Source organism: Empidonax traillii, unplaced genomic scaffold, assembly GCF_003031625.1.
Source record: "Empidonax traillii isolate 1590-97213 ecotype Southwest subspecies unplaced genomic scaffold, ASM303162v1 scaffold717:size860381, whole genome shotgun sequence".
NCBI lineage: Eukaryota > Metazoa > Chordata > Aves > Passeriformes > Tyrannidae > Empidonax > Empidonax traillii.
The window spans coordinates 482537-551657 of NW_020955910.1; the positions used below are offsets into that span (position 1 = coordinate 482537).

The window sequence follows — 69121 nt, forward strand, 5'->3', positions numbered from 1 at the left end:
TCGCAGTGTGAAGCCTCAGAGCATTCAGCAGCAGTCGAGTGTGGTCTTGCTGCCTGCAGCCTGGTGCTGCCTCCGCTCCCACCCACACGGGAAGCTCTCTGGGTCACCAAAGATGGGCTTCACCTTCCCATCCCCTGATCCATGCACCTCCCAAAACCCCTGATCCACACCCCTTCCCGCTCCCTGATCCATGCCAGAGCTCGGGGATCCATCTGTTCCCCACAATACCATGTGCAGCATCCAGCAGTGGGGTGCAAAGGACGTGCAGGGAGGCAGGGTGGGGGGCTGTGTGCTGATCCGCTGCTCCGTGGGGAGCCGAGGCTGCTGCTCCAGCCTGCAAATCCTCACGTCATTAGGGCTGGGAAGGTGTAACCCATCTCACATCCTTCATCCCTGCGGCAGCTTTGCTGCCAGTAATTGGCAGCAATAAAAGAGGCGGTTAATCCAGGGCAGCGTGGGATGCAGGCACAGGGATGTCTGCGGTGAAAGGCACCCTGGAAAGGAGGGGTTGAGGAGGAATATGCTCCTGGGCACAATTTGCAGCCCTGGAGAGCTGGTTGGATGCCACAGGGAGCATTTGCTGGGGATTTTGTTAATGATGTAGGCGCAGCCTTCCCAGCTTGGCCTGTGCTGAAGCCCTGGCTCACACAAGCTGAGGCTCTTTGGCTTGAACTTAGACCAGCTGCTTTCCACTGGCTGGTGGATTTTTGTCTTGTTACTGGGTGGTTCCATGCGGGAGATGAACAAAGAAGCAGTTAGGGGGTGATTTCACCCTGTTTTTTTTTCTTTTGGAGGAGGAAGGAAGAGTTAAACCGTGTCTTGTTACTGAGTTATTTTAGGATGGTAGCACTGAGGGGACTGCAAGAGGATTTGTCTGCACATGGGAAGATGGAATTTAATCAATATTGACAAGAGCCATTCACCAAAACAGGCTCATTCGCTAATGAAAGCCAGACCTGGTGTCTCCCAGGGGAAGGACAGCTTTGGGAAAGAGGGGAAGGAGGCACTGGGAAAGACACGGCTCCCACTCCCATGCTCCTGGTTCTTATGAAACCAGGCTGCATTTGGGATTGATTTTCCCAGCACAAAAAGACTTTGGCTTGTTTGCCTTGCAGCTGCAGGATGCTCAGGACTGGCCTTTGTGACCACAAAGCAATGTCCCCATCCATGCCCAAGGATCTGGGTCCATGCCACCCCCCAGGCACTGGTGTCACAGAGTCAGGCAGAGGCTGAGATGTGTGTGGTGACAGCAGAGCCAGTCCCAGACCGATGCCTTGGGGGGCAGGAGGGCAGAATGTGGGCACGGGGCTTTGCCCTCCAGCTCAGATCAGAACTGGGAGTCCCCACACAGTGAAGTCTCCTTCCATGAGTAGAGATGTTGCATCCCAGCTGTGTAAGCTATTGGGTTTTCTGGCACCTCTTTAACTCAAAACACCCATGGAGGCGGTGGGAGAAAACGGGTTTTGTCAGAATTTTTTGTTTTCCCCTCCATCCTTGCAATAAGCAGCAGAAAATAGCCAAGAAACTTCTGAGACCAGCCCCTCTCGACAATGTACCACGTGGAGAAGAAACTTAATTTCTGTGGTTGGCAGCTGACATTTCCCATCGCTGCCGGCTCCGTGTCCTGGAGCCGGCTGAGCTCACTGTCCCACAGTGGTCAGAAAGTCCTGCCATTTACCCCCTGTGCATCCCCAGGCTCCTGAAAGACAGAGGTGCAGGCGTGCCTGTGCTCCATCGCAGCATCAGTGGGGAGCATCAGCCGGTCTCTGCTGTGAGGAGGAGTCAGCTTAATTTGCTGGGCACTTTTGTTTTTTCTCTTCTAAAAGGCAGCACCGCATCCCCCAGCCTTCTGGTGCAGCCGCGGGGCTGTTCCCGGAGCGTGGGGGCTGAGCGGGATGCAATTCGAAAAAAAGGAAGATTTTGATCCCCTGCCAAGCCCGCACGATCCCATCCAAGTTCACACTGGCAGATAATGAGCTTTAATGAGCAGGCCACACTAATTGGTAAGTGATCCCAGAGCCGTCTGTGGCAGAGGCGAGGGAAGAGCAGTGGCAGCTCCGGGCGAGGAGGGGGTCGGGGCTGTGCAGCCCGCGGCGCTCCAGAGGGCAGGGGCTGCCGGGGCTGGGAATGCCATCAGCGAAGGCTCTGACTGCCCCCACGGGGGGCTGCCTGAGGGTCTGCAAGCAGGACCGTGAGAGGCATTGCTGGATCTGTTGCTTGGAGCTCAGCTTTATCCTGGGATTCAGCAGCAGCAGCAGCGTGGCCAGCAGGTAGAGGGAGGGAGGGGATTCTACACCTCTACTCTGCCCTGCTCTGCTCTGCTTTGCTCTGGAGTGGGTAGCTGGGCCCAGCTCTGGTGCACTCGGCATCAGAAGGACATGGACCTGCTGGAGCGAGTCCAGAGGAAACCAGAGAGATGCTCCCAGGGCTGGAGACCCTCTGCAATGAAGAGACAGCCTGGGAGAGCTGGGAGTGTTCAACCTGGAGAAGAGAAGCCTCTTCCAGTGCCTAAAGGGGCTCCAAAAGAGCTGCAGAGGGACTTGGGACAAGGCCATGGAGTGACAGGACAAGGGGGAATGGCTTCACACGGACAGAGGGCAGGGTTAGATGAAGAAATTCTTCCCTGAGATGGCAGGGAGGCTCTGGCACAGGTTGCCAAGAGAAGCTTTGGCTGCCCTATCCCTGGAAGTGTTCAAGGCTAGGTTGGACAGGGCTTGGAGCAACCTGGTCTGGTGGAAGGTGTCCCTGCCCATGGCAGGGGGGTGTGAATGAGGTGGTCTTTAAGGTCCCTTCCAACTCAAACCATTCCATGATTCTATGAGATATAGGGGCAAATGGAGTCATGGTAATGGCCATTTCTCCATCTCCAAGCTCTTTAGTGGGGGAGGAATAGGGTGCAGGGAGCTGGGAGGTTTTGCACTGAGGGGTGATGAGTGGCCAGAGGCCAACAGGCACCCACAGCCCTTAAACCCCGGGGCAGGGCAGGGCAGGGCAGGGCAGGGCAGGGTGTCCGTCCTGAGCGGGCAGACGGATGGTGCAAATCAGAGGCATTCCTAAGGCAGTCCTAATCGAAGATCATTGTAAATTCCCCTCTCAAATGGAGTGGAAAAATGCCATTAAGCTAATATAACATCACCGGGGAAGGACGTTCTGCCACCAAGGTCTCCAGGGAATGGGGCTGTAATGAGGGGAAGGAGCAGGAGATGACAACAGCCAGCGTGCTTGGGGCAGGGGGAGCTGCTCAGGACCACCCAGCCCTGCTTTGCTGTGCCCTGCCTCAGTTTCCCCAGGTGGCCAAGGGGCACTGAGCTCTGCTCCAGCAGCCAGGAGACCCTGGGAGCTGGTGGAAGGGCATTTTCCATGGACCCACTGTACAGTCTGGGGAAACTGAGGCAGGAGAGAGCTTGCCAGAGTCATACATGAGACCAAGGACAGGAGCCACATCCTGCATCCCTTGGATACCTCAGTGCCCCATTCTCTAAGAAAAAGGTGTATGAGGCACATCATTTAAATAGAAATGTGTCCAGGAGGACAGCTGGAGCAGAAGGCTCCAGGGAGAGCTGAGAATACCTTTCAGTACCCAAAGGGGCTCCAAGAGAGCTGGAGAGGGACTTGGGACAAGGGCATGGAGCGACAGGACAATGGGGAATGGCTTCCCACTGACAGAGAACAGGATTAGATGGGATATTGGGAAGAAATCCTTCCCTGTGAGGGTGGGGAGGCCTTGGCACAGGATGCCCAGAGAAGCTGTGGCTGCCCCATCCCTGGAAGTGTCCAAGGCCAGGTTGGACAGGGCTTGGATTAACCTGGTCTAGAGGAAGGTGTCCCTGCCCATGTACTGGAACTAGACAGTCTTTAAGGCCCCTTCCAACCCAAACCATTCTGTGATTCTGTGTTGGACAATGCAGTGCCAGCTGATTTGGGCAGTGCCCAGGGAGGGCTGAGGACCTTCATCAGCTGTCTGGGGGTGCAGGGCTGGTGAGGGTGAGCTCTGCCAGCACCCCAAGGGATAGGGCAGGGGATGGAGGAGCACGAGCCCCATTAGCACCATTGCAGAGCCATCGTTAGATGGGACCACCCGTACCCAGAGATGCTCAGGCACCCGGGGCTGTGAGCAGGAGCCTGGGAACACCCCAAGGAGCACAGGAGTGGCCTGGCCCAGCTGCAGGCACTCTGCCAGGTCTCTGCAGCAGTCGTGCTCCCTTCCAACACTAAGTGGCAGCCTCTGCCCAGCTTTGGGGCAGCCCCTGGCAGCAGCGGGGCAGCAGAGCCTGGACAGCAGCCTCCCTCAGGGGGGCTGCAGCATCCTCTGGGTGGGCTACAGCATCCTCTGGCTCCCAGGACTCCCAGCCTGACTGAGAGCTGCCTAGGTGCAGACCCCACTGGGGGTCCTGCCAGGGGACATCCTCACCCACACAGCCTTGGGTGCCAGGCTGAGCCCTGTGCAGGGTCAGATCGGGTCAATGCCGCCTGCTAGGGGGGAGATAAGATGCAGAGTTGGCAGCTGTTGGTGCCATCTGCTGAATTAGAATCACAATCCACTAAACAAACACTGTCTTGGGATAAAAACAGGCTGCTTAAGGCAAGGAGGTGTTTCTGCTGCAGGTATTGCTATGACCTGGGAACCCAGCGTGGGGGATAGAAATGAGTCCTGGTAGCTGCATCCTGCCTGTGTGCCTGTTGGTGTGTCTCTGATTAGGGGAGCACGTTGGGGCTTGCGCTGTTTAAAGTGCTCACACTTTGAGGAGAGGCTGCTCTGGATTTTCTGCAGCATGGAATGGGGGGGGATAAATATAGGTCAAATGACCATCATGGGGGTTTTGGTGGAAGGCAGCAGTTCAGCCCAGCGTGGGAGATCAAAGAGACAGGCAGTGTGACACAGAGCAGCCCTGGCTCTCTCCCAGGCATTGTCCTTGGCACAATGACAAATTTTATCCTTGGGAATTGCACCCAGCTTGCCAAGATATCCCTGTGCAGAGCAGAAGCCCTCGCTCCCACACCAAGCTGCTGTTGGTCCCACAGCCTGTCCTGCACCATCGAGGCACAAAACGCCATGTGGGAGGTCAGGATCTTCCCCCAGTCCCAGTCCACCTCAGCACGTGCAGGTAATACAATCCTTAAAAAAGAGAATCATAGACTGCTTTGGGTTGGAAGGGACCTTTAAAGGTCATGTAGCCCAACCCCCTTTCAATGAGCAAGGACACCTCTAACTAGATCAGGTTTCTCAGAGCCCCATCCAACCTGACCATGAATGTTTCTGGGAAAGGGGCACCCACAGCTTCTCTGGGCAACCCGTGCCAGTGTTTTACCCCCCTGACTGTGAAAATACCTCCCTTACATCTAGCCTAAATCACCACTCTTTCACACAGCAGGCTCTATATGTATGCACCTCAACTCTGCAGTCACCTAGAGGGGTGCATGCAACCCGCAGGGCTGCAGGTGTTTTTTTCCCCTCTGGGCTGGGGGCAGGTTCAGCTGCTGTTCACCCAGGGACACCGTGGCTTTTGGCAGCACAGGGGGTCCTATCCAGGCCCTGCTCCCTGGAGCTGGCGCGGCCGCTCCGCAGCTGCGAGTCCCGATAAAGCACGTCCCGGCTCCGGGGCCGCCAGCTCAGTGTGAGCCCCTCGGTGCCGGCGCTTTGTCACAGCTAAGCGCTCACGCTGGGTTTGTCACAGCTGAGCTGGCTGGCACATGCTCCCCTCCGCGTTTATCCCTTCCAATTTTGGAGCAACCAGCCGCTCGGAACTGTTAGCCCGGCCACAAACAGCCCAGGGCTGAGCTCGGTGCCTGCTCACCCCGTCCTGCGCCACCCACGCTCCGGAACGATCCATGTCCTGCAGGACAAACGGGACACGTGCTAGAACACCCCAAGACCCTGGAGAAACCCAGCCTCCAGCAGGCCTGGGAGGTCTCCAGGGAGTTCTCTTCTCCCTGGGATGCAGCGATGGGATGAGTGGGAATGAATCACAGGATCACTGATGTTGGAAAGACCTCCAAGGTCACCAAGTCCCACCTCTGAATGGTTCATAGCTGTGTCAGAGATGGTTAGACTGGACATTTGGAAGTATTTCTTTCTGGAGAGGGTGGTCAAACCCTTGCACAGGCTTCCTACAGCGGTGATCAATGCCCCAAGCCTGTCAGTGATCAAGAAGCACTTGGAAAATTCACTTAATAACAGGCTTTAGCTTTTGGTTAGTCCTGAAGTGGTCAGGCAGTGGGACCAGATGATCACTGTAGGCTCTTTCCAGCTGAAATGTTCTGTTTTGTCCTGTCCTGTCCTGTCCTGTCCTATCCCATATTTCAAAACTCATTCCCACCGCCACCTTGAACCCCCTTCCTCTTCTCACATCTCCCACCTCCCTACGCCCGAGCTCAGGCTGCTGCGTTATTTCCATCGCCGCTGGACGATTTGTGGCCTCCTGCCACCGCTCAGAGGACAGGGATGCTCAGATGAACCATCCAGCATCTCCCCCACACCCCCCCCCCCCCCCGCCCCCTTCAGTGTAAATCAGCACAGCACCGGCGATTCCAGCCAGGCTGAGCTGATTTATGCCGGCAGAAGGACGCTCCCAAGCACGGCTGTGATTTAGCATTCCCATTAGGACCCGTCCACTTCTGCAGAAGAGGTGCAGCAGGTCAGTTTGTCTCCTCACGGAGAGGAGGATGCGGTGATGAGCAGTGATGGCACTGGCAGCCGGCTGTGCCCCAGCTGACTCCGGCAGGATCAGTGCTCTGGGAGCGCGGCTTCATCCCAGGAAGGTAAAACCTCCTCTGTGATTTACAGCAGGCAGGAGATGCCAGTCCCATCTGCTACCCCAGGCCCTACTCTCTTTTTTTATTAAAGCATGAAAGCTAATGTGAGAAACGACAGAGATGCAGGAAAAGTGTCTTCTGTGGGCACGGTTCTTGGGGAGAGAAGAGCTGCAAGGCAGTGGGAGCTGAATTTACCTCCTTGGGAGCCCTGAAGAAGATGAGAATCATTTTGTAAAGGGGAGAATGAGGCAGACAAGCCAAAAACATCACCTAGAAAAAAAATTTCCTCTCGGTGCTCTCTCATCCTCCTTTCCTGATCCTTCCTCTGGTCTCCACACACACTCAGGGCATTTTGCCCTATGTGATGTTCTGCAGCTGGTGCTCAGCCACATAAATCACCCCTTGGCCAGGCTAACAAATGACTAAACAACTACAAAGGCACTTTGCAGCATCATTTTTTTTTTTTCACCAGCTTTAGCAGCAGACTGGCTTTTACAGCACAGCTCTCCCTTCCGTTGCTTTATCCAGCCTCCATAATGCACCACCCCCTCAAGAAAAAAAAGAGGAAAGCAGTTCAAAACCAGGCTATTGCAGAGAAATGGCTCCCACATGGAAAATGGCTCCTCCAGGGGTGCTGCAGCCCCCCATGCTCCTATGGAAAGGCCAATTAGAGCTGGGAAAGCACTCATGGGAGTGCTCAGGTAGGAGGTTTGCTGCTCTTTTGGGGTGCCGAGGCTTGGAGCAGCCAGTGCTCAGCTTGACGTGGGGTTCTGCAGGTCCCACCAGTGGGAACAGGTTGCTGGAGGTGAGGAAAACATCTCTGGAGGATGCCTTGCCCATCTTTTCTGGGCACCCCAAAGGCTGGTTTACTCTCTCATGGCATCATTGCTGCTGAGAGCTGTGCATCTTGTACGTCTTTCCTTACTTCTTGTCAGCACCATCACCAGGATGCTCCATCTTTATCCCTGGAGGTGGGGGACTCACAGAGACACACTGTCCCTACCACCACCCACCTCTCAGGCCCCTCCAATCACTCTCTTCCTGGGACAATTTAGTGATGTTTCAGTACCTTTTTGCAGCTTGTTATGATAAATGTCCCCAGGTTGTTTTTTTAGTGCTTAAACATTTTATGTATGTGCTGGTGTGCCTGTGTGGCAGCCCACGGTGGGGTTTTGTGGGTTATCCATCCTCTCTTTTCTCTCTCCTCTGCTGATGGCAGGATCAGGCCGAGCCACCAGCTCCTCTCCCCATTTGTCCCCAAGCTCAGTGCTGTCACTGTGTTTGGAGGGCGAGAGGGGAGCTGGGGGGGAGAGGAACTGCGAGCTCTGGGAGGACACAGGGCATCCCAGGGACATCCCCAGCCCCACAGCAAGGTTTGACCTTCACGGGCCAAATCTCCTCTCTTTTTCCGCCTCCCTCATCCTTTCCTTTCTCCTCCAAGAAAACAAAACTTCAGTGGTTTGTCTCTCACGGAGGCTGGGCTGGGGCGATTCTCTGCCAGCAGCCACAGCCTTGGAGAGCCGGGGACACGCTGTCCCTCCAAGGGAACTCCCTGAAAAGTCAAGGCAAGGCTGGCACTGTGTCTGGCTTGCTCAGAGGAGGCTGGGTTTACTTCTGACCATAATAATCACGTAATGCCCCAACCTTGCCATGTGCCCTTGGTCATATCCCTTGTTCCCGACGCTCCCCAGCGCCGATGATGCTGTTGGAGACCGTGGATGAAAATACAGGCGTGAGGGAGGGATGGAGCAGGAGGCTGCTGGCCACACACTGCGCTCCTGGCAAGACTGGGAGCCGCAGACGTGTCACACCGCTTCTCCCTCGCGGTCTCCAGGATTAGCTTAACAGCACGGGGAAATAACAGGATGAAAAATTCGCTCCCCTCCAAGCACTAAAAGCCAAGTTTCAAGGTTAATTGTCTGCCCTGTAGGAATAGCTTTTACACACTGCGAGGGGCTTAATTAGTGTCATTTTAGCCAAGCAGAGAGAGCGTGCCCTGGGCCCATACCGCATGCCCCCAAGCCTATTTTCCTCTCCATGAGAGATGATGGATTGCAGGCAGCTTCCCTCCACTGGCACTCAGCAGGGACAGTTTTGGGGCTGATCATGGAACCCTGAGATGCTCCTTGGCAGCTGCTGCAGCCCCGAGCCCCACCCCTGCACCCACTGCACCCTTAGGTCCTGCACTGATGTGCTGCAAAGCGGCTGGATCCTGCCTCTGTCCCCACAGGAGATGGAGGAAATTTCTCTCCCCAGTTAGAGTTGTCCTGTGTGTCCCTCACAGCTGCAGGACACGACCGCTCTCCACTCAGTCAAGGTTTGTTTTCAGCCCAACACCAATCCCCAGCAGCCAGAGCGAGGCCAGACACCATCCAGCACCAAGGGAGGAGGAGAGGCAACTGGATACCAGGGTTGGAGCCAGCAGCAGGGTCTCTGGTGGCACAGGGGCAGCCAATCCATAGGGTGATCCAGGGCTTTCCCAGCCCAGGGCAGCCGCTTCCCATCGGAGTATCCTTGGCAGCGGGCAGGGGGCTCCCACAGAGGGTCCCCGTGCCCTGGCATGGATCCACCGGCAGCCCCTGAGTGTGGTTTCCCATCGCCCAACTTCCATCTTTGCCTGGTTCCAGCTTGCAGATCCCGCAGGGACAGCCATGACCCTCTGTGCAATCCAGGCCAGGAGGCTCTCCTGGACGCCAGCCCGTCTGGGCCGGAGCAGACCTTGGAGAAGAGCAGCCTGTTCGGATATAAAGTTTTCCCTACGTTGCAGAAATCACTAAACCCCTCTGATGGTAAAACTTCCTCATTCCTTCTCCAGCCACACTTCCAGCTGGGCTGTCCTCCTCCCACCCGTGTCGTGCCCACATCCCACGCCTTGCCATGGGCCTGGTGGGTGCTGGATCCATCCCATGCTCCCAGCCCCGCTCCAGCCTCTCCTTCCCCCTCTGCCCTTTGGATTTAATTTCTCCCTGGCAGACGATGTCCAAACAGGGTCCCAGGGGCTCCCCACCAGCAGCAACAAACCACGGCAGAAAACATCCATCCCGACAGACAGGGCTGGCACAGAGCCCCCACACCCCTGCCCAGGCAGTGACCCGCAGCCCAGCTGCTTCCCTTTTTTATGAGGATCTGCAAAAACATCCCAGTTCTTGGCGAGTGGGGGATTCTGCAGGCAGACACCCTGGCAAATGGGATGTCTGGGGTAAGGTTGCCTCCAGGTCGGTGTGGGAGGAGGGGTGAATGGAAGAGGGAGTGGGGACAGCACCTTTAGCAACAGAGGGATTAAATACCTTAAACAAGGTACTTTGGCTCAGGTGGGGAAACTCCAAAACTTTTGCTCTGGGCCCTGTTTTCTAAGATCAAAGATCAGTTTGGGCTGAAAAGGTAAAGGAAGAGAGGTAAAAAGTTGGCTTCAGCAGTTTCTTTTTGCCGAAACCACTTGACCCTCGGGAATGGCACCCAGCAAAGGCACCCAGCTCCCAGTCTGCCTCCAGGGAGGATTATGGCAGCAAAACCTGGTTACTAAATTTGGGGGAGGGAGGGGGAAGGGCCAAGGCACTCATGGCTCACCCTCCCCTCCTGCCACTGCAGCTCAGGACTCACGGTGGTGAGGAGTGATGTATTTTTAATTTGTTTAAGGGAATTAAGTTCATCTGTGTCTGACTGCTCACATCACCTCCACTTTCATTAATTTCTGAGCTGCTTGCCTGGATTCCTCTGGCTCTGGCAGCGGTTTGGCATCACAGGGAGATCAATTTCCTGCAAATTCAACAAAGGTTGAATCCAGAGAGCAGCAGGAGATGCCATTCCCACACTGGGGGGTAGTTTTGGTTGCTCACCACAGCTCCATGAGAACATTCTGCCTTATGAGCAGCCACTGTTTCAGGGATGGCATGGGGAACTCTCTGTGCCAGGAGCTGACAGAGCTTGGTCTGAGCTGCAGCCAAGTGGGACCAGTTCATCCTGACAGAGGAAAGTGTCTGGCCAAAGGCTGGGTGGAAGTAGAGCAGAAAGCCCCTGGGATGCAGCAAGGAGAAGGTGGGAAAGGCTCTGCTGAGCTTCTCCACTCCTTCTCTTTTAATATCAAACCAGCTTGGGGCATGCACAATGCCCAGACTGGAGGACCTCCCTGCTCCAGGGGCTGCTGTGTCCCCCACCCGTGGAATGCAAGAGCAGAGCTCTTGCTCATCATGTGCTCCCAGCATCCCCAACCTTCTTTCCAGGTCCTCAACCTCCTTCCTGGGGTCCCTGACCCCCTTCTCAGGGGCTGTGACCATCCTCCAATCTTCCTTTTGAAATGCTTCTGTGATGCAGCTCGTAAACAGGCACAAAAGCAGAGGGGAAAGAAGAGATAAGATAAAAATAACTGCGGCGGGAGTGGGTTTGAAGTAAATAACAGGAAAACATCAAAGAGGAGGGGGAGTGATGCTCTGAGGAGGTATTTATAGCGGACTCTGTGGTTCCTCAGGACAGACCTGCCTGCCCCCATGGAAGCCTCTTCCCTGGCCCCCACAAGTGTGTGTTTTCGTCCCAGATAAGCACGTCAGCCCTTGCCCAGGGTTTTTTTCGTGTGGATTCAGAGGCAGAGCACATCCCCACAGCTTTTAGAGGCCACTCAGGGAAAGGCTGATGCCCCGTATAGGCTCTGAGCCCAGCCCTCTGTGGCATTGAGCACTGGGATCAGGTACCTGCTGTGGGAGCTGTCACGTGCAGCACGAAGCAGCCTCCACTTCCAGGCTTTTCCCCCCTCCAAGTCCTCAGTGAGGGTTTTTTTTTTTTTCTCCCCACAGGCCTCCTGCGTGTCACGTCTGAGAGCAAGGCTGATTGCCTGGGAAAAGCTGGTCGCCAGTGGAGTGAGAGATGAGAGATGGCCGTGGAGGAGATGCTGGGTGCAGTGACTCAGCTCCCTCTATCATCCCTGCTGTGCCGAGCATGAGGCATCTGGATGGCTCGGCATCCAAAATCTGGCTGCTCGGCTAATGGGGACACCCTAATTGGATGTCTCTGGAGCAATGCACCATATCCCTGGGCTGATGATGTGCAGGAATTTTTTCTGGAGGCTGGTTCAGCCCTCTGCATCTTGTATGATATGGGTAAATGCACTGGGGGTGCACGAGGTGGTTTGTAGGTGCACAGAGGACCTGGAGGTGCAGGAAGTGACAGGGGAAGCTGCTCAGCCTGTTTGGGTGGACCCAGGGGCATTGGAGATTGTTCCCACCCCCAACATGAGTCAAGCCAGGGGCCAGGGGCCACGGTAGCAGTGACCTTTTCAGCTGCCTCCTGCTTTGGGAAGCCCCAGCTTCTCTAATAGCATCTGTCCCAATGAAAGGTACTTTGGAGGGATTTAAAATGTTTGGGGGATTTAGGGCTTTGGGGGCAGAACAGATTGGCAGTAAACCCTCCAGCCAGCTGTGCAGAGTCAGGACCTTTTGGAGAAGGGAAAGCTGGGGGATTTCCACCCTCCTGGAGTCCCAAAATGTCCTCCCTTCTTGCAGCCATCTCCCAGGCTCAGGGAACAGCCGCCACTCTGATGGGCTGCAGTACCTCTGCACACCCTCACTGCTGCTCTCTAATCAGACACAGGGTTTGCAATTAAGCGACACAGAGTACCCTGGGGACAGAACCTGCTGTTTGAGCCCAGCTCAGATGAGTTCGGGGAGGGAGAGACCTGATTTCCCACTTAGCAGACAGGTCACGATCAGTGGATTCATTGATCCCAGAAAGCAAAGCCTCCGCTTCATTAGAGACATGCTGGTGATGAACGTGGCCTTAGGGAGCAGGGAAGCTGTGTGAATCCTTCCCTAAATGTTATCTCCACAAGGCTCAGAGTGCAGATATCGGGAAGCTCCTCTGACAGCACGGCTTCTTTAGGAGGGAGCCTGCCCCTTCCCACCGAGCCCATCACACGTGTGGCTCCAAAGGGCACTGGAGCTCACTGGAAATGCTGAGGCTGGAAAAATGCACCTTATGCCTCCGTGTCTGCCCCTCCGTGGTTCTCCCCACTGATGTGTGACGAGGGCACAATGCCCTGGGTTAAAGCAATGCAAGCTGTGGCTGTGCCAGGGCAGAGCACCTGGGTGAGACCCACGGGGTGCTCCAGAGCTTCAGTGTAAGGTGTACCTGGGGTCAGCAGGGGACCCCCAGAGCCAGGGGGTTGGCAAGGGATGTTCACCCATAAGCTAGGACATGCCAATACCATGCAGAGCTGGTTCAGGTGCAGGCAGCACAGGCAGGGCAGAGAACAGGCAGCCCTGGGCAATTGGGCACAATGATGCCGGGCAAGACCCCTGTGCAAGGTCCTGCCCGCCGTGCTCTCAAACCAGGACCATGTGAACACAAAATGTTCTGGCTGTAACAGCCAGATCCTGCTCTGTTCTCTGCTGCATTCCTGATTTTCCCTCCCCAGGCTGGCTCTCACGGAGGGACATTGCCTTGCTGGCTCCTGCCAAGAGTTACTGGCAATAACTTCTCAGTGCCCTTCAGTGCAGCTGCTCGAGGCAGCAGATGGGGAGAGGGGCTGTAGCTGTGCCAGACTGGCTGCTCTGCGAGCCTGGTTCTGGATAAGCTGGGCTTATGCAAGTAGCTCCCAAAGTTCCCATTCCCTCTTGTAAATTCCTACTGAGATACTGGTGCAGTTACTGGGAGCACACCAGGAGCAGCTCCCAGTGAGGTGAGTGCTGCCCACGGGCTGGAGCAGGGCCCTGCACCGTCCCCTTCCCTGAATCACGACTCTGCACGATAACAACACCCACAGGCGAAGAGCAAGGGAAGGACTGTGAGCCTTCCACATGGAAATTTTGAAGGTTTTCCTGGTTCTCCGCATGAGGGGAACCACGCAGGGGATGTGGCTTTTAAAGAGGTTTCTGCTCCAGGGAATCACACTGCGCTGCTGGTTCGGGGCAGGGACGTGTCATTCTCTTCCTGCAGGTGTTAGGACTTCTTTTTGCCAGTTCTTCCCAGAAAGCATTTCCCGTGGGCAAACCTGCCTGGCACGATGCCCCAACGCCAACACAGGCATCCTCAGCTTTGACAAGCCTCCCACGCCGTGACACGGCCCCTTCGCAGGGGCAGATCCTGAGCTCCCAAGCACTTGGCTCTGGTTTTTGGCTCATGCTGATCCATGGACAAGCTGGAAGCAAAGCATCCTTTTCCCAGCTTGGCTGCCAGTTTGGGAGCATCTCAGGCTTTTGGAGAATTTAGGTACATGGAGGTGGTGTTGGTTGTTCTCTGCATCCCTTGGTATTTAAGGGAACTCAAGGAACAGGGAGGGCATGGGAACAAGGGAAGGAGCAGATGCCTCTCTCAATTTACAGGGATCAGCAACTGAGCGAGTCCTCAGCATAACCAGGGTGTAACTGGGAGCAGAGTCTGCCTCACATACCATATGCTCCCAATCCACCGCGTTCAATCAAGCCTAATAAAATTGATAGGGGAACATTGAAAATCTCGTGATTAATTCTTTATGATCTGTAATAGGGGAGCTGTGTGCCAATTACTCGAGTAAATCATTCATCAGAAAATAAATAGAGCTAACCTCCAGCACAAACACTAGAGGATTTCCACCAGGATTGCAGGTCTGGATTGCAGCATAGCACCGCTGGTGATAGCGCGTTATCTGATGGAGGACACAAGAGTAGCTGCAATTTTGCTGCTTCTCCCCAAGGTTTCAGCTCTGTGCTCCAGCACTATTTGTTGTCCTTCACCGTGTGTTTCAATGCTCCGTCCTTGATCTCCACAAGCCACCAGTCCAGGCCCTTGCAGGTTTGCAAGTGTAAAACCCACAGGGATCAGCTTTATTTCAGGGCATGGGGACCACAACACAGGAAAGGTGGCACAAAAGAATGGGAAAAAGGCCCCAGATCCATGCTGTGCCCATAGGACTTCTGTCAGCAAGGGACAAAGCTGGGGTGGGATTGCAAGCTCAGATACGAGAAACCGAGACTGCCAGCAGAAAGTGGCCCTTCCAGGATAACTGGAGATAGCCAGAAAGCCTGGCTCATCTGGCTGGAGTGAGGGATGAGGGGGCAGTTACAGGAGCCCCAGGTAAACAGGGGAGTTCATCAGCATGTCCTGCAATCAGAGGATGGCAGCAAGAGTCTCCTGTGGAGAGTGGAAGCCATGTGTGGTTTATATCCCTCATTTTTTATTTTTCTTTTCAGCAAGGAAATCAATGCTTTGGCTTGGAAACTTTCTCCTGAGCTTGTAAGGAGAGATGACCCTCTGTGCTGAAGTTACCTGGATGCGGTTTTCTGACCAATGTCCTATTCCTAAGGAAAACCCACCCAGGAGCACTCCCTGCCCTGGATTTCCACATGTTGGGAATTCCCTGGGTTGGGTTTGAAATGCTCCTGAGCAAACTGCATCTCGCCAAGCCAGTGTCCTGCTAACACACATGTAGTATCCTTGACCGGACTGATGCAACTCCATATTCACCGGTGACCTCTTGGGACCACGGTGGGATTTCAAAGGGCACTGGGGAGTTCAAGCTGAGAACAGATTTGGCACAGCTGAGGGCAATGCCCTCAGTGCTTGGAAACGGAGAGCTGGATAAACGGCACACCACGGGGAGAAGGGGAGGGATGGGGACACAAAGAAAAATCCCGTGCAGAAAGCCCTCTTTGTCTCCTTCACAGCTGCAGGGATCTATCTAAGGTGGGATGAAGGCCAGCATGGAGGGGCCCTGCTGACACAAACATCCCCTTTCCCTCTTACATGGAAAATTTTCCCTGGACAGGGGATTTGGCAGTGGGAATGGTGTGAGAGCTCATTCTTTGCCCTAAATGCTGCTGAGATGGTGGTAGGACACTGGGTCCTGCAGCACATGCCTCCACTGGGGTGACAGGACAGATGTGTCTGCGACAGCTCAGCTCTGCTGGCCTCAAACAAGGAGCCAGTGAGACAGCTCATCCCTCTGCACCTCCTCACCATCCTCCATCCCTCAGCCAGACCCATTCCTCCTCCAGCTGTGCCACGACATCCTTGTCCTTTCCCAGCTGGCAGCACTGGCATCACCAGGACATCTTCCCCTTGCAGCCGGGAGGACAGTTTGGAGGTTCCTCCCTGCTAATTCCCTCCAGGAGGGGACGTTCATTGCTTTCCCCACCACGTCCCCATCGCCCTTCCTGCCGCTCCCAGCACCCAGCTGGTGGGACTCACAGAACAAACATCCTCCCACCTGCTCCTGCGGCCCAGCCTGGGAGATGGCAGAGCCGATAATTACACGCTTGGCACAGCAGAATCATCCACCGCGAGGGAGAAGAGGCCAGAAGCAGCTGGAGGTCATCCAGGGGGAATGTTGCTCCCACCCACAGTGCCTCACCCCAAACCAGCCCAGTTCATACTGTGAATGTGCTTGACAGGCCCTGTGTGAGCACCCCAAGCCTGCAGGGAGGTGGGGGTGTGCTGGTGCAGCGAGCTGTTTGGAGCAGCAGAACCCAGGAAAGCCCCAGTTTCCTGTAGAGCTGAGCTGGGATCCCCTGGCTCTGCTGAAGCATATCCTCCAAGGATGCCATTTTCCTGGGGAAGGCTCCTTGGGAGCCATCGTTCACACGTGCTTTCAGTACCTGTCAGGGCATGAGCGCTTGGATGTCCCATCCCTTCCCCAGCTCATTCACACCAAATTCTTTTTTGAAGAAAATTTATTTCCTGGCAAAGCAGGGTCAGCAAAAGCAGAGACCCTCAGAGGTCTGCAGGGATGATACTACCTGATTTCCCAGGCACAGGTGGGTTCGGGACTGCAGCCCATGAGGTGCATCAACCACAAACATCCCAGAGAGGAGCACAGAGGAGAAATAATGAGCAGTAATAATAACAGCAATTAAAAATATACCACACTGCCTGAAGGGAGACGGCTGCAATGAACTGTCCTTAAAATACATCCAGACTTGATGGCTTTACATTTTGCCCTGAAATGACAAGTATCCGTCAAGCAACATTTAATTTCCAGTGCCAGGGAGCCACTGGAGTTGTTTCCCAGCTCCTGGCTCTGGTGGGAGCGCTGAACAGAGGCAAGGCAGGGGATGGAAAGGGGTTGGGCAGGGGCCAGGGCAGGGATCATGGAATCAGAATCCCAGAACGGTTTGGGAAGGGAATAGAGGGGATCTAAGAGATCACTTAGTTCCAACCCCGTTCCGCGGGCAGGGACACTTTTCACCAGACCAGGTTGCTCCAACCTCACTCTGAACACCTCCAGGGACGGGGCAGCCACAGCTTCTCTGGACAAAAGGGAATGGGAAAGGGGTCGAGCAGAGGTCAGCAGGAGACAGGGCAGGAACGGGCAGGGGGCAGGCAGGGGTTGGCAGTGCCTGTCTCACCAGCGGTGCCCCCTCAGTTCTCGCCCTCTCTCCCCCCGGGGCTGTCCCACTCCCAGCCCCGCTCCAGCCGCCCGGTGCGGCCCCGGGGCAGGGTCGAAGTGCGGGCCCGGCCGCGGGGCCGCCCCCGCTCCCTCCCGGCGCGGCCGGACGCGCTCCCGCACCCGCGGCCGGAGGGGAGGTCAGGTCAGCGCCGTGCCCATCCCGCAGGCCCCGGGCCCCGGCGCGGCTCCTCCCGGGGAGGCGGGACCGCAGCTCCCGGCAGCGCCTCGGCGGGCCCCGCGCTCGGCCGCGGCCATGGCGGGGTGGCCCGGGCCGGGCGCGGGGCGGCGGGAGGAGGAGGCGGCGGCGGGCGGGGCCCGGCGCTTCCCGCGGGAGTGCTGCGAGGGGCTGGGCGGCCTGGACTACGGCCAGGTACCGGCGGGCTGCGGGCGGGAGGGAGGAGGGAGGGCCCGGCCCGGGGCAGCGCGGGGAGCCCGGGGGTGGATCCCGCCCCCCTCCTCCTCCTCCTCCTCCTCCCGCCGGTGCCACCGCGGGGCTCGGCGAATCCGCTGGGAATAACCCGCGGGTTGTGCCCGCAGGCGCAGCAGGCCCAGGGGCGATCGGTACCCGGTGCCCCATGTGCACCTGCTGCCCTCCCCGGCCCGGTACCGCCCAAGCCGTGCTCCGGCCACGCAGCAAGGACGGCACCGGCACCGCGCAGGAGGCCTGTGATGGCTTATGCAGGTGCCAGTGCGGTTCTCAGCCAGGTGTTCGTTTGGGTTCCCGTGCAGGTCTCACCTGGGTGCCCATGAAGCTCTTGCCCAGGTGCTTTTGCTACTCCCACCCAAGTGCCTGTGAAGCTCGTTTGGATGCCTGTGCAGCTCTCACCTTGGGTGCCTGTGCAGCTCTCACCCAGGTGCCTCTGCAGCTCTTGTTTAAATGCCTGTGCAGCTCTCACCCAGGTGCCCATTTATCTCTCACCCAGGCGCCCGTGCAGCTCTGACCTGTATGCCCATATAGGTCTTGTTTGGGTACCCATGCAGCTCTCACATGGGTGCCTGTGCAGCTCTCACTCAGGTGCCCATTTATCTCTCACCCAGATACCCATATATCTCTCAGGTGCCCATGTGTTTTTCACCCAGGTGCCCATTTATCTCTCACCCAGGTGCCTGTGCAGCTCCCACCCTCCCTGACTTTGGGCCTGCGGACAAGCGGGCAGTGCTTGCCACGGTCATTGATTCTCATCAGGGAGGAGGGGGCAAAGTTGAATGTTCTGTGCCTGTTACGTGGCTGTCCCAGCAGCTCGCAGAGACAGCTCATCCCGTTAGGGCTCCCCTTTTATCCCGAAAAGCACACACCAGGCACAGGCCAATCTGCCTCCCGCTGGCAGCAGCCGCGAATTTGGTTGTTGAGGAGCAGAAAAGAAGGTGAGTGCAATGTTAACGATGTTGCCAGCCGAGAGTTAGTAGGTCAAGAAGCTTTTGTTCAGCCCGTGCTGGCAGTGTGCTCAGCACCGTACAAAACGAGAGGAAAGAAGCTGTCCTGGTCCTGCAGGATTGCAATTGAAGTGGGATTAGACAGTACGGCCCCGGTGCCAGCAGCTGTCTGGGTGCTTGGGTTATGGCTTGAGAGTTTGAAGGCTCAAGGTCTGGTGGCAAAGGGCTGCTTGGGGGTGAAGGGAGGGGAGGAGAGGCTGGCAAGGGTGGCAATAGGGGGAGACAGGTCAGGATCAGGCCCTGGGGGCTGTTCCCATCGATCCTTGCCAGCACCTGTGTCCCCAGGGCTCAGATGAAGGAGCCGGGGGGAGCTGGGGTGGTGATGGTTTGAAGGAGGCTGTGGAGTCCCATAAAGATCCCCCTTTTCCCCGTGGCTGTACGGCCTTTGCTCCTGCACTTTGCACTGCGGGTGGTCACGGCTGGGCAGGAGGCACTTGGAGCGACTGGATGTGTCCTGGGCCAGCACAGGAGCTGCGTTTTCTTTCTTCCCACAGCCTTTTCTTCAGGCTAGGAACAGCACTGGGTTTACCAACCCCTGTCCATGAATCACACCGTGGCTCTGGTTCTTTCCAAGGACCTTTGAGGAGTCAGTGGGGATTTCTCTCCCGGATGGGCGAGGTGGAGCTGATGCCTTTCCGAGCCATTCTGTCCCCTGGCACCCAAAGGACTTGCAAACACAGCTGTGTTGGGGAAGCAAAAACCTTCCATGTCTCAATGTTGTCTTTGATTTTGTTTCAAGTGAGGGAAGGGCTTGGGCTGGGCTATTTTGTCTGTTGTTTTCAAAGTTTTTGGCAAAAAAAAAAGGCCCTTGCTGTTTTTCATCAAACACCAGCACAGGGGAAAGGGGATGAGGAGGGATAAGCAGCATGGCTTACTGCACGTAAAAAGTGCTGACAATGTCAAGAGCCATCCTGGGAAAAATATCTCTTTCTTAAAAGGAGAACAGTGAGTTTTAAGGGCTTTTTGTTGTTGTCATTAAGAGAGGAAATTCTTTTGCAGCTTCTTACAATGCAGATATATCCCCCCTCGCTGTGGAGAGAGGCCAGTGGCCCTGGGGTTTGGGGGAATGGCTTGGAGGAGCCCCCATCATTCTTCGGGGCTTTGCATCCTGACACAGCAGTTTGCAAGCTGTAACGTGTTGCTTTGGGCCATAAGAAGATTCATCCAGACTTGGGGCAGCTGATGGGTTTGATTTGAGGTGAAGTGCCCCATATTTGGGTGTAATGGCCAGTGTCCCATGGGAACCTGCACTCCAGTAACCATCTCTCCCTCCCCAGGTGGATGTGGCAGCCATGGCACAGCTCTTTGGCTACGTGGATGTGACTGACACTGGCTTCATTGTGGCTGTGCTCTCCATCGCCTTCAACCCACTCTTCTGGAACGTGGTAAGAGCTGATTGCACTCCAGCTGCTCCTTCACTCTCTGCCTTCCTTTCCCAGCTTCCTTCGGGATGCACTTTTGGAGGAAAAACCTCTTTTGGCGAAGTCTGCTGGGCTGGGTGGGAGGAATGGTGCTCGATTAGACATTAGAAGTGGGTGAGCAATGGGCTGTGCTGCAGAGTGAGCTCCTGGGGCTGGAGGTGACCATGAGGGATGTCACAGAGGAGGTGAAGGTGGGAGCCAGCACAGGATGCAGCAGGAATTAGGAGCTGAGTTTGGGAGAGGAGGGGAGAGCAATCAAACCCGTCCTTCAGCCACACCCAGCAGCCAGGCACTGGTCCCCACTGGGACTGAGCATAAACAGCGTTAACCCCCATCACGGGGGCTGCACTGCATACTTTGCCCGCTGCTTCCCCTTGAAATGTGTTGGCAGCTGTTTGTGTGGATGGCGGGGAGGAAAAACAATCAGCCAGAAGTTAAACATGGAAAAAAAAATTCCTCCTCCACCACGCTGCAAAGCCTGGCAAAGAGCTGCAGGGTTGGCAGCAAGCCAGCCCCAATGGGAGCAGGGTACCTGTGCACGGGTGGTGTTCTCTGTGTCTGTGGAGGCCACAGTGCTCTGTGGTTTGCTGTCTCCCTGAAAGAGCAGCAGGAATAATCGCTGGCCCCCTTTCTGAGCATTGCAGAGCCGGTGTGCCAAGCAGGGAGCCCAGGGTGGCTGTAGAGTGAGGTGACTCCCACCCTGCAGCACCCTCAGCAGCACAGCTGAAGTGTGGGGTGAAATGTCCCTGCCAGCACTCATGGGAATGGGATGTCGTTTCAGCCACGATTCCCAGATCTGCCCACCAAACCTCCCGGCAGGGATTCTCTCCCTGGGAAATTCTCCTTAAAAAGGCCGTATTTTTCCAGAGGGGGAGGACTCATCTCTCTCTGAGCGCGGGGGCTCTTGAGATTGTCTCACGCTGGGCTTTGGAAAAGCGAGGCTCTCCTGGCTGTGAGTCACTTTGGAAACCTCTGTCGGAGCTCTTTGTTGCAGCCTCCCTAATTTTTCATGCAACTCGTTATTAAAAAGTCTCACGGTGTCTGAAATGCGAGCTGGAATAAGCCACATTATTTCGACTGCGGAGTCATCATTTAGCATAAAGAATCAATGAACAAGAAGATTCAGGATGTGGTCTCTGGGGGGAGGGACTGGCTCTGGCAAAAAAACTGCATGAAAGAGAAAGAAAAAAGTACTTTATTAGCATCTGCTGCTATGCCTGCGACTCGTGGGACGCCTGCAGCTTGGGAAATAGCGTTGCTTTTTGGCTCAGGAGTTTGGCTGATGTTAAAGGACAGGGAAAGCTGATGTAACAGCAGGAAGTTCGTTGCTCCGGGTTGCTGTTGTCCCCTCCCAGTGACTGGAGAGCGGTGCCGTTGGCAGCAGGTGGCACTCCAAGCCAGACGTGCAGGGCTGCGGCTGGGAGCAGGAGGCATCTCGGCGTGGGTTTGAGCGAGCAGCCCGAGCTGGGTGTTGGGGAAAGCTGGGGAGGTGAGCGTGGCGTTCCGTGTTTCCCCGGCTGTAACGGGCCGGGTGGATCTCACGGTCCCTCCACCCATCCGTGCTCTGCCCAAGCCCCGGAGCATCTCCCTGGTGTTTTCAGTCCCAGTGTGTGGCTCACATCAGGCACTTCTGGAAGGCTCTTGCAGGGGATCTGTGGGTACTGCAGACCTAAACAAGTCCCCACTGTTGGGTGCACTTCAGCAAGAGCAACCCCAGACATCCCTGTTTTCCCCTGACCTGCTTCCTTTACCTTCTCCCCATCCTTTTTTCTGTGTGATCAGTGTCCCCTGCCTGCACTCAGCCAGCAGCTCTTTCTTTCCCTACATCCCTGCACAGGCTCCCTCTGTCCTTGGCTATTTGGGTTCCTTCCCAGCAGCTGAGATCTCTTCTGCATCTGAATTACTCGGGGCTTCCAAGAGCTTAAGTGCAAAGACTGGATTTCTGCACAGTGCCAAGCACTCTGCTCTGTCTGCTCAATAAGTAAAGTGGGACCGTGCTCAAAATCCCTCCTGTGCATGAAATTCCTGATTTGGATAGAAACTGGGTGGGGATGGATTGATTTAGTTCAGTGTCTTAATTCCCTGTTTCTGCTGAACTCCAGCCAGGTCTGCCTCTTCCAAAGTTTGGCGCCGGGTTGTCCTTGCTATGCAGTGCCTCTGAATAAATATGTGGTGGGGAAACCCTGGCTCCATGCAGTGCTTGGATCATGGAGAGGTGCATATCAAGGCCTCCAGCATAGCAAGATAGCCTAGTAAGCAGCAGGCATGTTTCTCTGGGACAAAACCTGCAGGGTTTGGGGATGAAGCACGAACTCTGGAGGCTATGGAGGAGCGTGGCTCCAGAGAAAATCCTGATGCTTGTCAGGTCGATGGATGTACTTTGGCTAAGAGAGCAATTTCAAGGACCAGAGCCTAAGTGGGGCAATTTGCAGACTCCAGCTGGGTCGTGCTGATGCTCCCTCCTGTTCTCCACAGGGGAGAAAAGCTCTTCCAAAAAGGCCTCGGGACTCCCCATTCCCACCTTCTCGCTGTGGGCGTGTGCAGGAGGCTACCAGGAATGAATCCCCAGGGCTGCCCACTGCATTTCCCCACCAAACCCAGGCCTTGCACCCCTTCTTCTGCTTCCGTGCTCTCCATGTATGTTAAAATCCCATCCTTCCCTGGGCAGCCCCCAGGTTATGTTGACCACAGCACAGCTTGGATGTGTTCCTGCACTATTCTCTGTTTTTTCCCTTTTTTTTTTTTCCCCTCTCCTCCTCATGCTGTCTCTGCTTTCCCACCTGCCGTGGCTGTTATGAAAGGAGCTGCTGGGAGCCGTGGTCCTGCATGAGGCAGGGACGCAGGTGAGGTCCCAAAAGGCAGCAGTGGAGCTGTTTTGGGAATGAAATCACTTCAGACTCCCCAAGGATGTTCAGTGCAGCTGGAAGACCCGAGCTACCGTGGGGCTGTAGAGGGGCACCCGGCAAGGAGCAGGCACATCTCTGGAGCTGTGCCATAAAACGTTAATGAGGCCAGAGCAGCAGGAACTTCAATAAATCCCATCTGTGTTTGGAAAGCTGCAGAACCATGGGAGAAGCTTCCCATCCCTTGGTAACTAAGGAAGGTATTAAATAACAGCTCCTCAGGGACAAATATTTTCGAGTCAGGAGAGGCAGATAACCTGCATGCAGGAGGCTTTAAAGAGCTTGGCTGAGCCTTTTCATGGGGACTTTCTAGAAAGCTGGAAGGTTTCTGTCACTCTCAGTAGCAACCAGGCATAGCCATGAGGCCACCGGTCTGACGTCCATCACCACGCAAGTGAGTTTCAAGTGGGGAGTGCATCCATCAGCAATCTTTTCTTGATTTGAGCCTCTTAAAAATTTAGGTCTGGCGTCAGGGACCGATTTAGAAATGGCTCATCTTCAGCTGCCACCACAGAGCTCGCTCCTCCCGTCACCTCCGGTCACCCCCTTGAGACACCCGTGTGTCTCACAGGAATCTGCAGGGTGAAACCCCAAATGTCACAGTTAGGAACAGGCTTGGCGTAATTTAGCGTGATTTTAAAGAACACAGACCCCGTCAGACAGCGATTTTGTTCTTCAAGGTTGCAGCTTTTCCTGTTCAGGGTAACAAGATCTCTGTTCTAGACCTCTGTCAAGCGTTTAAGCTGCATGAGGTTTTGATTAAAGAAGCAGCAGTTGCACAGGGACCTGGGCTGACAACGCCTGGCTCCTGATGGATGTGTATCTCTTGGTTCATTTATTTTTAATTTCCCATCCTTTTCTCCTTCTTTGGAGATTGGAGGAATCTGCCAAGTGGGTAAGAAGTGCTTGTGCTGGCGGGAAGGGGAGAGATTGCAGACACTGGCAGCCTGATTTCACCTACCTCTGACCACTTCTTGCTAAACTCGGAGGAAGGTGCCTGGCCCAAAATCTCCCCATGCTGCTGGGAAGCAGCTGGAAGCTGGGAAGTTGCTGGGATTCAGACCCTCAGTGAGAGCTGAAACTCTGATAAAGCTTTTTAGGACAGGAGAAAAAAATCCTGATGCTGGGGGATTTCAGCAACTCTCACTGCCTGTCTTACAGAAGGGGGGGATTGAGCAGTGGTTTGATGGTGGTGTGTCAGCACCTCGCTGGGGAAAGGAAATTGCAGGGTATGAAATAGCTGTGTGAGGGCTGAGATGGCAGCAGGGAGTACACCTCAGTTAGCTGAAGTTTACAGCGTTGGGAGATGGATGAGTTGGGGGTGATTTAATGTGGGTTTTTGTTTTTTTTTTCTGGCCTTCAAATTCTGTAAGCCTGCGAGATTTTTGTGGGCTCCCCCGCAAACCTCTGCCTGCCTGCAGCTGTGGGGGAGAGCAGAAAACAGCCCTCAACCAGCTTCTGGAAAGTGCTTTTAGACCCCATCATAGAAGCCACGGCACAGTGGCGATGATTATCTGCTTATAACAGATGCTAGATCAATAGCGGGGCTTCAAGCTATGCTGCAAGGCAATTGACTGCAGAAAGTGTTTCTTTATTGGGGTAAAGCTGGGCTTGCAACGAGGCTCAGATTCGCTCTTACATCTCCGGTCTTAAAATGTCACCACCAGCTCTGATGCCTTTCATCCTTTGTGAAGGGAGAGAACGCACATTATTCATAATTGGACTCTCTACCAGGCAGCAATAGCCGTTTTCATTTCCTACAATGGCTGGGAAAGAGTGAGGATTAGCCCTTTTCTTTTTTTTTTCTGTCTCCCAAACAGCATTTAGTGGCAATTTTATTCCGAGTGACTTGGTAACGCTTTCACTCAGGCAGCGAGGGCTTCGCGTGTGGTGAGCGGATGGCATCGATTCTCCAGCTGTCTTGTAACAGAGCAAGTCCTGGCTGGGTGTGTAACACCACCAGCCCTGTTTGTCTCCTAAATTTAGCTTTTCCAGCGTGTTGACGCTGCTGTGAGCCACGTAACAAGCACCAAAACTGGGTCGCACCCTCCAGCGTGCCGGCTGGAGTGGCACAATTAGGAGCGCCGGCACCTTGATGGAGAGCCACATCCTTCGTCCCAGCGCTGCTTCCCGCAGCCTCCCAGCTGGAGGTGGTGGTGTTTTCATCTAAATACTCTTGGAGAAGCTGTGCAATATATTTTTATGATGTTCTCGCAGGCTGAGCTGCCTGAGGTGGGGGAAATCGGGGAGCCCAGCCTGGCCAGGCATCTGTGAGCTGAGATGCTTCATCTGTGTGTTGAGCTGGGCACGGCCTCAGCCCTTGGGACTCCAGGCAAGGTGGTGGCAATCATTCCAACAGCTGCCCACCCACTGTGCACGGGTACCTGCCAAGACAGGCTGTGCTTGGTCAGCTGAGCCGTTACTGTGCCTGTTCCTAGCATGAATTTGAGATCCAGCTGGTGTGCAACGTGCCTGCTCAGCGTTTCTCAAAACCAAGGTCAGAATCTGTCTCTCACCTCACAGCTGACCCGAAAAGCAACCTCCTTTTTTTAGCATCTGCAGAATGCTTCTCTGAAAACCCAGGGTCTTTGTTGTATATACTGGACTTCTCTTGTTTAGTGTTTTAAAAATAAACTGCAGGCTGCTGGCAGCCCTGCTGGAGTAACTCAGCACACACACACAAAAGATGAAAAAAATTTATTTAGGCCAAGAGTCTTGTTTCCATATGCATCAGAGGCTTACCTGTAGACCCTGGAAGTTAGAAGAGGCCCTTTCTTCTCTATCCAATGCTATCCTGCTGCTAAACCCTTTCACCTGCTGATGAGGTGCTGATCAGAGATGTTAGTCTCTGAAATGGCAAGGCTGTGACCACCTGCGTCCCACGGGATGAGGCAAAAAGTGCAGCTAGAGGCAAAAAAGAAAGTGATATGATCTACCCAGACTGGGAGGCATGGAAGACATTGGGTCCTCCCACATGGCCCCGAGATTTGACAGTGTTTGTGCATAGCCTGGGCACTGGGATCTGCTGGATCCTCGAGGGGAGAAGCCCACTGCCATCCCTGGGACATCAGCAATCCCGGGGCTGGACAGGGGCTTCCCGTGTTGTGTCCCTGCCACAGTCACAGACGTGAGCCAGCTGTTCTCCAGCCGTGCCGTGGCACAGACCATTTTGCAGAAGCCTGCCCGGTTCCCAGAAGGGTGGGATCTCCCAAAATAGGCTGCCATGACGAAGAAATGCAGAGACATGCAGTCTGCTGGCTGCTCTTGGGTGGTTATTTCCGTAAGCCCCGCTGCCACGCTCCCGTCACAATGCAGTTGGATCTCCTGCATGTCTGGAGACTCATGTGGAGGGAGACGTTGGGGTTTCATGGATCCAGCTTGTGGAAGAATGGTGGCACACAGGTTTGGCACCCCAAAGAAAATACCACTTCATTTTCTCTATTTTCTCCTGCCCTGATGAACTCTGAGGTGACACTCACCTCCAGTGGCTCACACGGCAGCAGGGAATGGGTAGGAAAGTAGATTAGTAAATCAGTAAAGCAAAACCCTCCTTCACTTTTCCACCTATATGATGTCCCCAATGACAAGAGCAGCTGGAAATGGTTCTTGGCAGGAGCATCCCACATCCCTGCTCTCCTGAGTGTGAAACAAGATAGTTCAGCACTCCGATCACAGCAGCACTTTGTTGGAGACTGGTTCTTAGTAATATTGGGAGCCTCATCTCAGTTAAAGCAAACAAGTCTGTGCAGCCCCCTGGGCTGCCTTACATTGCCCTTTCCAAGGTTTTAAAACCCCTGTATCCCAACCCAAGGGAAGGGCTGTGGAGTCACTGCCTGATTTTCCTTTTCCCTGCCAAGCCATCTGAACTTCTGTGCTTGCTCCCGTGCAGGAATGAGGGGTGACTTTCTTAGGAAATTAAAAATTTGGTTGCCAGGAAAGCTGGAAACCCCAGGCTCGTCTGTGCACCTGCGTGTGGCTTCATCAGACTCCCCTGATCTCCCAGTGGATGTTGGCGTCTGGGAGAGGAAGGCTGGTGGGAGTTCTTGATTTTCCCGTATGTCATTGAAATTGTGACCCACCGTGGTGCAGTATCTACTCATCTGGATTGGACAGTATCTTGTTTGGCTTTTTTTTCCTTGTAGAATCTTTTTTGTTCCCTCTCTTTACTCTCCCAGACCCAGGATGATGCAGCCGTGTGCTTGTTCTGCAGGTTGGGATGTGCGAGCTGCTGCTTTGTCTGGCTGAAGGGTTTTCACTCGCTGTCTGTGTAGGCACATTCATTTTTGGTGTGCTTTGGAAAAGAAAAAGGCTATGAACAGCTCACACCCCTGAAGAGGGTGAAATGGAGATGGGTTTTAGCAATTTTCTATGCTTTTGGCTGTTGCAGGGAAGCCTGGCCGTCAGGGCTCCCAGAACACCTTCGTCACCTCCTTTGTGCAGTGGGAGGTTTGCTCGTTATCTGGTCTCTGCTTCGCTTAGAAAAGAAGCTGTAATTGTAGCAGCTCCTTGCCATAAATGCACAAAGACATTTTCAGGGAAGGAAAGTGTACATGCAGCTTTTATCATCCTCTACAGTACTCCTTCTGCCCACTTTTCTCACCTCCTGCCCTTTGTCCAGCATCCTCTCTGTGCCTGCCTGCTGTTCAGCATGACCCCCTCTGGCTGGAACCTCTTCTTTGCTATAGAAATGCCCCTCTAAGATAGAAGAAGTTGAGCATCCTCCTCATCAGTCTTTTTGGGTTAAGAGAAGACAGACCCCAAATGCCCCCACGTAGCCAGGTGTTCCAGTTCCTGCCTCTTTCCCCAGAGCTGTGAGCCCAACAGCAGATGCTCAATCTGCAGAATTACAGGGAGGACTTTGAACTGGGAAAAAGAACCTTTCCATCTGTCTTGACTGCACTGTACACCCGTTAACAGGACTGAAGTAATACCAAATCAGATCACCTTGAGGCACGCGTGCCTGTTCCTATAAAAAACCAGAATGACCTCAGACGAGATACAGTATTTTTAACTATGAAGCATTCCTACTAAGTGCCTTTTCCTGTTTATTTTTACCAGGACATTGTTGTAATGACTGCAGACTTACTCATTTCATTCCCAAGGCTGGAGAGCAGCAATGAATTCGTTTCATTTCGAGATTTTGCCGTACAATCATTTTTCCAGAGATTGATGTTCTCAGAAACCAAAGCGCGTGCGTTGCCCAAATGAGGAGCATTATTTTCTTCCTGTAGCCATTAAGCTTTGGTACCTGCAGATGTGAGGGGATCATAGCTGGAAGGACTTGTTCAGCCTCCTTCATCCACCTCCATGCAAGGACTCTGGTAGAAATTTGTGGAGCGAAGGACCGTGAGAGGGTTTGGGCACGGGATGCAGGGCTTGTGTCTGCATCCCTGCACTGGGCTTTTGAGGCTGCAGAAGGGAGAAGGAGCTCCCCTGGGACGTAGATCACAGGGCCTGAGGATGACTGTTCACCTGGCTTTTTTGGGTTGTGTTTCTTGCCCTGAACAACCACCACGGGGCACGTGGTTACACCCACCCGCACCCGGAGGAACCTCAGCGCCAACCCCAGCGAGGCCGAGGGGTCCGGTGGCGTTGTGTTTAACCCTTCAGGTGGTTGTTACTTGTTGTGCCTCGCGGGGTTGAACATCTCATCCCCGAGCAGAGGGGACACAGCGCGGCTGTTACATAAAGATCACATTGTCCCCCTCTATTGTTGGCCGTGTGTCCTCAGTGCCGTGGGAAATGTTCCCAGGGGTGGCTTAACACGGAGTGTGGAACGTGATATGGCGAGCAGGGAGAGGACGGGAGGCCCTCCAGCCGAAGTCAGGACTTGCCGAGCGCAGCCAGTGCAACCAGTACCTCTTTTGCAGCGAACTCTCACTACTCTGTGAAGGGGTGTTGGATTTCTCTTGCATTTTGTGCTCCGTGAGGCATATTTATTTTCTTCTCCCCCCCCTTCCCTGTCCCCCTCCCGTCACAGCTCCTGCGGGAGCCATGAGCGGGTACACTCTGTCCAGAGGATGGGTGTGTTGGGAGTCCTTATTAGCAGACTTATTCCAGAGAATTAAACCCTAATTTCACAAAAGGGCAGCAAGAGAGCGGCTGCAGCTCTGGGAGAGGCTGAGCCTTTGTGTGTTGTTTGCAAATGGCACAAGAAGTCCTGGTCTGAGCCTGCTGGTCCTGGTCACTGGGGTATTGTGACCAAAAGAGTAATTGTTGTGCTTCTTTACTACTTAAAACAAAAATTACAAAGTGGTGTACAAGGAAACCAGCCATGCCTCCTCTGCTGTGCTGTCACTTGTGCCTCCGCTTGTTTTTGGTCTCAGACAGGGCTTTAACATGTTCCTAATCCCCTTCCACTTCATCTTTTTACAACCCCGCTGCAAAATGTGCCTCTGTGATCCCTGTCATTGTTCCTCCCTGAATTAATAGTTGTGTGTAATTGTGACCTGCCACAGGACGCTGCCTTGCTCTGTTAAAAAGAGGGATGCTAATGAAGAACATTGGGTGCCATATTACGGGAGAGCAAGGCTCGACTCGACGGGATGTGGGACATGTACTTGCCGTACTGTTATTGCCAGCCTGGGCAGAAATGGTGTTTCTGTCTCTCATCAGTCACTGGCTAATGATTGTAATTTTTACTTGCTGAGAAACTCTGGATATAATGGACTTCATTAACAGATACATGAGATGCTACCAGACCTGCATTAGGGAGAGAGAGGAAGAAAACAACCCCTGCGTGGAGGCAATTTTATTATTTATCTGTAGCAGTAGAAGTGATGCAGAATTAGTGTGGGATTCGGCGGTGTGGCTAATGAGCTGGGCTGAGCTGGAATCCAAGCAAACCTATTAATGCAAGCAAACTGCAAAGATGATGCCCAGGCCTGAAAGCCCTCACATCAGACACGAGATCCAAGCAGTGTCTGGGATGGCTTGGCTGCTTTATCTCCCTCTGTGTGGAGCCTGGTGGTTGCTGTTGTGTTTGTGTCTGGAGAGGCTGCTGTTTGCTGTCACCCCCCCGAACCTTTCTCCTTCCCCTTCTCTCCTGCCAGCTCCTTCTTACTCATACACTGGGTGAATTGGAGCTCCTGATTTAATCTTTAAGACAACAGAGCCAAAGTATTTCCACTCCCATGGGCCACAGCTGCTTGAATAATTGCCTGAGTTGACACATTACAGCATTCAGCCCCAGTTTTCGGTTGCAGGCAGTGGCACATCTGCAGGTCCAGCTGGTTGGGGTCGTGGTGACAGAGCTGGGTGCTCACGCTGGTACCCAGACGTGTATCTGCAACTAAATACAGGCCCTACAGGAGGGGAAAAAGCACCTGATTCAGCTGACAGCTGCAGTATAGCTTTATACGGCCTCTTTGCAATGAATCAGAGGCTGAAAGAAATGTCAGAGTCGTTAGATGACCTCAGTCTCCTTTTACCTGGATCCTCTGAAGGCTTGTCTCAGTTCGGGAACGGGGTATTCTTACATAGGATGCACTTGCTGAAGATTGACCATTTTCATTCCAGCTAGAATAACTGGTTTTTAATCAGGCTGACCTTATTTGCAACAGCAACAGCAATTTGAGCTAGAGGTTCGCAGCAACGTTGGAAGGCTTTGAAGAGCAGAACAGATGCCTCGTGACACAGATAAAGCTTTATCCCCACATTTAAAACCAAACCCAAGGCGCTGAGGAGAATTCAGAGGGACTTGACCTCAGCACTGTGATCCATTGGGATCCGGGGCCTAATTTGGAAATAACGCAATGGAACGGAGGCGCGAAAGTAAAAGGGAGAGTCTTAAAAAAAGGAGAGACATTTGTCTTGTAATGTGGCATTTGTACTGAGTGCTTGCTGACAGTGTGGTGCAGCAAAGAGCTTGTCTTCCTAAATCGATGCCAGTTCAGACATCGTCAGTGCTATTGTCGGATCGCTTTGTTTGGAAATGGGTCTGTTGGGTAGACAGCCTGTTCTGGTGAAGCAGCTGTGTAGAAAACTTCAGACACTTCCCCAGCTTTGCTTTTTTTAGGGCTGCATGAGTACGAGCAACAAGGAATAAAAATAAGCAAATACAGGATGTGAGGTGGATGTGAATGTTGTCAGTCACTCGAGACCGACACACACCTTTGCTTCTGGTTGGTTTGGGAAGGTGCCTGCTACAGACTGCCTGAGCAAAATCCGATCTGTTTCACCCAGGGAAAACGCTCCCAGCTTCAGAAAAATGTATGAAAATACAAGGTTTGTGGTTTTCTGGATGGGAGCTGTGTGCAGTGGGAAGCTGAGTGTGGGCCAAGTCATCTGGGCATGGAAGATGAAAAGAAATCCGGCAAAATGCTTCACCGTCCTGCGCTTGAGATGCTCATCTGGCAGCAATTCCCTTCCCTCTGGGCTCCAGCAGAGCCCCAGATACTTGTGTAGGGGCAGCCTCTGCCTTTCCCTAATCTCGGGAGATTATTTTATTTGGTTGTATTCATGGTTTAGAGGAGCTGGGTGTGTCCCAGCTGCTCCCCATTCTCTCATGCAGCCCTCCCACTGCTTGGCCATCCCCGCCACATCCCAGGCCGGGACTGGAAAGATCCTTCCCCATCCCGTGCTGCGCTCTGGAGAAACCATTATTTCGCAGATATTTTTTTCCGTGGGATTTACTGGCTGGGAGAGTTGGTTTGGGCCTGATTCCCTGTGGCTGGAGCGCATCACCCTTTCCCTTCGCTCTCGGGGAGCTGCTCTCAAGGGCTCCCCATGCCCACTCTCAAAATTAATTAACGCAGCTCGTTCTGGGTTATTGAAATCACCTGCCTTCGGCTTCCAGCACTTTGGACATAAATCATGAGTTCTTTGCTTTGAGGAGAAACTGTTCGGATTTTGTGTTGGAAATTGCCAGCAAATGCAGCCCATATTCCGTGTCATTTTTGTTTTTATTGAAGAGGAGAGGATGTGGCTCATGGAACATCCATGGACCTGGGCTGCCTTGGCATACGCTAAGCAGGGGCTTGTTTTCGTTGCAGCCTGCTGATGAGATCCTACTTTGACAAATCACATAAACACTATTAGAGAAATGAAATTTTTTATCTAACTGTTTATCATGAGTGGATTCAAGGTAAAGGCTGATAGGGAGGTAATCTCAAGGGATAACTTTGAGGTAAAGCGTACCTAGTCCTTATGAAACCCTTATCTGTTTACCTGCCAGCTTGTTTTGTTTCCCCAGCTCAAGGCTGTTAGCTGGGGTGACCTGTGCCGTTTCAGTCCAATTACTTTCACTGGAGATGGATGAAGGGGGGGGGGGGGATATTTTTTTAGGCTAAACCTAGTGGAGGCAGGCTGGGTTTCTGTAATATCTTTCCACTTCTAAAGAAGTGGAGTCACTTTACTCTTCTCCCTGTGTCAGAGTGCTCAGACTGGACCCTGTTGACCCCCTCAGCAGCAGCATTCATTGGAAAAGAGTCACTAGAAGAGGCACTCCAGCTTATGTTTCATCCTCTTAACTTGCTGGTTTGCGCGATGGGCTTTACAGGCAGTGAGGTTTGTCATGCTGATTTGTCTCAGCACTGCAACTCCACAGCCAGTCCCTTGATTTTGGAGAGGAACCTGCCCTGCTTTCTGCTTGTAGCTCGTTCTCCTCTTCAGCCCTTAGGATGTTCTCCATTTTTTTGGAAGCACTCTGTGTGTTCCAAACCAACTGTTCCACTGTGAGAGCCTGGAAACGTGTGGCTTTTCCCTCCTTGTCACCTGGGTGTGCAGCCCCGCCGTTCCAGCTGGCTGTTCCACGCCGCAGTGTCCTTGCACAGCCAGTCCACACACCGCCTCGTCTCTCCAAAACCCTGCTCCTGTTTCTCTTGGCTGGAATGAACAACAAACCCCCCATCCAGAGCCCGCGAAAGGCAATGGAAAAATCTTCCTTGCGTCAAATCGACGCCTTCCTTTCCAAACTGAAAGCCCTTGGCAAACACGGATGAGCTGAGCCTTGCTGCTCGGCAGCTGCTACTGCCATGCACCAGTGGGGAAATGGGAGAGGGGAAAAACTAGCTGGTATGGTATCCTGGGGCGACCTTTTGTGGCTGAGCTGGCCCATCCCCATCTCTTGGGGCAACCTGTGAGGTCTCTGCCCTCAAAGCCTCCAGTCTCTGCCAGGAGTCCCTGTCCTGCTCTGGCTCCTTGTGCATGGGCACAGGCTGTCACCTGTTGTCTCCAGCGCCTGCTGCTCGTCATCAAACCATCTCTGGGCACATCTTTTCTTGGGGCATTACCATGAAAAAGCCTTTACAAGCTGCGTGGGCACAGTCTCTGACCTGCTTTGCCTCACAGCTCACATGAAACTCTGTTAAGGCGGTGCCTGTCTCTTCTCATATCACTTCAGTGTTTTAATTGCATGAACTGGAAGCTGCTGCTCCAGTACTTGGTGGGGGAACTTCGCAGGGCTTTAATCACTTGCTAAAAGGCTTTCAGGCTGCATTACCATCTCATGGCTCTCTGTAATGGAGAGCCTGTGCCCTGAGAAACCTTCAGAGAAATAACTCAGTCTCTAGATCAGGTAGTCCAGAGCTGCTGCAGTTTTTTCCAGTGCAGGCAGGAAGCAGCTAAACAAAGTGGAGCCCACTTGGGGTGCTGACAGGAGCTGGCAGCCTGTGACCACCTCCCTCTGGGCGCTGTGCTGGCAGGAGGGACGTGTAGTCTCATGGTGGTCTCATGTTCACCCCGAGTGCCAGCCTCTCCTCCTGGAAAGTGTGCAGCTGGGAGAGCTGAGCCTGCAGCTCTGCAGTGTTGGTTTTCCATGATTTAGTGGATGTGCTGGGAATAATGGGGGTGAGCAGCCAGGGAGTCCAAGCACTGCTGTGTCAGGACAGAGGGGTGGGTGGGATGAGGGCTTTGGGGAGGCTGGGGGACAGCTCAGATGGGCAGAGGTGATGCTGCCATCCTGCCAAAGGGATAGCAAGCGATGGCACGGGGGATAAAGGCTGCTGGATGATCTGCTGGCCCAAGTGGAGGAGCACAGCTGAGAACTGGTGGTTCATAGTATAGGAGACGTGGTGGATGAGGGATGCTGGAGGGACTGGCCTGCTACAGGCTGGAAGAGGGAAGATACCACAGTGTGCCATGTGCTGGGAGTCACCGACAGGCGACGTGGGTGCATGGTAGTACCACAGCCCAGCTTACCGTTGCCTGTCTGCCAGGCCCTGCCCACGGGCTGGGTTTAAAGCCCTTATGGATTTAGGACCTCTTCCCAGGGCTGTATTCCCATCTGGAGCTGGCCTGGTGCTCATGGACAGCACGGGGAAGGCAGTTCTGTGCTTTGTATCGCCAGCACTGCTGTGCTGGGAACGTGACTGCAGAGAGGTGACGGCTAATTGCTGCAGCGAGTCAAGGACTGTTTAAGCAGCTAATTAATTCCTCCTAATCAGCCCTTGATCTGTTGAAAACTGCATGGCATTATCTCCTCTGCTGCAACACCTTGATAATTCCTGTCTGAATGGCCTTCACAGAGAACATATTTAAATAAACTCAATAGAGATTTCAGACAGATAGCAACTATAATTACCAGCTTGTACAAATTAAAACCGTGGTTTGTTCTGTTCTTTTTCTCCTGCCTTCGCTGCCCAGAGCTCCTGCTAATCATGTTCCTGCTGCCAGTGGCACGCCGGTCCCCAGGGCGTTTTCTGCACATGCCTTCGGAAAGCCTGTGCCGGTGCCTGGTGCCGGGGTGTGCCGATGTTTCGGATGAGCCCGCACATGGGCACATGCCAGCCTTGCCTGGCGCTTTTTCTGTGCCAGGGGCTTAGTGCCGTGTCAGGGAGCTGCAGGAGCAGCCCACACACACCCCTCGGGGCTGCCGTGCACGATCCTCCCCAGGACCAGTCCTGCAGTTTCCTCCCCGTCTCTCCTAAGGTTTGCAAGCTCCTGGAAATAATAGAGTTTCTCTCACAAGCACTCAGACATTGGCCTTAAATGGCCACAGCAGCCCAGGCTGGAGCTTTCAGTCTTGGTGTTCAAGCAGTGCTGTAGATGCGTGCCCCCTACATCACTTTGGCAAGCGATTGTCTGCATTGAGCACTGCTGGATGCAGCAGGGCTTGAGCACACTTCGTTAGGAGGGATAAGGTCAGGCCACACTCATTTCCTTCAGGGTCACTTGGGACAGCCAGAAGGGCTGGCTCCTCTGGCATTTGGCAAAGGTCAGCCAGCCCTGGTGCTCGCATTTCCATTCCAGCTCTCTCTGCTTCCCTGCCTGCTCCTGGGAGCACCAGAGCCACGGTCTGGGTGCTCAGGTAAATGTAACAGCTGTGGGCAGGGTTGTTTTCCAGCATCCAAGCAGTGGAGAGCAGAGAGAAGAGAGTGTTGCTATGCTTTAGTGAGGGATTACAGTGAATCAGAAAGGAAAAAATGGATTTTTCATAACAGAAACAGGTCGGTGCCTCTGGTCCCCGTAGGTGAAATGAGGGTCATGTCAGGTTTCCTGCTTATTCAGCAGGTTATGAGCCAACTGGGGCACGTCTTCCCCCATGGGAGGTGCTTTTCAGTTCATACTTGGACACTGAATATTTTTATGCCAACAATTTGGCCAGGGCTGGAGCATCCCTAGAGATGGAGAGCATCTCCCCAGGTAAACCCAGGGTTTTGCAGGACGTGGACACATTCCCTCTACCCTGCTGCTGGGAGAGCTGGGAAGCTGGCGCTGGCCTTAACCCTCCAGTGCCTCAGTTTTCCTTGGTTGAAGGGAGCTGCTAATCCATCCCAGCCTCCCAGCAAGGCTAAATTCACTAGCTCCTGCAGGGTTTTCTTCAGATACCATGGCGATAGGGCGATGTGAGGACGTAAAATGACTGGTTTGCAACGAGATGCAAAATGTCCCTCTGTCCTGAGCCTTTGGGTTATCTGGTTTCATTGCCCATTCCTGGGGGCGAGCCACATATAGCAGCAGAATCACATGGAGCAGCACAAAGGCTCTAATTCAGAGCTGGGACTGAGCAATTAAAATGTAGCGTGTTCCAAAGCCAGGTTCCCTGGATGGCAGACAAAAAGAATCCATTTCCTTCAAACAAATACTAAATATTAATGAGAGGCCGTGGTCTGCCATGCACACGGAGCTGGAAAGAGCATTTCCCGTTGATCGCTGCGGAGGCAGGTTCATGGGATGAAATTGCTTTTCGAATGGTTATTTGTGGCCTTTCCCGAGGCGGCTCGGGATGGTTTGCCAGCCCGGAAAAAAAAAGGAAAAGGAACCTCGGAGCATTTCCATTTTCCATCCAGGCAGGCGCTGGGAGTGCGTGCTGGAGCTTTCATTTTTGTTTACGCACTTGCCCGGGTGGTTGGGGAGATGGCTGGGATTGGTTACGTAGAAATCAACCCCGAATTTACGTCTAGAAGGAAGCGATTCTCTGGGAACATCAGCCAGCTGAGCCTGCCCCCTGAACGGCCTGCCAAAGGCAGAACATGGGACCCAAGAGCATCCCCGGCTTTGCAGCCACATCCGCTCGCTGATTTATTTCAATAATGAGCATTGGGGGAAACATTAAAAAAATGACTTACAACACTCACCAAGTATCCTAAAGTGAAAGCAGAAGGCTGGGAGCTTTGGAAAAGGAATTTTTTTTTTTTCTTCTCTATTGCTTTGACCCTTGGGGAAGTCAGGAAACTTTGTATTAACTCCATTTCCAAACTTGGAAGAAAAATGAAAATGCTTCTTTCCCTACCTCACCAGGACGCACGGCTGGGGTGTGGGACTTTTCTGCCCAGTGCTGTGCTCACCCGTGGGCAGCACAGTGCCAGCCTTGGCTGGGAGGGTAAGGAGCACACAGGGAACAGTCTCAGCCCTGCTCTGTCCCACACACAGCCATGGAAGCTGCTGGAAGCACTTTGCATCCGTCACGCAGGAAATAATAACATGTCGGCTCATGATTTTATAAAACCATTAAGGCAGCTGCGTAGCCGTGGGTCGATCGGGAGCTAATATTAGCTCGAAATGACTAAAATTAGAAAATTAGAACCAAGCCAGAACTAATTAGTTGTTCAGGGAATAGAACCAGAACCGGAACTAATTAATTGCCACTGAAATATCGCCGCGGGGCCCAGTGGGTGCCGCCGCTTCCAGCCCCGCTCCAGCTTTACTGGGGATGACTCCTGTGTGGGCTCGGAAAGGAGCCCAGGGTCCCATCCGAGGGCTGTGACAGCTAAATAAGAGTTGGCGGCTCAGTCCCAGCTGTGTGATGCTGCACAGACTGGGCTGTGCTGGGAGTGATCCCATCGCCGCCCAGGCAGCTGCTGCCCGAAGGGCTCGGAAAGGCGTCCCCTCGCCCTGGCTGCCCAGATGTGCCTTTCTAAAGGTGAGGGTAATTACAGTGACCGCCTGGAGGGCTCCCAGCGGCACACGAGCTCTTCCCTCCGACCCCAGCGGCTCTGCCTTCTCCTTCGGCTCCAGCTCTGCCGCCACTGTGATGCTCTGCAAAGCTCTCTGAGTGAGCCAGGAGCCGCCATCCGTGCAAACGCTGCCAGAATAATTTCCCAGGGAATTAGGAAGTTGGTACAGATAACTGGCACGTGGCTGCATTTTTCCATCTGTGACTCGGTCACCTGTGTGGTCACTTCTTTTTACTTTCCAAAGGTGGTAACTCACCCTATATTTCTTTTCCCTACTCTCTCAGCACTCAAACAGCAGCTCCGATTTTAGCAGCAGCATGACGCACGGTGTTTTAAATTCAATTTAGAATACAAACTATTTATACCAGCCAGAAAAAGGCAGTGAAGCAGCTCTCTCTGTCATGAGTGGATTTGTAATTTCGGAGCAATCATTGCATAACTAATTGAATCAGCTCTCAGCATGTGAAATCAGTGCCCTGCTTATCAGAGGTTTTCATCGTTCCCCCCTCCTGAAGCCATCAGTCCCCCTCCACCAGCAGCACTTTGTGCTTCTGCAGCAGCCTGGGAAGAAAAGCGAGACCTGTAAAGCTGCCTTTTTCTGCTCAAATTGAGCCAATAAATTACCAGTTACATTCAGAGTAGATGAAGAGCTGGGTTGCAGGTGCCCCCAAAAGCTGCCCAGGCTCCATGCGAGGGAGTGAAGTGCATTTGAAGCTAATCAAGTGCCAGCTGTGTCTGAGAAGCAAATTGGTGCTGAGATGTTCTGCTGACTCCCACTTCCTGCTTCACTGCCCAGGTGTGCTCTCCTTGGCTGGAGTTTTGGGTCTGATGTCTGATCCAAACCTCCGGCTTGGCACCTGAAAATGGAGCCTAAGAGGGGCGATAAATACAGCGACAGCTTTCCAAGGGGTACAGGAAAGGTAGAGAACAAAGTGTTTGTAAGGAAAGGTAGAGAACAAAGTGTTTGTAAGGATTTTTATCAGCTGAAGGTGCAGAGCCTGGATTTGGTGGTTGGGGTGGATCTGGTCCTGCGGATTTTGGGAGCAGCTCCAGCCACCTGCATGCAGCAGCCTCCTAGGGTTAGAGGGCAATTCCTCATCTGTGGGGAGGTTTGGGCAGGGGCCCATCAGCATCTGCAGAACGCAGAGCCGAACCTTGCAGCAAGGGAAAAGTCTGCTGTGAGGGATGTTAATGCCTCCTCAGGGATGCTGCCTGTGTACGTGTGAGTCCTGGGCTGTCACTGCTGTGCTGGGATGGGTGAGGAGGGCAGGTGAGCCCTAATGGCTGCTGAGTGCTAATTAAGTCCACGCTGGTTCAGCTGGTACAAATGGAAGCACTTCTCTGGGCAAGGCTGGCAGATCTTTTCTTGGGCAGGCTTGAGGGAGCGCTTGCAAATTTTCTGGATGTGCACCGGGAAGGGTTCTTCCTGTCAGGTATGATCCCTGAGACCAAGACTGGACATAGGAGGTGATACATCCCAGAAGATGACAGCTGAGTGTCCCTGTGGTGCATCCCCTCAGGGATCTGTTTTCCTTCTTAGCAATGCTCTCGGCCTTGCTGGACACCAAGCCTCATATTTCCCAAAACTAATGTGTAGGGTTTTTTTTTTTATTATTTTTTTCTATCAGCCCAGGTCTTGATGCTGCTGGCTGACCTGGTGTACGAGGGCATATGCAATGCAAGCAGGCTCTGGCGTGGGTGGGAGAGGGAGCTTTCATCCCCAGGCTTGATTCAAGGCATGCCCCATCAGTGGCTTCCACTCGCTTCTCGCACAAAGCCCCACAAAGTGTCCCCAGCATGTGAGGCCAAGGCTGTGGGATTCGGGCTCCCAGGGCAGCGTGTGCCAGGCATCCCCAACCACCCACTTTGTTTTCTGTTGTCTCTCCAGGTGGCCAGATGGGAGCACAAAACACGAGTGTTCAGCCGAGTCTTTGGCTCTGCACACGCTGCCTGTTACTGCCTGGGCGCCGTGATCCTGCTGCTGAACTGTGTGAGGAGCCACTGGTAAGGAACTCGCCCTGCTGAGGTGTATCCACAGAAAGAAATGCCCCTGTGGAGCTGGAGGGGGGGAGGGGATAAGGGATATTTGCTCTGCAGTGTCGAATCCAGCCCCAACGCATCGCTTTTCCGTGGTTGGGTAACTCCAGCCAGCAGCAGATTTATTCCAGGGTTTGTAATAAAGACAAGGGATGTGGCAGCACGGCCAAACCCATCTGTTTCACCAGCCATTGAGTGTCACAGGTTTCCTTGCTCTGCTCCCTGGGGATGTTTCCTCTCCTCTGTGAGCAGCCCAGGTGACAGGAAGGCTGTTTGCACAGGATGGATCATATGTAACAGCAGAATTTTTCAATTTTCTCATAAAAATCATAAACAGAATTAAAGCTGCTTTTAAGAAGCCGCAGTTTCCTGTGCAGAAGAGCGGGATTACCTGTGCACTTAGCAAACAGTCTCTTGAAACTCTTATCTGCCATCTCTAAACACTACCTGTGCTTGCTAATAGTATTGTGTGACTGATACACCGTACACCATGGGAATATGTCCTTTAGTGTTCCCAGTGCAGCAGAGAGGTTTTACTGCAGAAGATTTCCTCAATGCCAGCAATTTATCTGTGATCTGGTAGGCTTTATCTTCACCGCTGTTAGTCGAGACAGACTCACTAAATTCCCAGATTCAATTATACCAGGGTCAGAGCTAATGGGTTGTTTAGTACTCTGGGTAATTTCCCAAGCGAAGAGATCTCAGGTTGGAATTTGCACATGTATTTAAGAGCTCTGCCTTCCTGGAAATGACACCAGGACCTGCCCTCGCCCTTCTGTGTTTGTCCCAGCTACTGCTGATTGCAGAAACTGTAAGAAAGCTTGCAGTGAACAGGTCTGTAATCGAATGCAGGCAATTCAGAGGGCATGTGTGTGTGCTGCTGATGTCTCAGTGACACAGCGGGCTTGGATTTCGCTGGGGAATGTCTCAACAGTCTCTTGCACAAATTACATAGTCATTTGTTGTCTGGGAAGCGATGCAAAGCCTTGTCCTTGCCTTTAATTAAAAACATGGCTGATGGAAGGACAATCTCCGCTCCCAGTGGTTGTGCTGGCTCCTGGGTCAGCGAGGCTTGCTGGGTCACTCACAATACACTGAGTGGGAACTGCTGACAAGATCAATCCAGGGGGCTGGAAAAGCCCCATCTGGACCTTAGTTTTGGAGGAGAAAAGATGGGGCAGCTCACCCCCAGCAGAACACAGATGAAATGCCAGCCCACCACAATGGGCCAAAGCCTTTCAGATGACTGCAGTGGGAAGTTGATTTTGCCCAGATGTTTCGACGTGGTTGGGTTATTCTCTCGCCTTTCCTTGGCACTGAAGTTGGCCTGAGTGATGACCAGCAGGCTTTGGAGGCTGTTCAAGCCAGGCAAGCTCTTAACTGTGGAAGTAATGGGATGGTTTCAGGGGGATCATCAGAGCAGCAACTGCTGCAGTTATCCCAAAACACACCTGGGAGACTTGCTGCCTCCACTCCCAGCTCAGCGAGCCTTCCAAGGCTTACCGCTCAAGCCTGGAGAGCTTTTGCTTCCTGGGAAGGATTCATCTTGCCCCTTGGCCTTGCATGAAGGTGCCAGCCAGGTGCAAAGTGGAGTTCAGCTGACCAGAGGGGTTTTGTACCACGCAGGCACCATCATCTCAGTGGCCAGGGACGCTGTAAGGGACACATCTCACCCGCTCTTGCTATTTTGTTTTTCCCTTCATTTTATTCTCTGAGTCACTTGTACTGGGCGTGCTGGTGGGGGCAGGTTTGCCCCTCCTCAGCCCCATGGAGGCTGTGCTCTGCATAACAGTCAGGGTTGCTTGTGCAGAGCGTGCAGGCTGCTGATAGCGAGCAAAAAGGCAGCCTCGGGGGTCCCTCCACCCCCAGTTACTGTAATCCAGCCTTTAAAACTCCTCTCTGCCTCCTCTGGGGAGTTGTTATGTGGGTGGGGGCTGCCAGGGAGCGATGAGGAGCCCAGGGGACGTCTCTTTTGGTTTTAAAAACCTGCTTCCTTTCTGCAACTGAATTTGTGAAAGGCTCCAGGCTGGGGGCGGAGGAGGGGAGGGCAGAGCAGACAGAAACTTCGGGAGTGGGTTGGAATTTCGGCTGACAGGGAGCTGGGCTGTGCTGCTGCTTCACCGCCCACCCCATGCGGGGTCTATGCCGTGGTCCTGTCCTCAGCTGGACATGATGCTCTCATGCCAGTTTGGCTCTAAAAGATACCTTGTGTGTAAGAAGAGGGATGTCTTCGTGCTCCATTAAGCAATTAGGTGCTTCCCAGCTCTGAGCTTCATTATCAGCTTGCTATCTTGGCTTGCAATCCGGAGTGACCTGTGACCAGGTGGGACCTGCCTAGTCAAGTGCGCAAGACAAGCATCCTTGATTGCGTGGGTGCAATGATTATTTTCATTACAGCCTTTTCTTTCTGCAAGAAGCAGGGAACTTCCATCACTGAGACTCTTATCTGTGAAAACAATTCCTGAACTTTTGAACTATCTGCACCACGTGCACTGGCCCGGCAGTTTGTGACTGTTATCTGTGTGACATGGGACGTGACAACCTTCCCCGTCCTCCAGACTTGCATCCAGTGTCGCTCTCTCCTCCCTCACCACCTTGTTGATACCTTTCCCTGCATCAGCTCTGCAATTAGTTGCTGGTGCTGCCTCTGAACCCTTCTGTGCTGCCTTTGGCACACACTGGCACACTGCCCACCTCAGGGCAGGTACGTGGGAACTTCTGTTTCCCTGAGCTTAGAGGCAGCACCCACGTGCACACCCTGACAGAGGGCTGCAGGGGGTTGGGGGGCCCAGGGCTGTGATGTCTCAGTGGGAATAAATCCCAGAGAGGCAGCGCCACTGGCAACATGCTTGGTGGTACCACCGATTTCTCACTTGGAGGTGACACTTCCAGGAAAATGAATCCACCTTGGGATGGGGTTTTGCACAGGAAAGGGGCTGTTTGTCATTGCCAGGTAGTGCCTCTCATGAATGAGCGTGCTGTAAACTGCATCAATCGCAGAACCACGTGGCCCTGTGTGCAGAAGTGACCAAGTTCGCTGATGGGAATCGAGCTTGGCCTGCTGGAGCTGATGCCCCTCCGAGCCACGCTGCCGACAATCTCCGATGGCTGTTCGGGAAAAGCCCCAGGCGGCCGGCGGCACCTCCTGCCCATGGCATCTGCATGAGGGAACCAGGCAGCTGAGATGGGAGGTGGGGGGAGAAGCTGCCACAGCCCCTGGCTGACCTAAATAACACACACACACCGGTGCTGTCAGAAAAGCCAAGTCATTAATTGGCAAAAGAAGCTGTGAAGATGATGACTAGGCTGACAATTGCCGGTGGTATCGGCAGGACGATTTCAGTGTTGTTGAGGTCGCTGTTTTCCAATGAACAAGATCTTTTGTTGCAGCGTATGCTGCTGGGCGCTACTGGGTGGTTTTTATCCCCATTGCCTCCTTTAGCTGAGAGGAACAAAACCTCAGGCGTGGGGATGAGCCGAAGTCCCACACGGTGACTGTGGCACCTTGCAGCGGTGGCTGTTGTCACCAAAACCCTGGTCGCCTGCACCACGGCTGCTTCCTTGCTGCCTGCTGGCCCCTGGCCCAATTCTGCCCCAATTGCACTTGCCAGCCCCAGTTTCCAGGCTGATTTTTGGGATCAGGCAAAGGAAGCGCTGCTGGGCTGCTCCCTGCAGCGACCCAGTTTGCTGGATGAGGTCTTTGTCCTGCTTTGCAGGAGAGGGATGACGAAGTACACTCGCTGGGGGCCACCGAGAGAGGCCCCCAGCAAGACCTAAAAAGCTCAACTCCTCTCTTAGTGCAGTGTTTCCAGGTTTTCTTCTTCATGTGGCCTTTGGGGATGTGTTTTGGGCTTGGTTTCTTAACTTTTCTGGTTGAATAAATCAGCGCCTGCTTGTGCAAACCTGGCTGCAGGTCCTGTCAGTGCCCCAGCCAGAGGATCTGCTGCCAGTTTTCTTCACTCCCACTTTCTTCCTGGGACCCCACCAGCGTGAGTTGTCCATCCCCACATTTCAGAACCATTTTGAGTGGTTTTCCAGTTCATGGGGTTTATTATGTGGTAAACAGGGAGACAAGAGATTCTGACTAGATATAAGGAAGAAATCTTTTATGAGGAAATGTTTTACGGGAAACACAGGCACAGGTTGCCCAGAGCCGCTGTGGCTGCCTCATCCCTGGAAGTGTTCAAGGCCAGGTTGGATGGGGCTTGGAGCAGCCTGATCTAGTGGAAGGTGTCCCTGCCTGTGGCAGAGGGTGGGACGGGCTGATCTTTAAGGTCCTTTCCAACCCAAACCATTCTGGGTTTCCCACAGAGCAGCAATGTCGTGACTGTGCCTGAGCAAGCGCCCCTCTGTTTTGGGAAGGGTGGGCAGAACAATCCCCGCTTCCCTGGCTGCTCCCACTCTGCCAGGAATTGGCTAAACCTGCCAATATGGCAAGAGCAGAGTTGATGGATTTGGGCTTCTCCCAGCTGGTGGAGAGTGTGTGGCTCTGGTGTCACCCTGGCAAGTGCGGGGAGGTGTCAGGGGAAGCCCCATTTCCCCAGTTTCTCTTTTCCAGTGCTGGGGGCACATTCCAGGCCCCTCCCTGGTGGCAGCCATCCTCATGAGAGCAGCCAGGTATGTGATCAAAGTAGGTCGCAGCCCCCTCCACCCCTCCCCTGCGCTGGTACGAGGGATGGATGCTCCTCACCATGGCAATCGCTCCGCTCGGCACATAAAGCAATTCCAGGTACTGGGACAAAGCGTGGATTTAATTGATGTCCTCTTGGGTGCTGAGCTGCGCCACTGCCTTGTTGTGCAGCCAGAAATAAATGCTGTAGCAAACGTGACTTAGAGGCACATGAAGAAAGGGACTGGCTTCACCGCTGGCTCTCTAACAAGGGAAATGCCCAAAACCTTGTCTGTCCCTACCAGGGAGGGAGGGACATGGCCAGGGAGGCTCTCTCACCATCAAGGAGCAGTTGTAGATGCTGGAATAATTGACGGCTCCGTGCTGCTTGTCATGGCCCAGCACCATAAATGCTTAAAAGGTTTATTTACCAATTCTGAAAACTCCTGAGCGCATCATGTTTAATGCAAATAGAGAGTGTGTTTAGGAAGATATAAACCATTCCTAGAGGGAAAGGCAGTCCATTATCTCTGTGCAAACACCTCCCTCTCTAGCTGTAAGCCAAACAGCAGGGAACCGAGGGAGACATGCTGATGAGAATAACTAATGCAGGCCTATCCGACCATGGAAAGGAAGGATGTGATCATCTGGAGCAGGGGAGACAGCTTTTCCAAAACAAACCATATACCATGTGCTGGTTGCAAAACTTCCAGTGCTGATTCCAAGTCAACCAGTTCATGCTCTTGAAGCCACTTTTGTTCCATGTTCCAAGACAGAGTCAAGTCCCCAGCATCAAACAGAGGAGCCTCAAGGATGTGAGACAGTGCGAGTCCAGCTTATCCAGAGCAAGAAGCCTCTGAGGGCTGTGCTCTCACTGTACCTCCCTGTGCTCTGCCATCTCTTCACCAGGGGCTGGGACAGAGGCAGATTCCAGCCTGGCACTTGCCTCCCCAGGGATCAGCAGCAGCGATTTTTAATCTCTCTGAGATACTTCCCAGTGCTGGTACCCTCTGGAGAGGTCCTGGCCAGATGTGGAGTCAAACCCCACTGCTGTGAAAGGCGTTAACATCCTCTGTGACCAAAGAGCTCCAGAGCATCCCCAGGGATGTCAGGGTGTGCTGTGAGTGCACAGCCAGGCCAGGATTCCTCAGGCAGACGGGCACATCCCTGCAAGGGGATTGCTTTCCTCCCAAACCCAGTCAGTGCTGGTAGCAGGGACGTGGATTTTTTTCGGCTTCCTCATAGAGGAGACTTGTGTCATTTAAAAATAAGCACTGGGGAAATGATGCAAAGGGGCGTGCAGCTGCTGTTGCTTCACAGTGCAGCCAGATTTGTGTCTTCCCATCAAAAATGATTTTAAGCTTAGCCAGTGTGAGCCTGGTGATTGCAGAGAGCTGTGCTGGGTGCTGGAGGAGGGCCAGCCCGGGGACACCATTACATTGCCTGGGGCCATGTTGTCATTCCCTGCCTGTGCTTGGCTCCCTGGAAAAGGGAGCTTCCCTGTAATTTCCAGAGTGTAAATCACCAAGATGTGTTCTTGCTCACTCTCAAGCACGTTACATTTATTCCCTGTTTTGTTTCCTTGCTTCAGTCCAAAGTGAAGATTAAATGTCTTGCTCTGGGGTCCTAAAAACCTCTCAGCAATGGAAAGTCTAGTAGGAACAAGCTCCAAGGAGTATAAGAAATATCATCAGATCCCTAAACCGCAGAGTTTAAATATTATCCTGGACTTGCTTGGTGCTTTGAACTTACCACCATTTGAGCCTTCAAAAGATTTCCAGCTGCCTTTCCGTCAGCCATGGAGGCAGGACTAGCTGTCTCTTTCAGTTTTCATTTGGGCAACAGAGAAAAAATGCAGGGATTTGCAGTGCTTAGAGAAGAGGGACATCAGGGAAAAAAACTATCCCAAGCCCTGCAGATAGCACCATGGAAGCACTTTCCAGCCGAGGAGCCTGGGACTGCGGGCGGGAGCACCACTCCTGGCCCGCCACTCACAGGCAGCAGTGGCCAGAGGCATGGGAGAGCTGTTATTCCACTCGAATTTCAGCCTCCAGGGTGCTCATTAAAGAAAGGCTCAGAGTTTCCTACCTCATGTGTCAACAACATGTGGAGAAACGCCGTGTAGAGCTCTGCGGGTCTGTTATCTCCTCTCGCTGTTATTAGTGGTGTTTTTTTAATCGCAGCCTTGTCTCCTCCGTCACCGTGCGTTTGTGTCGGAGCCATGTGCGATGCTGAGCCTGCCAAGCCCGGCTCTGGGCAGAGTTCAAGGGGCTGAAGGGAGGGGTCACCGTTATTCCGCTCACAGACGAGTGTTTGGAAGGTCAGACCCGAAATGCCTGAGCCAGCCTGGAACGGAGGAGCTGTGTTCGCACTTGAAAACGCCTCGTCTCTCGTATTTTCCTTTCGCCGTTCCAATCCTCCCCCTGACTGTCAGGCTGCGGCCGTGAATCACTCCTGGGCACGTGGCTGGCACATGAACGCTGCAAAATATTTTGATGGAGGGGAACGGGGGCGGGAGCACGAGATAATCCAGCCCATTGTTCCCAACCCTTCCAGCCCTGTGCCGAGGCATCGGAGCCTCCAGCATTTGCAAGGGCGCCTGTCCCCGAGCTCCCAAGTCATGATGGAAGCTGGGATTCGTTGAACCAGACAAAGCTGTTGAAATCACAAGTCAGGAGGTTGGTGTTTCCAGGAGTGAGCAAGGGTTGTGAGTAGAAATAGGTGTCCCGGGTCAAGCCCTGGCTGCTCACGGAGTTTGGCTCTTGCTTCTCTTTTTGGGAGGCTGAGTAGGTCCAGGGGGGAAAAGGGATCCAGAGAAGCGACTTCCTCAGCAGCATTCTCTCCCAAAGCTCCCTCTCTCAGGGAGAGGTGGGTCATGTTGGTAATGAGTTGCAGTTTTAACAGCCCTTGTCTCTCCAACAGCTTCACAGAAGCCATGAAGAGCCAGCCAAAGCTGGAGGGCTGGGACTGCCACTGGACCTATTACTCAGGCTTGGCCATCTCAGCTGTGGGGACCTTGTTTGTCATCTCCAGCTTCTTAGCACTGGGATTCACTGGGACGTTCCTAGGTAAGCACTAAAAATCCAACAGCTTAGCCAGAAAGTGCATTTAATCCTTGCAGGGACCTCATGCTAGGGCAGAGTCCTGTAGGAATTCCCTTGTCCTTGCCTTCGGGGCTTTATGATGCAAAGCATGATCTAAACCATGCTGTTACCTCACACGGTGCAGTGGTTTTATACAGCAAGTCCCATCACCTTCAGTGTTAAGCCTGAAAGTTTGGAGCACGGCTGATCGTCTGCCAGTCCAAACACCCTCCAGAAAAGGTGCAAGTGCAAGACCCAGCACGAGCAGCACCGGCACAGTGGGTGCCAACTGTCCAGCAGCCTTGCCCTGAGCACCCACCTGCTTGTCACACGTGCCAGGGCAGGATCTGTTTTGCTCTTCCCTCTGCAATAAACCTGAATGTTCGTTGACAGATCCTTTTATCTGCCACTTTATGGCAGAAGGCATTTTTCCACTGCGCCTGCTTTCACATTTAGAGAGTAATTCTGTTAGCGTTGTTGACTTTAAAAACATGCCAGTATGTGTGGAATTCATAAAAATAAAGTAGAGACAGGAACAATAAATATCCAAGGAAAGGGGCAGCTCCCGCTGGCTGAAATAATCACAGCCCCAGCTTTGACACCGCATTTAGGCTGTGCTTTTGCAAGTGCTTTACAAACCAAATTCAATTAGCTCCCGTGGCGTCGCTAGGAAGAAGAGAGGGACGTAATAAGCCTTCGTGGTTTCAAGTGGAGTTGCGAAGAAATGTGTTGAGTTGGCCAAAATCCTGCTGCCAGAAATAGAGCTCAGCACTCCTGGATGCGTCCCCTCACCCTTCACGTGCAGCCCTGTATCACACCCTCAGCCCCCCGGGCACCAGCATCCTCCAAAATCACCTGCAGCCTCCCAGAGTGATGCTGTGCCTGTGGAGACACGTCCAGAGAGGCTGGGCCACAGGAGCAGCCGCCAGCAAGAGCTGCTTGAATGCTCCTGAAGCTCAGCCAGGTCTGGAGTTGTTTACGTAAGGCCTGATTCATCCGACCAGGAGGATCCACTGGACTTGAACCGCTGGGAAAAAGCAAACAAGTGACTCAGGCTCAGCGTAAGCGGTGAGAGGGGCCCTGTCCCCTGGCTCTGTGTCCCCCAGGGCAGGGTGGTGGGTGTTAGTTGTCCACATGGGGCATTTCTGCTCCATCCACCTTGCCAGGAAAGCTCTCCCCGGAGTGTCCCGGGCTGAGGCCGAGCCTTGCATGACGCAGCAGGGACCAGCTCCCTCTGCCAGCAGTGCATGACAGGCGACAGGGCAGAGCTGAGCCAGGGTGGGGACTTCACCAGACCACGTGCTAGTGCAGCCAGGCTGGCCTGGGACTGTGCAGCACCGAGGCATGGCCCAGCTGGAGCCCCACAGAACATCCATCCCTGGACCAGTAACAGCTTCTTTGTTGAGTCCATGAGTCCAAGTCAGCAAACTCTTAGTGGAGAATGCCCCTCACCGTGGATTCTTAGCCAGCCAAGGTCTCCAAGGATCTCTCATGGGATATTCTCTTGCTCAGGACTCACTTGGGGTTGTACTTCCAACGCCCTCCTGCATGCAGGATTTTAGTGCTGCGCTGGCGCTGCGGGAGGAGCAAGGACTGCAGGTAGCAAAGGGCTGCACTGCTTTGGCAAGAAGGGGCATCCAGCTTCTTCTCACTATTGATATCTGAGCACAAGAGAAGTTCTTAGAGACCTCTGACACACGAGTATTTCAAAAATTACCGGAACAGGATTTGACCCTTACTCTTTCAGTTTTCCTGCAGCAGCAAGGGCTGAACCAGGGAAGGCACAGAGACCACATCAGGTCTGTTGATGTTAGATTCCCTCTTTACAGCACATCTGAGCTTTGGAGCAGCTGCAGAACACTTTGTCTCTGAAGTGTGGGCTAAACGGTGCAGTGGGAGCCGTGTGAGTCACCCTTCTCCAGCAAGCCTTGCTGTGCCACCCCATCTCCCAAACAGCAGCACCAGCACCAGTCTCTGTTTGCAACAGCTGGATGCAGCCTCTCTACCTGGCAGATCCATTTCCTGGTGCCCTGTGTCTGTGCCATGCCCTTGCTGGGATTTGGGCATCACTTCAGCACCCTCCACCTCGCTGTTTGCCCTGTTTCCCAAAAAAAAAAAACAGTAACAAGGACTTGGAAATCCTGAGGCCCGAGGGCACAGAAAGTTGGCTCTGCCTGCCTGAGCCCATCTGTCTTGTACCCCAGTGCTATTCTTTCCAGCACTGACCAAGAGTTCAAGTCAATATGACTTGACCAAAGCCTGTTACTGGGCTTGGAGAAGCTGATGCTTCTCCAGAGTGAAGGGGAGGTGGGTTTTCAGCCCAGGTCAGGCTCTAGAGACCGTGAGGGACCTTGTAGAATGCCCCAAGTGGCTTTTTGCTGCTGTGATCCCAAGTGCAGTGAGATGGTTATACAGACCTCCAGCAAAAAAAAAAAAAAAAAAAAAAAAAAACTCCAATTAGCTGCTGAAGTTCCTCAGCTTGACAAGAAGCTGATTTCTGGTTTGGGAGCTTAATGGAGGCTCAGGAGATGCCCGGGCTGATGCTGTGCAAAGCAACGCACAGTCCTTTCCCGTGAACATAAAAACATATAAACCACCTCTCTGGTGGTCATGATCATTGAACTGTGCAGATTTAGAGGAGAGATTACATTGGAAAAACTGCCTGTGTGCTCCTGCCTGTGGGGAGCCTGCCCAGAGGGTCCCACAGCCCCAGCAGTGCCGGGCACAGAGAAGCCCCTGCCAGCCCCACGGACCCAGGGCTTTGTGTGAACCTCCCCAGTGCCATGTGGGGAGCGAGGTGTTCAGCCCAAAGGCAAGGGCGGGCAGAGGATAATGAAGCATTTTGACACGTAAAAAAGCGCAGAAATGGGCTGTGGCAGGGGGTGATGTGTTCTTTCTACCAGAACAATCTCAGAGATGTATTGCCAAGTAACTGTGAGAACATATAGTATGAATACGAGGCAATTATCTCACTTAGTGGCCTGTAGTTAAAGCCCAGAAGCATTGTGTAATTGGGCAGGGGCTGTTTATCCTTAGAAATAAATGTTTTAGCACCATGTGAGGTCAAAGAAATTACACTGCGATCCAGGTAATAATAATAACCTTGAATAGTTTGCTCTCCTGTAATGCCTTTCATCTAGATTTGCGAGCACTTTCTCACCATACATTAATCCTCACCCCCCTCTGTGCTCTGAGAAAGACTGATATTATGATCGGTGCACAATAGCACCGGGAGGGACGGAGGAGACTCGCCCAAGGTCAGGGAACAGGCTGGCAGCAAAGCTGGGAGCACAGCCTGGGGTGGTGGCAGTGCCCTGGGCTGATGGACCGGCACTGCTCCTCACGGGTCAGTGCTTGGCTTGTGCAGTGGACGAGGAACACGGAGTTGTTGTTACACTGGACGTGGAACCAGTGGACCAAAAGGGCTGTCCAGCCCTGGCACAGGCTGCCCCAAGGGCAGTGGTGGAATCGTCATCCTCGGAGGGATTTAAAGCACTTGCAGATGTGATGCTTTGTTGTCTCACTTGTAAGACCAGCACCAACCAAAGATCTGCATCCTGGCCCTTTACCCCCCCTCAAAATGCTGCTCACGAGCTGCACATCTCCTTGCTGTCACTCCTTTTCCAAGCTCCTTTTGGGAGGGTGGAAGGATTGCTCCGAGGTGGATGGGGAGCTGGTTGGATTCTGACAGTTCTGAAAGCTTTCCTCGTTACAGATGACAATCACCTATTATCATCATCATCATCGTGCCAATAATTGAGTGTTTTGTAGGCAGAGGTGCTATTTTCTGAAATTCTGAGAAATTCTCTGAACTGCGAGATGAGGGTGGCACTGGATGAGGGCATTTGGTGGTGGCTGTCGTGATTATAACCTCTCCAAACACCATTACAGGGCGCTGGGCTTATTTTCCCATTAAATGGATTTGATCCTATGCACTTACTTCCCCGTCAAGTGGCGTCCAACGGGCAGTTTTCAAATGAGAAAGGCAGAATTGACCATTTGGGACCTCAAGAGCTGCCTCCTGATGAGGGATGCCGTAACCTCCCTGCAATGCAGGAACCTTCCTCACAGGCAGAGAGCCGTTCCCGGAAAAGCTGATAGACACAGAGTAAAAACAGGTGACTTATTTGCTGCTGTTTTCTCAGCCTGGAAGTCAGCAGAGAAACCCCTTTGCTCTGCATCCCTGGCAGGGATGTCCTGTGGCACAGGGAGGGTACCAGTGTTCCAAAAACCCACCGTGACTCCCAATTTCACGGAGACTAACCAAAAACTCTCTGTTTGCTCTTTAGGTGATTACTTTGGCATCCTGATGGAGGCAAAAGTGACCAGCTTCCCCTTCAGCGTCCTGGATAACCCCATGTACTGGGGCAGCACAGCCATCTACCTGGGCTGGTCCCTCATGTGAGTACCTGCCCCTACAAACACCTCCTGTTGTAGGGTGAGTGTGGGGTCTGTGTTTGGCAGGGTATGAGGTGCCAGGCTGCACTGGGGACCAGAGGGGCACTTGGTGATGGCAGCCAGCAATTAAATGGCAGGGAGAAAGTGCACCGTGCCCTGACTTCTGGCTTCCTGGCTATTTTTGTGCGTGGAAAATCTTGTGCTGTCATAAAAGACTCGCAGCTTTAGCTGTAGAAAAATAAATAGCGGCCAAGTGCTGGGGAGAGGAGGCATCAGCAAAATGCTCTGCAGCTGAACGAGTTCCTTGGCAGGCTCTGCACGTGGAAAAATCAACAGTCAGGGCCAAATTCATGCAGGGTGTCACTCTGCAGGGGCAGGGCATTGATATGGGGAGCAGTGTGACCCTGCAATTACTCCGAAAAAAGCAAAACAAGCCAAGCCACCCTTCTCCCCCACTGCACGGTGATAACACTTCCGAAACCCTTCTCCTGTGATACAACACAGCTTAATAGCCTGCTTAGGAGGAAATGAATAGGCTGTAATTTAGCAACAAATGAGCAATATGCTCTATTCAGTGTAACAAGTTTGATGTGGTTTTCATTTAATATCACATTTTATTTATTTGCCCAGGAGAAAAAAACCCGGCTGTGTTACTTCAGGAGCCTGTGGAGTGTTGTGGGCTCTTATCACTAGATATTTTGCGCTGGTGCTCCTGACTGTGACCACCTCTCTTCTACTCGGGTGAAAAAAATGAAGTGCTTTGCCACTTTCTAGTCATTTTTTTCAGCCATGTGTACAGCCCCTGGTAATAAGTAAAGCTGATGGTTTCTCTCCTGCCTCCACTGAGCCTTGTTGCAGTTCGTTCGGCACTTGAAACCCCCCCCACAGTGCCATCAGGGCTGGTTGCATGAGGCTGTTACCCTTCCTGGCAGAGCCACGGCACTGGGTGGGGGTGTAAACCCTGGGAAATGGTGCACAAGGGCCAGAGCAAGCTCATTATGGACAGTGGTGGGCAGGATAGTTGGCCACAGGGCTGGCAGCAGCACGATGGAAGCATGGATATTGCTGGGGAGAGAGGGACAGACCTGGGGCAGGATGACCCCCCCCATTGCACACCACGACCCCCACAGCAAAGCAGAAGGAGGAATTAGACCAGGAGGAATTACAAGGAGAGTTTTTATTTGTTTTAAGGTCAGCAACCATCAGCTACTCCCTAGAACCTTTGCAGAATCCAGGGAACCCTCCTGAGCTGTTTCTGTCGCAGAATCCCTTCTCACTCCTCTCTCTCAAGGTGCACATTGTTTGGTCTTCCACCACCACAATTCTGGGCAAAAGCAGCTCTAAGCAGCTCGAGACAGCGGTGATTGCCTCCTTTCTCTCGTTAAAAGGCTGCCACCATTAAGGCCAGCGAGGCATGACAAATAATTGCTGTTAACAAATGGCTGGAGCTGTGCAAAGTGGCACCAAGGCACCGCCCGCCTGCCCGGGGGAAGCTCAGCACAACCCTTCTCGCAGTGGTTTTGGCTGTTTCTCTTCCCTGTGATCTCAGTTCACAGAATCATGGAATCATCTGGGTTGGAAAAGCATTCTAAGATCATTGAGTCCAAAAATTAATCCAGCACTGGCACGCTCACCGCTAAACCATGTCCCCAAGTGCCACATCTACACAGCTTTTAAATCCCTCCAGGGATGGTAACTCCACCACTGCCCTGGACGGCCTATGCCAGGGCTAGCCAACTCTTTTGGGGAAGAAATTTTTCCTAACATCCAGTCTAAACCTCCCCTGGCACAACTTGAGGCTGTTTCCCCTTGTCACTTATTCCATGGGAGCAAAGACCAACCTCCACCTGGCTCCCCCCTCCTGTCAGGGAGTTGTAGAGAGCAAGAAGGTCCCCTCTGAGCCTCTTTTTATCCAGGCTGAGCCCCCCCAGCTCCCTCAGCCACTCCTGGTGCTCCAGACCCTTCCCCAGCTCCATTTCCCTTCTCTGGACACCCTCCAGTTGCTGAGGGGTTTTTTTGGGGAGTCCCAGCTCTATCCTTAGGTCCCAGAGCTTGCAGAAGTTGCTGGTGTCTGCCCTTGGAAGCCAGAGCTAAAGTCTCAGCTATTTGGTAGTGGGAGGGATGCTGGAGGAATGTGTTTGCCATCTGTTCTGGTCAGACCTAAAACACAGAGCATGTTTGTCCTCCCTTGGTGATGTGTCACACTCCACATCACGGTGTCAGAGCCCAAAGGATTGATCATTTTCATCCATAAGGTCTTATAAACACATCACATAAACCAGCCTGCCCTCTGACTTCATTCCAGCCTTAAAAGCATCAAGTGGGGCAACAGCCCACTGGCCATGGGGAGCTGCAGCAAGGCTGGGGATGGACAGACTTCCTACCCCCTAAAAAAAAAAAAATCCCTACCAGGACCACAAAACCCTCCTGGCTGATTCATCATCGATGCTGCTACGATGAGTCCCTGCCCAGTATGTAGGTCGAGCTTGTAAAAGGAGAGAAACAGTTCACCCAAATGCTGCTCATCACCTGCATCCAGCAGCCTCGTTTCTCCTGCAAGACAAATGGAGCATTCGCTGTTCAGGGACAGCTTTGTGTGCCTCTGGTAGGGAAGTGTTCTAACTCACAGCAACAGGCTGTGTAAATCAGAGCTGGAGCCGCAGCCAAATGATGCAATTAGAGGTCTTGCTGTCAACAAACAATCATGTAAATTTGTTCTCTCTGATAGGAATCAAGGAGGAGACATGACTAAGCATGTAATAGCAGGGGGTTGGGAGAGGAAGAAGTTGCCCGAAGCTTCCTAATGAGGGGAAAAAGTTATTGCAAAATGAAACCAGTGAAAGGGTGAAGATTTGTGGGTGCCTCTCCAGGAAGTGATGAAGCCAGGTGGTACCTGAAAGGGGCTCCAGTACTAGGTTTAGGTGTCTCAGTCCCTCCTCTGTAGGCATGTTTTCCCAGCAGCACAAGTCATAGAATGGTTTGGGTTGGAAGGAGCCTTAAACCTCATCTCATTCTCACAGCTCGTCTCTGATTTTGTGTTTCTGTGACACCTCTCTTCAGAGCAGGAGGTGATGGGGATTTTTTGGTCCTAATTCTTTGGCCTCGGTGCTAAAAGGCACAGCCATCTCCACTGCATCCACAGTTCTTGATCACCTCTGCCCAAAACCAGGCAGTGCAGAGCAGTGGGTGGCATTGGTCCCCTGTGCTGTGCCTGGTGACATCTTGCTGGGGGACACCACTCCACTGGGCCTTGGGAGGTGACAGGACACGTTTCTAAAACATCTTGAAATGGGTTTAGAGGTGAACCAAGCCCCCAGCACCCAGTCCAGACACAGCACCCACCCCAGCACCTTTCAAAAGGTAGACATGGACCTTTCTCATCCCTTTCCATCCCTATCCCTGCGATGGCTCAGCCGCCACTTTGATCTCCAGGGTGCCACACACTGCTCTCTCTGCCAAGAGTCCCCTGCACCCTGGGTGGCTCATCCTTCTGGGACATCAGGCATTTCCCTCAGAGCATGGGTTGGGAGCCACAGCCATACTTCAGCAGCTGCTCAGCCCTTAAACATCCCTATAATCTCAGGATTTAGCATCAAAGCAGCAGCTCTTCTAGCAGAGACGTGCAGGGATCAGAGTTAAAGTAAGTCACCGAAGTAGGCTGGGGAAGAGTCTTTGCCAAGGAACATCTGCCTAAGACAGTTAACATTGAGCACAAAAAAAACCCACAAAAAACCCAGCCCTTTTGTTTGCTTCTGTTTAATGAGTGAGAGCTCTCACGGAGCCCAGTGTGTCATTTCACTTTCTCAGCCAGGTCTTGCATAAGCCCATGTACTTACCTGATCTTTCCCTTCTCTTTCAAAACAGGCACGCCAGCCCAGCTGGCCTTTTGCTGACAGCTGTAGTGGCAATTTCCTACACAATCGCCATGCTGTACGAGGGGTGAGTAGCTGTGCAGAACTGGAGAGCTTCTAATTATTTCTACCGGCTTTAACTCCCGAGGTTTCGGAGAACTGCACAAGCAGAGATGATTTTTTCCAATTAATTCAGCAGGGGAAGAAGGAAAACAGGGGATTGTTTTTCAATTGTTTTGATAATGGGCAGATTCCGCTCTGAAACTATTTGCTGAGTTCTAGGAACATTTGTGCATTGGTTTGTTTTTTATCAAAATGAGATCTTTTTTCCTTTTGGATGCCTGATTTTGTCTATAGAAGAACAATAAGGAAGGCAGTGAGATGGCTCATTGTGTCCTCTGAAGAGTCCCTACAAGAAGTGCTCGCATTTTGTAGTTCTTTGGATGGGCTTCTCTGATATTTTGCACCACAATAGCCCGGCAGCAGAGGATGGAACAGGCTGGAATAATTCCCAGAAGTAGCAGTTGTGCTTCAGCAGTGAAAGGCCTTTTGTGTTTGCAAGGGAGGAGGAGATGCAGAGAGGCCAGGTCTGCATTCAGGGGAGTCTGAGTGTGTGCTGAGCCTTGTCCCACTCGGCACAGGGATGGACCTTGGTGGAAACAGCTTGTAGCTGCTCCACAATCCAGAGAGACTGAGACGAGGATTGCCATGGCACAGAAATAGTCAGGCTGTGCCAGCCTGTGAAGGACAGAGTTTCTGGGTGTAGAGTAATCTTGATTTTAATTCTTCCTCCCTGCCTTTGCCCCTCTCTTTTGTCTTTGTCCCCTCTCTCCCCAAATTCCCATCCTCCTAACTGCAGGCCTTTCACAGAGGAAATCTACCGGCAGAAACAGAAGGGAGTGAAGAACAAGTAGCCACAGGTACGTTTGCTGATCAGCAGTTTCAGCTGCTTTGCCAGGCTCAGGCTCCCCCACCTACAAGCACCCCTGCCCAGCCCTGCCTTCCCTGGCTCCTCCAGAGCCTTTCCCACACTTCTCAAGGCCTTTGAGCTTCAAACCTCTGCAAAAACTCAGGCAGGAAGGCTTTTCACAGCAGCAGTTTTGTCTGCCTCCTGGCACCCGACCAGCAGCCCCCGAATTGTTTTGATTATACCCTTGAGAATCAGTGCGAGGGAAAATTGCTGGGAAGCTTTGAAGCTCCAGGCTTAGTCTGAATCAGGCAGAAAAAAAAAAACAGGTATTGGCCATGGCAGGTGCTCCAGTGAGGGACAGGGATGGTGTGAGAGGGCATGTGTGCCTGGAAATCAGGCCTCCCTGCTCCAACTGCTCCTCATCTGAGCCAGGAGCATTTCTGCACATGGGCTCACCCTAAAAGCTCAGCCCAGGCTTGTTCTGGGGGCCAAAGGCTTCTGCAAAAGCACAAGTTCCTGGCCAGGCTCCTTTCCCTGGGGTTCAGTGCCACCCCTGGAACCCCCAGTGCATCTCCCCACTGGTGGTTGGAGAGTTGGGAAAACCCCACAGCACTGCTGAGGTTTCGGCAGCCCCGTAACTGCTGCTCTGATGGAAATGCTGTGGCACCACTGAGGTCCCTCATGGACTCCTGTCCCTTTGCCTTTTGCAGATCACTGTCTCGGGTACCTCGTGCCTCTCTGGTCCCCACACTGTCAGATTTGCCTGCTTTCCTACTGAGATGTATCCTACTAATTAGCCCAGCAAACCTTTAATGAGCAGACCGAGCTCCCTGCAGCACTGGAAGTGATCAGAGGAACAGCCCGAGCGTGGTGGCATCTCCTCACCACAGCCCACGGGGGATGGAGGTCCCTGCCCCCAGGTCTCTGTCCCCAAATCCAGGTCACTGCAGCTCCTGATGCTCTCCCGGAAATTACACAGTGCGGGACCTCCTGACCTCTTGTCCCCCAGAGATTGTTGGAGATCTCCAGGGGAAAAAGCAATTCCCTCTGGACTGGAGGGATATTTCATAAGTGAGCTCTGAGCATGGGGAAGCACCGGCTCCAGCTGTTCCTGAAGACCATCTGAAGATGCTGCCAAAGAGCCACAGTAAGCAGACAAAAGCTTGAGTGAAGCAATGGAGAGGGTTCAGGAGCCCCTGAGGATTCAAACAGAGCTGGGGAAGGAAGAGGGGAAACTGCTGCAAACTCAACAACATCAAAACACGCTGCAAACCCAACAACAAACCCCCTCTTTGTTGGAAGAGGGAACCTCCCCATCCAGAGCTGCACTTTCCCACCTTGCAGAGGTCTCCGGCCACACAGAGCCCTGCAGTGTCTCTGCACTATTGCAAAGACTCAGAGAAAGGTGACTGAAAAGCACAGAGATGTGAATGTATGAGCTAACCCACTGCCCAAGGGGGATGGAGGGATGGCAGCTGTCCCATGGGGAAACCCTAGCCTGGAGAAGCCCCAGGGGAAGAGGCACCCTGCAGATATCCCACCCCTGGCCCCCTCCACATCCACCCAGTCTCTCCTTTTCACTCGTGGGCCACGTGAGGGTCCTTCTGCTTTCCCCAAGCACCCAGTGCCTTCCAGCTGTTTTTCACTGCCTTGCAGGGACATGGGTGGGAGGGAGAGAAAGGGCTGCCTCGGCCTTCCAAACCCCGCAGCAGCCAGGTACAGATCTGCCCCTCCGCCCCTGCCGCCAGCCTCGGCAAGTCCCACAATTGCCCAGTGCTGGATCCTGCCTCGAACGGAAAGACTCCAGAAGTGATGCTCCAGACCCCAGCTCCGTGTTTACAGATTCCCAGAACAGTTTGAGGAATAAACTGGAAATGACCAAACAAGCAGCAATGGCGTTGGAGGAGGAGCTGCTCCCGCACGGCCACCGGGATGCGGTGCCGCATCTTGGCATCGCATCGTCCTCTCCCCGGAGGGTCCTCCCCCTTCTCAGTGTCACCTCCACCAAACGGTTCCATTTCCTTTTGCTTTTGCATGTTGTAATTCACCCTCCAGGCATTGCTCAGCAGGAATTAAAAAAGTGTTGGCCTCTTTTCAATCCAGCCTCCCGTTTCCTCCGGACGGGCTCACGGATGCTGTGTTTGTGTTTCATCATTTTAGGGCCATTACACGTAGACTAATTTTTTTTTTTATTGCCTTCTCAACAACCTTCCTCTTAAAGATTTGGGCATAGTATTTTATTTTTAGATAAGTTTCCACATCCCCTTCACAGTTAATGTTTATAGACTCAGCCTAAACCAGCCCAGTACCCATAGCAACCAGTGAGGAGAGGATACATTGCATTATTCAGACAATTTATGTCAGAGTTGCCAGTCCTGGCTCAAAGTCTCTGATGTCAATAAACTTGGCTTTGTTGATAAGTGAAATCAGTATTTACCGCAGAGACACGTGCTTGGTCGGGAAGAATTATTCTTAATGAGAAGACAGCAAGGGCCGTATTTGTGCTGTCCCATTCCCCATCTGGGACCCTTCCCTGTCCCCACTGCAAGGCCAAGGGGGGCCCCAGTTGTGCCATTCCCCTCCCCAGCCAGCATCAGCCTCTTAAAATGTGTGTCTGTCACCCTAAATCCCTGTGATGGAGCTGCTTCCCATCCTGTGCCCACGGCATCCCAAAAAACACGGGGGTTTGATGCTGTACCAGGACCAGCTTCACGGACTCCTTTCCCATTGATCTGCCATTTCCAACCCTTCCCACTCCCCAGCTGTTCTGTGTTGGCTTTGCATTGCACAAGTGTTTTTCTGGGGTTATGCCAGACGCATCCCTGCTTTTAGTAGCTCTTCCTGCAGCAGCCAGCACGGATTAATGTGTCGCTGCCTTTGTAGAACTGGCTCTGGCTGCCATAAAGTTGGTAGTCTGATATTTTAGAGGCATCTGCTCTCTTCCCTAAAGCAATCTGAGGAGCTGGAAGGTGATGTTCCAGCCCATATCATGGGACCCAAGCCCACCTTTCTCCCCTGGGCAGAGGATGGCCCTGGCCAGGACCAGTCCTGGGTGATGCTGTGCTGCTCCCCGGGGCTGTGGGCGGGGAAACACAGACCATTGTTTATGTTGTTTTATGGTACTTAACAACAAGGGATTAGGGGATTCTCTTTGGTTATAGGGAAAAAAACTGTGATTCCAATTACCTAATATTTCTAAGAATTTGAGATTCTAGAGGGAGGGGATGAAAACTTCAGGCTGAGCATGAAGCACTGATAATGTCACAGCTGTTTGCCCACTTCCTGGCTGCAGCTGGGACATATCCTACATTGATGGACCTCAGGGCCTGCAGGTCAGAACACGAGTCCTGCTGCTTCCAAAGGAGAGACCTGCACTGTGGGACCCTCAGGACCAGCCCCTTGCAGCCTCAGCTCTGTGCTGGCCCAGGTGGGTGCATCCCTCCAGCTCTTGCAGAAGCATCGAGGACCAAATGAGGTCCCTGGAAATGGGGTCATGGAGCTATTTTCTTAACTTCATGGCTTCAAAATCCGGTGTGGGGCTTGCTGGGCCCACTGGAGGTTGGCAGGGGGGGTTGTTTGCAGCCTTGGGAATTGCCTCACGTGAGGCTGTGTGCTGAGGCCACAGATAACGCTTCCCTTGAAGTTTGGGATATTTCTCCAGAGCAAACACCAGGAAAGGAGAAACTAGTTAAATCACAACTGCCTGGCAGGGACAGCTGCGTCACCAAGGCCATCGCTCTTCACTGCCTCAGGTCACCCTGTCCCACTGCACAGCCCCCACAGCAGCTGTGCCCACCCTCCTGGGGGCTTCCTCCCCACGCTCACTTGCGTGGCTGCTCCACGCACGAAACTGTATGTGACAATTTTTTGGGGGGGGGAAGAGGAGAGCACCTGCACAAACCCAAACATCCCATCAGCGCGGGGCCAGCTCCGCACTCACAGGATGCTTCATCCAGGAACGCTTCGGGGGACGGAGCCCGCATTCTGTGGTCCTTTCCCCGATGGCGGTGGCATCCAGGGACACGTTCCCAAAGGCCCCGCCCTCCTTTGTGACCGCCCGTAACCCCCCGTGTTTGCTTTTGCCCAGCGAAGCTGTGCTGCCTTGCCCCGGGGGAGGGAAGGCCAGGGGCCCTTTACGTGGCAAACAACCCCCGGAATAAACACATGGCGCAATCGGGGGCAGCACGCGTGGCACGAGGCTCAACCTCGGCTTCTTTGCCTGTGGTTGGGATTTTTTGCTGTAAAAGCAAAGATGAGCTTTGAGTACAAGTGGTACAGGAGCAGTTTGGGCACTTAATCCCTTAATCCAGAGAAGGTGGACAGGGGACACAACAGGACTTACCTTTACAGGGGAATATCCAGTCTCTTTGATCCCTGCTTATAGGGAAAACAATCTAGGCCTTAAATGGTCACAAAGAAATGCAATGGGAAGAGAACACCCTGGTGGGAAACTATTCACAGGTGGGAATCTATTTCCAAATGGGAAACCTCCAGTGCTGGAGCCCAAAAAAATGCCTGGGGCAGAACCAGCATCCTGGAGCAGAGCTGCATAGGCAGTGCTGGCAGGCTCCTGCTCAAGGATCTGGGATACAGGCAGTTCCCAACTCATGGGCGCCCAGGGGACGCTTTGAAATTTCCTGCAGCGCCAGGAGAGCAGCAGCACCCCATTCCCGCTGCCCCCCTGCCCATGGCATCACCCTGCCAGGGACAGTGTGGAGAGGACGCCATCCAGCCCATCCCAGGCCACCTCCACCCTCACCCCGGGGGGCTGTTACGCACGGAGCCCCCACCACGAGCCAGAGGACAAGTTACGAGGCTGTTTTCCTTAATCTTCAGCAGCCGCCTCGGGACAGCCCGGTGAGCTGGACACGCTGCGCCTCATCCTCCTCGGATCCTGTTTCAAAGACAAAAATGGTAGGAATGTGCTGCTTTTTCCATGTTGCGTGTTCTTCGGAGAGGAGCTGTTTACGGAGCACTGGGGCTCCTTTCCCGACCAGGGTCGCAGGAGGTCGCAGAGCCACCAGAGCCCTGGGAAGATGTCGGGGCCAGGCTCTGGCTGCGGTTCTGTGCTGCTGCTCCAGGGCTGGGAGCATCGAGGGCCCTCAATTTGGGCACCAGCTCAACCCTGGCCCAGCCCGATCCCCCCAACACCTCCAGCCCTGCGCCCGCAGCCCCTCTGGACCCACAGCCGGAGCTGCAGGAGCAGATGTGGGACCTGGACAGAAAACACCTCCAGGCTCCAAGCCCTCACCACCACTGCCCATTCCTCTGCCAGCTCCAGCCCAGTGATGCGTGCCCGGCTCCCTGCCTCCTCTTGGGCTTTAATTTGTGTCCTACAACCCTGGCAGCCACCACTATTTCCATGGGAACCTTCCTGAAATCCAGCAATGTGTCCGCTGGGGTCACTGAGCCTCCCTCTCCCCTGTGCCTTATATTCCAAGCCCAGTTTCTGCCCATCTCCAGTTACAGGTGACATTTCTCTCTAATCCCAGGGAAGCTGCTGCTCTTTGGAAAGGAGCAGAGAGTGCCGGAGTTTGGGAACACATCCAGGACATGCAGACACCTTTGTCCATTGGATGCTGGCAGGATGCTGCTGCGTTGAAGTGAACTGTGGGCGAGAGGATGGCATGAGAGGGGATGGAAAGTGGCAGCAGGGGATTTCCAGGGTGCTCCTGGCTCGGAGTTGCATCGTGCCGGACACAAGGATGGCGTCTCTGAGGGAGATCCTGCCACCCCTTGCCTGGATGACTCAAGGAGTTTGGGACTTGATAAATGTCTCAGGCTTTCAAATTCTCTGTAATCAAATCCCAAAAGCTAAAAGTAATCAAGAGACATGAAAAGTGTTGCTAAAGAAGCAGGGGGTGGGGGAAGGAAACAAATAAAGCCACCCCCCCCGGTCCCCAGTGACAGAGCAGCCCACTTCTGCATCATATCTCATCTGGGAAAAATTATATGTTGGGAATTATGTGCTCCTTGTGAAAAGCCTTAAAGGAGATTTAATAAAATGAGACAAGCTAATAATATAGGGAATGAATAGCAACCCTGGATGCTGCATCTTGATTTAATCAGATGCTTTTCCCCAGGGGGACAAGCAAAAGCTATGGCTAAAGCCTCCCTTCCCTTCCCTACCCAGCTGCTCCCCTCTTCCTCTGTCTATCCACTCATTTTCCCATCCCAGAAGAGCAGTCAGGGTAGGATTTGGGGTCCCACAAGACCCCGCTGTCCACCAGCAGCTGCTGGGAAACACAGAGCCCACGCTGGTTCTTTGGGAGCAGGATAAGGAGACAGATGCCGGCCTGCTGCACACCCACCAGAGAGAGAGGGTCCCTGTCTGAAGAACAGGTCCCTGTGCTGGGGAAAAAAAGCAGGAATTGGGGAGCCGGGCTGGGGAGTGGACTTTTTCCCATGTGTGTACTTTCTCAGGAGCCAGGGAATGCCCCGTGCTGCTGCGTCAGGAATGAGCCCTTGGTAGGACACAGAGCACCTTAACGGTGATGATAAGGAGCTCATGTGGGACTTGCTCCTCTCCGTGGCCCCAGAGAGCTGCGGGGTCTACGTGAGCCGGGTGGGAACAGCACGAACAGCCCTTCCAGTCTTGGCTGTTTCACCGCTTGGACCCGCAGGACCCGTCCGTGAACCGAGGCCAGCCCGGCCCCGGGGGGACGATCCTTCCCGGCTCCGCAGCACACTCGGAAACCAAACTCATGTTCTGATGTAATTGTCCTTTTCCGAGTATCCTCCGCTCGCCTGTCCCTGTGCTGGGCACCCTGGTGCTGCTCCTGCCTCCTGGAACATTTTGCTTCCTATATTTTAGCCGTGGCTGGTGCTGTGAGCTCTGTTTTGCTGCTGCACAGTTCGTCCAAGCCAGGCCCTGGGGACCCGCATGTTCTGTCGCTGGGATGTTTGTGTGACTTTCGTGGAATTTCCCTTCCTCAGTCACTTGCTCTCGGGCACAGGGTGGGTTCTGCTGTTTGGCAGGTGGCTGGTAAATCCACAAGGGTGCAAATAGGGAGGGAAATAGCAAGAAAACAGGGATTAATCAATGCTGGAGGTGATTCCTTTAAAGGTGTCGCTGGGGTTCGTGCAGAGCATCCTGCCTGCGGCCCTGGCTGTACCAAACTGCTCCATGAAAGAGCCTGGATGCTCCTGAACCAAGCAAGGAGCAAAACATCCCACAAATGGCAGTGGAAAACTCTGGCAGCCGTGGGGGAAATGCTCTTTTACCTGCCTCTGCTTCAGGCTCGGGCTATTTGCAGTCAGGTCAGAAATAGCTGGTGATTTTTAAGAGAGTCATAACCGTGGGAAGGCTTTGCCTCGCAGCAAAGTGGATCCTTTATCATCAATCACTGGAAGCCAATGTGCTCTGCTCCTACCAGGAGATGAGTTTCTAGATGATCCTGGGAGGACTCAGCCTAATGCCGTGTAATGCTCCTCTGCTTGGGCTCTGCATGACTCTGTGAGGAGCTGGACTCTGGGGTGGCACAGGCAGTGCCCACGTCCTCTTCTCTAGGAACTCCCACTGCCATTGTCTCTCCTTCACCCATCCAGGGTCCCTGATGCCCCATCCAGGGGGTCCCTGGCTCTGGTCCCACCCCACCGAGCCCACAGGACCCCAGGGCACATCTGCCTTGTGGTGTGCTCTGCCCAAAGAGCTGCTTAGAAGGAATAAATGGATTTTTCTTCCTGTTAGCCCAGGAGCAGGCTTTGAGCAGGCTATTTTTACCTGTTCCTGACACTATTAATAGTTGTACGGTCAACAGTAAATGCCGATCAAGAGATTCGATTTGTCTGTCCCCCAGAGGTTGGCACTTCCTATTCCCCCCGTTGTTTTCCATCAGCCACTTCAATTAAATGATCTTTTTTGTTATTTGGGAGTGATACATTTGGGCTTTGTATTCAGCTATTAAACTTCTTTGCTATCTCACACACAGATTACTAAACATGGGAGACTGTCCCACTTTCTCTCCTCCAAGTGTCCTTGTGCCTCCAGGCAGGATGTTTCCCTGCAGGCAGGGATGAGGCTGAAAAGGGCTGTTTAATCCACTGCTCCCTTCCAACCCACAGACGAGCACAATTCCTACATAAGTCTTTGAACAGTGTTTAAATTAATATCCAAGTGTAACACCACACGCGGGGGGGGAAGGGGATGGAGATGAAGAGCTCAGTACCAGCCTCTTCCCAAGCGGAGCTGATGAAATGCACCGCTCTGCACCAGCCTGTGTGTTCTGGCTGTCCCCGAGGTCCCTCTCAGTGCTGTAGGTGAGGCTTCTGCTACCCCAAACCTTATTACAGCATCACCTTTTGCTAAGTTTTGGTTTCTTTTTTTTTCTAATAGATCACAGGATCACATAACAGTCTGGGTTGGAAGGGATCTATCTGAAAGCTCATCTTGTTCCCAACCCCGCAGTGGGCAGGGACACCTTCCACTAGACCAGGTTGCTCCAAGCCCTGTCCAGCCTGGCCTTAAACACTGGGCTTCGACGCTGCCACAGCTTCTCTGGGCAGCCTGTGCCAGGGCCTCCCCACCCTCACAGAGAAGAATTTCTTCCCAATATCCCATCTACCCCTGCCCTGTCAGTGTGAAGCCATTCCCCCTTTTCCTGTCACTCCATGTCCAAAGACCCTCTCCAGCTCTCTCGGAGCCTCTTTAGGCCCTGGAAGGGGCTCTGAGGTTCTCCCCTCCAGGCTGACCATTCCCAGCTCTCCCAGTGAGGCCACATTCCCATTCCCATTCCCATTCCCATTCCCATTCCCATTCCCATTCCCCCCGTACCTGCCCTGCACGCGCCGCCGGCCGCGCTCTCTCCTTCCCCCTAGCGGGGGGAACCGGCACTGCAGCGGCGCCGCTCGGCGCCCCGGGACCGGCACCGGCACCGGCACCGGGATTAAGGGAGAGTCGCCGTGACAAAAACCTCTGCCAAAGGGGCACCGCGCAGCCCCCAGCCCGCGCTGCAGCGCCCGGACCGAAACTTCCCTCTGCTGCCGGCCCCGCGCACCGGAGCTCGCACCGAACGGGAGGGGGTCTCTTCTCCGGTCTCACGGGCGCTTGCACCGGGCAAGTGTAAAGTGGAGCAAAACCACTGCGGGAAATGGGGTGGGACCTTCTGCAACCCCAGTCCCGGATCCGTGCGGCTCGGGGTCACTCCAGTGCCGGAGCCCCGGGAGCCCCGAGCCGGCTGCGGGGCGCCGGGAGCCCGCACCGGGCTGCGAACGGGACGGGTACAAAACACCGGGGGCCCGGGCTGGGATGCAAAGGGGTTGGTTTGCAAACGGGACCGGGAGCCCAGAGCGGGCTGTGCCACACCGGGAGCGCAAACGGGGCTGCCAAACATCGGGAGTGCGAGCCGGGGTGCGAACGGGGCAGGGCTGAGCAGCGCAAGGAGTCCCACCCGGGCTCCGAGTGGGACTGGGCTGTGAAGCTCGTCGAGTGCGAACGGGACCGGGCTGCCAAGCCCCGGGGGTGCGAACGGGACGGGTGTACACAGCCCCGGAGCGCGGTCGGGCAGCGGCGGGGGGCGGCGGGCGCGGAGCCGGGCGCTGACTCAGCCGCCGCCGCCCCGGGCCGTGACGCGCCGAGGGGCGGGCGCTCCCTCCTCCATATAACGCGGCGGCGGCCGTGCAGAGCTCACACCGACCTTTCCTGCGAGGGGAGAGGGGCTGAGCAGCCGGGCAGGCAGCGCCTTCCTCGTCCTCACCCTCCTCCTCCTCTTCCTCCTTCTTCTCGGCGCAAGCTGCACTTTCCGCCGGCTTCAATGAAACTGGCAGCGATGATCAAGAAGATGTGTCCCAGCGAGGCCGAGCTGAGCATCCCCGCCAAGAACTGCTACCGCATGGTCATCCTGGGCTCCTCCAAGGTGGGCAAGACGGCCATCGTCTCCCGCTTCCTCACCGGCCGCTTCGAGGAGCAGTACACACCCACCATCGAGGACTTCCACCGCAAGTTCTACAGCATCCGCGGCGAGGTCTACCAGCTCGACATCCTCGACACGTCGGGCAACCACCCCTTCCCAGCCATGCGCCGCCTCTCCATCCTCACAGGTACTTGTCGGGGCCCCTCTGCCTGATTTCAGGTGTTCTCACCTAGTTTCAGGGAGGTTTTTCTAGTCCCGGGAGAAGGGAGATGGGATTTTGTGTGTTCAGTGGATGGGCAGCTCTTCTTGATGGACCCATGTGCTGCCCGGTCCTTCCCTCCCAGAGTCTCTGTATGGCTTGGGCAGTGGGTGGCTCTGTGTCCCCATCCCTGCAACCATCTCATGTTCCCTCTTTGCCCCCAGGAGACGTGTTCATCCTCGTGTTCAGCCTGGACAACCGGGACTCCTTTGAGGAGGTGCAGCGCCTGAAGCAGCAAATCCTGGAGACCAAGTCGTGCCTGAAGAACAAAACCAAGGAGAACATAGAGGTGCCCCTGGTCATCTGCGGCAACAAAGGCGACCGGGACTTTTACCGGGAGGTGCAACCCCGGGAGATCGAGCAGCTGGTGGGAGGGGACCCCAAAAAATGCGCCTACTTCGAGATCTCAGCCAAGAGGAACAGCAGCCTGGACCAGATGTTCCAGGCGCTCTTCGCCATGGCCAAGCTGCCCAGCGAGATGAGCCCCGACCTGCACCGCAAGGTCTCGGTCCAGTACTGCGACATCCTGCACAAGAAGGCTCTGAAAGGCAAAAAGCTGCTGAAAGAGGGGGGCCGGGGCGGCACGGAGGAGGCGTACGGCATCGTGGCCCCCTTCGCCCGGCGGCCCAGCGTCCACAGCGACCTCATGTACATCCGGGAGAAAGCCATCGGCGGCGGGCACGGCAAGGAGAAGGATCGCTGCGTGATCAGCTAGGAACCTCTGCTCCCCATGGGAAGGAAGGAAGGAAAGAAGGAAAGGAGGGGGGAGTGATGCTCGTTTCTGAACTGACTTTGGGCAGGCAGGAGGGTGGGCAGGTGCCCACCCTGGGCAGAGAGGGGGTCGCCTCTCCCCCAGCCTCCCTCCTCCCGCTTTCATCACCTCTACCCCCCGGGGGTGCATTTTGGGAGCGAGGGATGCGAAGGGGGAGGCTTTGGAGGGCAGGAGGGGGCTGTCACTGAGAACAGCCTCCTCCTCTGGGCAGAGGGACAGGGAAAGGGTGAACTGCTGTTGGCCAGGTGGGAGGATGCATGTGGAGGGCACAGACCTTGGTGTTTCTTTCCCTCCCAAAACACCCAGCCTCGGGCACTGCACTCAGAAGGGAGGGCAGGGCCTGCCAGCACCTGCCTGGGGCTTTGGGGTTGTTTTTTGTTGTTTTTTCTTCAACTTGAGAAGCTGTGCACGGACTCTGGCTCTGTGTCGTGTGTTCGTCTGTGTCTGCAAACCACGTGCAGAAGACACTCCTAAGGTGTTGCAAAGACATTGCAGAGTTACAGCCCCGATGGACCAAAAAAACTGACTCTTGTTTACATTTGTCTTGTTTGACTTGCAAGATTTGGGGAGGGGTGGGGGGAGCGGGAAGGGTTTTTCAAAATAAAATAGGCACTTTATGTAGGTATTGTATGTCATTGACATGAACAAAAAGAAAAAAATCTTCAAGTGTTTCTACCGTGGGTGAAACTTGATGTTTTATTTTTTCTACAAATTAATAAAATCTTTTTAAAAACGACACTTGTGGGTTTTGTCTTCGCTTCCTCTCCCTGTCCCGCAGCAAAACCTGTAAAACAAAAGACCTGAGCCCAGCTCCAAGGTACCAAAACCAGCCTCTCAGTCCCTTTATTGCCCCATTTTCTCCCGACTCCCAGTGCAAAGGTTCCCGCCTCTGCAAGCCGCCGGTTTCTTGCCACACGGGGTAACAAGGGGCCATGCAGGGAGTTACTCACTCCAACGGGTCACTGAGCCAGGACTCTTTCCTCACTCCACCAGTGACGATCCTGCCAGCCCCACGACATGCCGGGCGCTGGCATGTCATTCCCCGCAGTCACCCAGCAAACTGACATCACTTCGTTACAAAGAGCTGATTGTGCTTCGTGCTCTTTCCCGATTAACTAAGCACACTTTAATGATGTCAACACAGAGTGATTCATTGGCACCCCGGCTGGGATATTGTTTTTATTTTGCAATATGAGTAAAGGAAGTACTTTGCTCGAAAGGTCACCTCTGCATCTGATGGTTTTTAATCTCTTCCCGATAACAAAGTCACAGTAATCATTGCTAGAAGTGAAAGGGAAAGGGGAAGAGCTCTTCCCGGCTCCAGCTTCTGTTTCAGTTCATTTTCAGCCCCCATTCCCCCCTCACACAGCAGCACAAATCTGTGTTTAATACATATTAATGGCAGGAAAATCATACTGAAGCCGCAAAACTAAGGTGGGGGAGTGAGACTGCAAAGCAAACCGCCTGAGTTTCGCCTGAGTTTCGCTTGAAACTTGGATTCAGGTTGACAGAGTTAACTTGTTCCTGTGCCGAGTGCCAGACATTTCTTTGGCAACAGGTTGTTTCTTCCAGCCCTGTGAATGCCTGATTTCACAGGAACAGCGACTGGCAAAAGAATGGAAAACATCGTCCAGGCATGAGACACAGGAATTTATTGAGCTGGGACAGGCAATTGGTTGGTGGAAAGGCAATTTCAGTAATAAATAATGTGTACATTGTGCCTTGTTTATCATGGTGTTCTGCCTTACTCAGAGTTTACACACTGGCACCTTCCCAAAGAAAGTACTAGTACAGGATTCCAGTGGGGACAGAGTAAATCTCTAAACCACAGGTGAGGTGCAACAATCCCAGCTCCCAAAGACCAGAATTATCTGTTCAAGCTGCTCTAACACTCGCGGTTGTGGGAAGCCCCTGGAGCACTTTGGGTGTGGAACTGACCTGTCCTGTGAGGCCTGACTTTAGCGTGGAATAATCAAAAGCTCTTATCATTTATGTCCTTTGTTTTGATTCTTGCCCTTCCTCTGTTTTCTGAGGAAAAGACGTTGGAGCTGGGCCCAGGCTACACACACCCTCTGTGCTGCCAACATCCTGCCCCTGCTCAGCCCACATCCACCCAGTGAATACACAAGAGGGGCAGTTTGGAACTCATAAAT

The 69121-nt window shown here is 53.6% G+C and overlaps 3 protein-coding genes across 4 annotated transcripts in view; 2 read left to right on the forward strand and 1 right to left on the reverse strand.

The window, feature by feature from the left end:
* Nucleotides 1–17402: 17402 nt before the first annotated feature.
* PEMT (phosphatidylethanolamine N-methyltransferase) lies at nucleotides 17403–57360 on the forward strand. Of its 2 annotated transcripts, none has more exons than XM_027900302.1 (8): nucleotides 17403–17474; nucleotides 19816–19923; nucleotides 39087–39202; nucleotides 46767–46912; nucleotides 51217–51328; nucleotides 55190–55264; nucleotides 56036–56096; nucleotides 56797–57360. In XM_027900302.1, the coding sequence occupies exons 2-7, from the start codon at nucleotides 19831–19833 to the stop codon at nucleotides 56088–56090; spliced, it is 597 nt and encodes a 198-aa protein (XP_027756103.1). In that variant the 5' UTR covers nucleotides 17403–17474; nucleotides 19816–19830; the 3' UTR covers nucleotides 56091–56096; nucleotides 56797–57360. The 2 variants fall into 2 exon arrangements, with proteins under 2 accessions (XP_027756103.1, XP_027756102.1); XM_027900301.1 differs by lacking the exon at nucleotides 17403–17474 and adding an exon at nucleotides 18286–18469.
* An 8344-nt stretch (nucleotides 57361–65704) lies between these two features.
* On the forward strand, nucleotides 65705–67704 carry RASD1 (ras related dexamethasone induced 1). The gene is made up of 2 exons (XM_027900305.1): nucleotides 65705–66124; nucleotides 66361–67704. Exons 1-2 carry the CDS (start codon nucleotides 65839–65841, stop codon nucleotides 66909–66911), a joined length of 837 nt encoding a protein of 278 aa, XP_027756106.1. The 5' UTR covers nucleotides 65705–65838; the 3' UTR covers nucleotides 66912–67704.
* Nucleotides 67705–69105: 1401 nt separating this feature from the next.
* The window catches only part of MED9 (mediator complex subunit 9), a 4559-nt gene continuing 4543 nt past the window's right edge, over nucleotides 69106–69121 (reverse strand). The window contains exon 2 of the mRNA XM_027900306.1: nucleotides 69106–69121. This exon is cut by the window's right edge and continues 787 nt beyond it. The gene's annotated coding sequence lies outside the window, so the exon portion shown is untranslated.

What these genes read in the sequence shown, in the direction of transcription:
- PEMT (XM_027900302.1), top strand. Translation starts at nt 19,831, where the DNA reads ATGGCACAGCTCTTTGGCTACGTGGATGTGACTGACACTGGCTTCATT. An exon ending in ACCCACTCTTCTGGAACGTG is followed by an intron (nt 19,924 to 39,086) that starts GTAAGAGCTGAT and finishes TTGTCTCTCCAG; the next exon opens with GTGGCCAGATGGGAGCACAA. An exon ending in ATTCACTGGGACGTTCCTAG is followed by an intron (nt 46,913 to 51,216) that starts GTAAGCACTAAA and finishes TTTGCTCTTTAG; the next exon opens with GTGATTACTTTGGCATCCTG.
- RASD1 (XM_027900305.1), top strand. Translation starts at nt 65,839, where the DNA reads ATGAAACTGGCAGCGATGATCAAGAAGATGTGTCCCAGCGAGGCCGAG. An exon ending in CCGCCTCTCCATCCTCACAG is followed by an intron (nt 66,125 to 66,360) that starts GTACTTGTCGGG and finishes CTTTGCCCCCAG; the next exon opens with GAGACGTGTTCATCCTCGTG.